General features: G+C 45.3%; 1 protein-coding gene across 1 annotated transcript; it reads left to right on the top strand.

Moving 5' to 3' along the window:
* The first annotated feature begins 28,487 nt into the window (after positions 1–28,487).
* Positions 28,488–38,631, top strand: DUSP7 (dual specificity phosphatase 7). The gene is made up of 3 exons (XM_035106122.2): positions 28,488–29,466; positions 33,502–33,930; positions 37,826–38,631. The coding sequence occupies exons 1-3, from the start codon at positions 29,052–29,054 to the stop codon at positions 38,131–38,133; spliced, it is 1,152 nt and encodes a 383-aa protein (XP_034962013.2). The 5' UTR covers positions 28,488–29,051; the 3' UTR covers positions 38,134–38,631.
* The last annotated feature ends 33,458 nt before the right edge of the window (positions 38,632–72,089 follow it).

The raw sequence follows: 72,089 nt of genomic DNA, 5'->3' as shown, positions 1-72,089 counted from the left end.
TTTGGAAAATGACTATGTTTCAGTTCTCGTATTGTTTCAGAAAGTGAAAATTAGATTGGCTCGTCTTTAGACGCAAAGCAAGTCAAATCTCTCCCCCCCCCATCCTTACCCTTGCCCTCATTTTGAAATGGTACAGCCCTGGGAGAGCTATATCACATGGTGTTTTTTTTTTTAAAAAAAGAACAGTGTTTACATCAGTCCTGCCCTGTCTCCGACCATACCCATTGCTAATGATGCCCATGGCTTTCATCATGCAGAAATAACAAACAGTATTTAGGCTAACTTCTCCTTCTCTTGATTTCCCCCCTCAGTGTGTAGCAGCTGTGACCCAAGGAAGGTGTGGAAGCCATTGTTTCAAAACTTAAAATGCAATTACATGCCCTTGACTGAGCAGCGACGAGGTGGCCTAAAACTAAAAAGGGCTGTGCTTCATTAGCCACAAAATGAGCCTGCAGCTGTTGGTAATTGATCATCTCGGAGTAGTTATTGCTTAAGTATTTAATTGATTTCACTGACACTCACTGCAGCTATTATAAAACAACCTTGCTAGGCCAGGAGGGGAGACTTGGGCTGGAAAGCAATTTGACTACATCAAAGCAAAAATAAATAAAAAAGGACACAAAGACTGTGTCTAATTTACTCATTTTTTTGTATTTGGGGGCTGAAATAAGTAGGTGGTCTCAAATGTGTTTCTTTCCTCCCTCTCCACCAAACACCTTCCACATTATAGCCCTAATTAAATCATTGGACATTAGCTTTACATATCCCCACACAAATCCTGTTTCATTCTAAGCCATAAACTGTTGCTGTTCTCCCAGGATCCTGCTGAATACCTGCAAAATGATCTTTTGGTGCTTAAGGCAATTAATTAAAGTCTTGCAATTAATTGATTGATTAAGGGACATGGTTTTTGGGTAAAAATGCAAGAGGTTGCATTTCTAGGTATAAATGTGACACATGCAACAAGGACTCTTCAGCATTTTAGAAAATCTCCTTGCATTTTAGAAATTTTTTATTTGTGGTGTAGTTCCATAGCTCTGACTTTTTCTCCGGAGGGATTGTGACTCTGTCTCCCCATCGTGGGCAAAATATGCTGACCCCGAGCAGGGAAGGCATTTACCATGTTCCCCTTCCCACTCCCACATGCCTCTCAAAGTATCTTCACCCATCCCCTGCCATTTCTTCCCCCATTCAACTTAGAATCATACAATTGTAGAGTTGGAAAGGCAACTGAGGATCATCTATAGCCCAATCCTTTACATTGCAGGAATCTCAACATGTGGTTTGTTGTTGTTTAGTCGTTTAGTCGTGTCCGACTCTTTGTGACCCCATGGACCATAGCATGCCAGGCACTCCTGTCTTCCACTGCCTCCCGCAGCTTGGTCAAACTCATGTTCGTAGCTTCGAGAACACTGTCCAACCATCTCGTCCTCTGTCGTCCCCTTCTCCTAGTGCCCTCAATCTTTCCCAACATCAGGGTCTTTTCCAGGGAGTCTTCTCTTCTCATGAGGTGGCCAAAGTATTGGAGCCTCAGCTTCACGATCTGTCCTTCCAGGGAGCTTGTTGTTGTTTAGTCGTTTAGTCGTGTCCGACTCTTCGTGACCCCATGGACCATAGCACGCCAGGCACTCCTGTCTTGCACTGCCTCCCGTAGTTTGGTCAAACTCATGTTCGTAGCTTCGAGAACACTGTCCAACCATCTTGTCCTCTGTCGTCCCCTTCTCCTAGTGCCCTCAATCTTTCCCAACATCAGGGTCTTTTCCAAGGATTCTTCTCTTCTCATGAGGTGGCCAAAGTATTGGAGCCTCAGCTTCACGATCTGTCCTTCCAGGGAGCACTCAGGGCTGATTTCCTTAAGAATTGATAGGTTTGATCTTCTAGCAGTCCATGGGACTCTCAAGAGTCTCCTCCAGCACCATAATTCAAAAGCATCAATTCTTCGGCGATCAGCCTTCTTTATGGTCCAGCTCTCACTTCCATACATCACTACTGGGAAAACCATAGCTTTAACTATACGGACCTTTGTCGGCAAGGTGATGTCTCTGCTTTTTAAGATGCTGTCTAGGTTTGTCATTGCTTTTCTCCCAAGAAGCAGGCGTCTTTTAATTTCGTGACTGCTGTCACCATCTGCAGTGATCAAGGAGCCCAAGAAAGTAAAATCTCTCACTGCCTCCATTTCTTCCCCTTCTATTTGCCAGGAGGTGATGGGACCAGTGGCCATGATCTTGGTTTTTTTGATGTTGAGCTTCAGACCATATTTTGCGCTCTCCTCTTTCACCCTCATTAAAAGGTTCTTTAATTCCTCCTCACTTTCTGCCATCAAGGTTGTGTCATCTGCATATCTGAGGTTGTTGATATTTCTTCCGGCAATCTTAATTCCTGCTTGGGATTCATCTAGTCCAGCCTTTCGCATGATGAATTCTGCATATAAGTTAAATAAGCAGGGAGACAATATACAACCTTGTCGTACTCCTTTCCCAATTTTGAACCAATCAGTTGTTCCATATCCAGTTCTAACTGTAGCTTCTTGTCCCACATAGAGATTTCTCAGGAGACAGATGAGGTGATCAGGCACTCCCATTTCTTTAAGAACTTGCCATAGTTTGCTGTGGTCGACACAGTCAAAGGCTTTTGCATAGTCAATGAAGCAGAAGTAGACGTTTTTCTGGAACTCTCTAGCTTTCTCCATAATCCAGCGCATGTTTGCTATTTGGTCTCTGGTTCCTCTGCCCTTTCGAAATCCAGCTTGCACTTCTGGGAGTTCTCGGTCCACATACTGCCTAAGCCTGCCTTGTAGAATTTTAAGCATGACCTTGCTAGCGTGTGAAATGAGCGCAATTGTGCGGTAGTTGGAGCATTCTTTGGCACTGCCCTTCTTTGGAATTGGGACGTAGACTGATCTTCTCCAATCCTCTGGCCATTGCTGAGTTTTCCAATGGCCAGAGGATTGGAGAAGATCAGTCTACGTCCCAATTCCAAAGAAGGGCAGTGCCAAAGAATGCTCCAACTCCGCTACCAGGGAGCACTCAGGGCTGATTTCCTTCAGAATGGATAGGTTTGATCTTCTTGCAGTCCATGGGACTCTCAAGAGTCTCCTCCAGCACCATAATTCAAAAGCATCAATTCTTTGGCGATCAGCCTTCTTTATGGTCCAGCTCTCACTTCCATACATCACTACTGGGAAAACCATAGCTTTAACTATATGGACCTTTGTCGGCAAGGTGATGTCTCTGCTTTTTAAGATGCTGTCTAGGTTTGTCATTGCTTTTCTCCCAAGAAGCAGGCGTCTTTTAATTTTGTGACTGCTGTCACCATCTGCAGTGACAACATGTGGTATCCCATCCAATTTGCAACCACACTAGACCCTGCTTAGCTTTGCAACTGTGCTAGCAGTTTTATTGCTGCACCACTATGTGTGTTACTTTATTCATCAAGCTGAATGACCAACAACTGCTTTTCTTTCTCTTTGGCATCAACTATGCAAGGTGCCTTTTTTTTTCTTTCAAGTGTCATATTTGCCCATTGGGCTGTCTGGTTGCAGTGATCATAAAGAAGTGAGAGGCATTTTGATTATTCTGGATGCTGACTAACACCCAACCTCCTCTCAGTTTCTAAAGGAATGCAGAGAAGCAGCCTGGAGTAAATAGCCTCTTGTACATCACCCAAGTTTTGTGCAGTAATTGGAATGATGGAGAAGTAAGTTGCACATACTCCAGTGGGGCTGAGTACAACTCAGCATGCACAATTTATAGATGACTGCTCCCTAGGGATAGGCGAATCTATCAAATTTGGATTCTCTCAGTTTCTCATTTTCCCAACCTCATCTCAGTTCCCCACATTTCCACACCAGTTTACGATTTTTTTAAAAAGAATTCCTCATGAAAATTCATCCATTTTTAGCATGAATTTCTCCCGATAGACACATATTTGCAAAGCAGTTCTCCCCAATATAATGCATTTTGCCTTGCTGTTTCCATTAATATATGCACGTTTTACACACTTTATCCTATTATAAAAGGTAAAGGTACCCCTGACCGTTAGGTCCAGTTGCAGACGACTCTGGGGTTGTGGCGCTCATCTCGCTTTACTGGCCGAGGGAGCCAGCGTTTGTCCGCAGACAGCTTCCAGGTCATGTGGCCAGCATGACTAAGCTGCTTCTGGTGAACCAGAGCAGTGCACAGAAACGCCGTTTACCTTCCCGCCGGAGCAGTACCTATTTATCTACTTGCGCTTTGACGTGCTTTCAAACTGCTAGGTGGGCAAGAGCTGGGACAGAACAACAGGAGCTCACCCCGTCGCGGGGATTCGAATCGCTGACCTTCTGATCAGCAAGCCCTAGGCTCTGTGGTTTACACCACAGCGCCACCCGCGTCCCATTATATGCACATATTATACACAAACCAGGCTAGAATTGCAGTTCAAAACACAGAGAAATGTGAATTTCAAAGGATGACTGCATTTCCGTCCATGCTTTGTTGCAGGAAGTGAGAATTAATAGAAATTAAAGCTCTGTTTGCAGCATGAGTAAAGATAGATGCATGGAAAGATAATTTTAGCAGGAATGTGATATGTAAGGCACTAGAGCTTGAGACCAGATTGATGCTTGACACCCGTATCCTCTCTTTTTTGCCCTGAAAATGGCTGTTTCTTTCAAAAGTGATATATGCAGAATTATAGGCAACTGAAAAGTGTGCTTTGTTTCCCTAGGTCAGAACCAACTTGCAGATTACAGACTCTCTGTTTGGTATGTCATGACATCCTTGTGTACTTGGGGGCAAGGAAATTGTTCTCTTGTGGCAGATAACTCCTGAAAATTAATATTCCACTTGGCATTTTATAGGGCTGAGATTTAACACAAAGAACAGGTTCCTTGGCTGAACTCTGGTTAATCCTGACACAAATTAATCTGTATGTACTCTGAGCACAATATGTCTTCCAGTCAGTTCTTCTTTTCCCCTCTGCACCATTGTCAAGGCCTGCTGGCAGTGGGGGAAGCTGATGAAAACCTTTTACACATTACTTCCTTTTTTTAGATGGCTGGCTTTGTTGTGTCAGTGCATCCTTTAGAGCCAGTAAGAAAAGAAAAAGTCCATATTAGGGCAATACCTTTATTAGGCCAATCAAAATGTCATAAAACAATGTGCAAGCTTCTGAGGTCCCCAGAAATTTGTGTCAGGATAGATGTAAAAACCAAAACCAAGATGGAGGTTGGGACACTGGCTGAGGAAGAGGAGTGCGGGGGGGGGGGGAGTGCCATCACGGCTGCATGCCACACCCCCAGGATGCGCGCCACCCCCACCCCCACCTGCTCTCCGCCCCGCAGTGCTGGAGCATGAAGCTCCGCCACTGAGTTAGGAGGAAGTGAGAGGCCACCTTCACACCATACTTTCAAAGCACTATGAACAGTCATGGCCAGTGACATAGCTTATGGAGGGGCACAGGGATGGTTGTCCCAGGAGCAAAATTGTTAGGGGTGCAAAATTTCAACACCTGTGCACTTCCAGTGTTGGGCTCTGTTAGAAGCGGCTTCTCCATGCAAACCAGGAAGCAACCTCCAGACAATGAAATGACTCTTCTTTGATTATCTCTGCAGTTGCAATCTCCTGGGTGACACAGCTGCCATTAGGCAGTTGCATGCACATGTACACTCCACCCGTCCCCCGGTGCTGGCAACCCATGCTATGCCACTGGTCATGGCTTCCCCCAAAGAATTTTGGGATCTGTAGGTTGTTAAAAGTGCTGAAAGTAGTTAGGAGAGCCCTATTCCTCTCGCAGAGCTACAGTTTCCAGAGTTCCCTGTGAAGAGAGGTTGGTGGTTAAACTACTCTGGGAATTGTCGCTCTGTGAGGGGAACAGAGGGGTCTCCTATGAATTCTCGGCACCCTTAACAAACTCCAAGAACACTGCTTAAAGTTGTTTCATAGCACTTTAAATGCATGGGGTGAATGTGGACAGAAGGCTATTTGTAATAGTCTAGCCATCCATGTCTGCATTTGGCAAGTTTTAAGATGGTGTGGGCAGAAGAAACCCATAATATCTGAGTCCCTGTCTCTGCACATACAACAACCAGCTGTTACGCAGTTCTGCCTCCATCCTTAGGCATTCCTTTGGTAGGTGTGGAACCGTGATAGAGAGAATTTGGATAATCCTTATATGAGTTAATTATAGCCACTGCATGCATGAAAAAGTCAGTCAAAGCCAAATTGGGTAGCTTTACCTAGGAGTTGGAGGTAATGGTTCCTCAGAAGATAATGACCCATCTTCAGGTAGTATAAGAGTTCTTTTCCTCCAATTTGGAATCTTGCTGTTGTAGAGTTAAATCCAGTACTTTCCAAGTCATACAAAGAATAAAGGTAGCTGTATTGGTCCATTAAAAACATCCTGACAACCATATGAGGGCAATACGTTTATTAGGCCAAACGAAACATCATTAAATAGTGTGCAAACCTTTGAGTTTCAAGGAAGTCTTCATCGGGCCCCATGCTAAGAAACCCAAGGTGGATGGGGGAAGAGAAAGGTACTGTCCTCATATGGACTTTGGAATTTTTAAATGGGGACAATTCACCAACTCCACTCTTAACGGGGGGGGGAGGCATCTTTTGCTCAGCTCAGCACACGGCCTTGTTCTCAGTGGTTGCAACTTCCTGAAACAATCCCTAGTACATGTGGTGCTGACATCATTGCTGTGTGCCCAGACAACTGTGTGCATTTGGCTGGACGGCTTCCCTTCCTTGCTCCCTTTGGTACTGCAATCAACGTTGCCTATTCATGTTTCACGAGGATGTGCTCCCTTGTCTGACTGTTAACACTTTGTTACAGAGACAGGCGGTGCTGTCATTTTGCCTATCGTGGGCCGTGGAAATGCAGCCTTGAAATAGTTTTGCTTAGGCATGGATGCACAAATTTGGATCATGCGTATGAGTTAGAGCTGTTCTGAGTGGGAGGGTTGCAATGTCCCCTTTATTCCCATTCCATGATGGCGGGGTGTCTACTCTCCCCCCCACCAACCTCCAAGCTTCTCGAATCATCTGCGATGGAAGGAGATGAAGACTTGAATGTGCTTTTTAGGTTCGTCTAAACAACCCATTCCAAAAGCTATGATTGCAACTGCTCAATTGCTTCCTGCTTTGGGACAAATCAGGTTGCTGTTGGGAACAGATCAGAGGCAGCAAGGCTTTTGAACACCAATTGCCGGGAAACCACAGGAGAGGAGAGTGCTCTTGTGCTCGGATCTTGCTTGCAAGTTTCCCACAGGCAGTTGGACGCAGTAATGCTTCTGAATACCCGTGGCTGGGAATTGCAGGTGGGGAGACAGCAGTTGCGCCCATGTCTGGCTTTCAAGTTTCCACAGGTTGGCCACTGTGAGAACAGGGTGCTGGACTAGATGGGCCATTGGCCTAATGCTGCAGGCTCCTCTTATGGTCTTATGCCTGGGCCCAGTATACCCGAAGGAGCGTCTCCACCCCCACCGTTCAGCCCGGACACTGAGGTCCAGCTCCGAGGGCCTTCTGGCAGTTCCCTCACTGCGAGAAGTGAGGTTACAGGGAACCAGGCAGAGGGCCTTCTCAATAGTGGCACCCGCCCTATGGAACACCCTCCCATCAGATGTCAAAGAAATAAACAACTACCTGACTTTTAGAAGACATCTGAAGGCAGCCCTGTTCAGGGAAGTTTTTAATGTTTGATGTTTTATTGTGTTTTTAATGTTCTATTGGAAGCCGCCCAGAGTGGCTGGGGAGGCCTGGTCAGATGGGCGGGGTATAAGTAATAAGTTGTTGTTGTTGTTGTTGTTGTTGTTGTTGTTGTTGTTGTTGTTGTAGATGGGCGGGGTATAAGTAATAAGTTGTTGTTGTTGTTGTTGTTGTTGTTGTTGTTGTTGTTTTGTTTTGTTTTGTTTTGTTTTGTTTTGTTTTATGCAAGGGGCATGAATTAAGGAGGTGCGTGGCTGTGGCTATCATGAGGGGCCCCTGCATTTCTGAATTTGCCCACTACACTACTCACTGCAGCCGGTCAAAGCAGAGCAGGGGTGAGGAATCTTTTTTACCCTGATGGCCACAATCCTTCATGGGCAAGCTTTGGTGTGTGCAAGTGGGTGCACGTTTTGCAGTGGGGGGGGGGGGACAGTGGCAAAAGTGAGCAGAGCAAGCACACACATCTCTCCCTCAGGCAAGAAAGAGATGTTATTACAGGTCAAGGCCACATTCCAATGAGGCCAAAGTGCTTGAAGGTGTGGAACGGGGGCCAGAGGCCTGGTATTTGGCCTCTGGGCTTGGCGTTCCCCCCCACCCAATGAATGCTGGGTGAGATGGACAGAGAGTTTGACCTGACATTAAGCAGCTTCCTCTGTTCTTGAGATCACACAGGAGCTCAGCAGGCTTTTAAGAAAGGAGGGAACCTACCTGAGGGGCACCAAAGGCAGCGGTGTGGACCCCTGTCTGCTTCCCCCGCCCTTTCCACCCCTTTCAATCCATCACAGCTTAGCCTTTGTGTCAGATTTAACAGCATGACCTAATAGTTACCGCTGGGAAAGCCTCCTGTCATTGTGGAGGATACAAGATGACTCACGAGACAGAAGGGCTGATAGTTTCAAGGAGCTGAAAGTTAATGCCACCATATAAAGCATTATTGTCTTATCACAGAAATCCTTCTGTCCTGGGGAGCACAGCTGCAATGAAAATAAATGCGCCCTTTCTCCCCCGTTTATTTATTTTATAATCGTGGGCCTCAAGAAAGCTCTGTCACGTGTGGCACTTGCTCTCTGATGGCATTCACTGATTCCCACAAGCGGAATTCTAACTTCCATTTTTGCTTCACATCTCCCCCAGTGAGGAGCTATGTGTAAGAGGAGGCATTCAGGGAGCAAAGTTAGGATCGGCACTCCCCCTTCCCCCAAGCAGCCCTCGCTCACTGAAGTTAATGCTTCTGATGCTGATATAATGAGGATAATGGCTGAAACAAAATGGTTTGGAAGGTTATGAGCAGGGCTTTCTTTCCATATTTCTTTGCATAGGGTTTACTCCTTAGTCTTTTCTTCTCCTGAAGATATCCCGCAAGGCAGCAGGTACAGATTTTTTTCCCTCAGGGTTTGCTCCCAAAGCTTTTCTCATGGGTGATTTAGGGACTTTCCCTACATGCGAAGACAGGCTCTGGTGGACTGAGCTGATGAGACCAATCACAGACCCTCCAAGTCAGGGACAGTCCTAGATTTATGGACACCATCCCAGTTTCTGATTTGATCCTGGAATGTCCTTCTTTTCCTTAGGATGTTCCTATTTTCATCGGATAAATGTTGGAGGGTACTGAGTTTTCCGATCCTCAAGCCATCTGAAGGCAGCCCTGTATACTATGTACAATGACAATAAAGTATCTATTCTATTCTATTCTATTCTATTCTATTCTATGTTTGAGGTATACAAATAACCCTGTTTGATTGCTTCCGTCTGTGAGACCATCTGGTCTACTAGCATTCTGGTCAAAGAGGTGTTAGAAATACAACTGAAGAAAAATGAAGAATCTTGTGTTGCTAGACTACAACACCCATAACCCCTGAGCACTGGTCTCTGTGGCTGGAGCTGATGGGACTTGGAGTCTAGCAACAGTTGGAGGCTCACACACATTGAAGTAAAAACAAGACACAGTTTTCTCCCCTCAAGTGCTCAGCATTCCTTTCCCACTTGGAAATGATTCCACCCCCTAGTTTGCTCTGATTTCCCTCTCTTACTGAGAGCTGTCAGGGAAGAAAGCTCTGTGACTCATGGATACAAAGGGGTGGGGATCAAACAAGAGAGACTTTGGCACCAGCCAGAGATAATTCATGGCCATACAGGTTCACTGTGCTCTGGGATGCTAACTGAGCTTCAAGAGCAGCTGCTCTTGGAAAGCTATAAATATGTCCTTGTAATAATAGGATGAGAGGAGGAATTTCCCCACTTCTTACCTATCTTTAATCTGCACCTGGATCCGCTTGTGTGGTGCTCAAAGACTGACTCCTTCCTTTGCTCCAGAAATCAAATGCACCACCTGCTTTTAATCTTGTGGAATTTTTAAACTTATTGTCCACAAAACACAAACACACACTCGCAAGTGGAAACACGCCGTTCTCCTCAGCCTGCCATCTTGACAAGGCATTAAAAGCCCTGATTGGACTGCAAAGAAGGGGCAACTCAACTCATTATCAGACTTGGGAATTACCCTTTTTACACATTAAAACCCAACGCATACTGAGGGTCTGGGATGAAGGTTTTCAGAACAAGAATAGTTCTGGGGAGAGCTAAAAATGACCGAGTTTTTGCAGCGAGCAAGCTCGGTTTTCTGTAGATGGCATATGAGTCATCCTTTCTACTGTCCTTGATTTACACTAATGAAAGGCAGACGACACGTACTTGGCTCATGAAAGAGTCTTTCTTAAATCAGATGTGAGGGACAGTATGGCCTTGAACGCTGTGCCAATGCAGGGGAAGAACAAGCAAGCACAAGGAGCACCAGCAACTCAATGCCAGTCCGCATGGAGCAATCTGCCCACCAAATTTGCAAATGCGCAACAAAAGGCAGAATATACCCGTACATAAACCCCGGCTGAGAGCTAATGTGGGTAATGTCCAAGGTACTGGGCAGTGAACTGGAAAGTGCCCAGCTCAAGTCATATATCTGTCGTTTGTTTTTATTGATTTATTAGACTTGCTAGTTGCTTGTTACCCAAAGGGGTTATTTGTTTATTTCTTACATTTTTATGCTACCTTTCCCTCCAAGGAGTTCAATGCGACACAGTAGTTGTTTTCAGGACCAGTTTCACTAGCTCCTCGTGCTGAAAAAGGCAGATACTTTTTGCCCTCTCCAGATAACTTTGCTAGAGTTATTATGAAGCGTAATGACCAGTTGTTGTTTTGATGAGTGTCCCATACCCTCCAACATTCATCCAATGAAAATAGGGACGTCCTATTCCAACAAGAGCAACAGTTTTATTATTTATACTCTGCCCATCTGGCTGGGTTGCCCCAGCCACTCTGGGTGGCTTCCAATGTATATAAAAACATAATAAAACATTAACCATTAAAATGTCTACTCAAGTTACTTATCTAATGGGTTCGTGTGTGTGTGTGTCTTATAACTCCATACTCTTCAGTATTTCTGCGATGAAAATAGGGATGCCCTAAGGAAAAGCAGGATTTTCAAATCAGAACTCGGGACTGCTTCTATAAATCTGGGACTGTCTCTGGAAAATGAGGACACTTTGAGGGTCTGGTGTCCCTAAGACCCCAGGGCCTTGCTGAATATTTTTCTCCCCAGAAGTTTCTTCCCCTTTCCAGTAAAATCTGAAATGGTGCTCCTCCCTGTGTTCTCTGTACATTGGGAGTAAGGCATACAGAATGGTAAAGACTAGTGAGGTGACTTCACAGTGATTGCAAGAGGAAGGAAATCCACTTCACTCCCGTCTCAAGCATAAAGCAGAGGCCGTCACATTTGCGCCCTATGTCCAATTAATTGAACATGATGTGAGTGCTCTCGGGTGAGTCGCCCACACTGGTTGAGCAAGAATAAATGTGCAGCGGTTAGTGTATTTGGGGAAGTAAGGTAATGAAATGCGTTGCTCAAAACCGTTTATTGTAAAACAACTTGGAGTGCTGGGGGAAGTGAGATCTTTTGCAAGGAGAGAGGCATTTATCCTCAGCTCCCTTTGACAGAAGTGTAAATGCATGGAACTGAGTCAGCGAGAGACTAGTTGGCCAACTTATTGGCAAACAAAACGACTTCTTTCTTGTGGTTATAAAGTCCTTTGCGCTTTAGCAACTTCTATGCACGTCTAATTTAGAGCAAATGTAAAGCACTTCTGAAAAAACAAATTGCAGTGATTTGTGTAGGACAAAATAATGATTCGTGTGTGCCTCAAATGTGCCCATTTCTGCTTATTAACTTGCAACCATCTTGACAGTAAATCCTAAAATGGCTCAAAAAAAAAACAAAACCATGGCTTCCAGACTGTGCTATCCTTGGTTCTTGAATAGATATTTAAAAAGGCACCTGCTGTTGCTTTACATTTCCTTTCACCTTGAATTTTCCTCCTCCGCACGTCTAGGAAGGTTATTGTGCATTATTTTTATAAATAATCTAAATAGATTTCTCTTCATAAATGAGTGTTGTTTGATTTATTGCCCGTGTTATTCAATCTTCACTTGATGGATGTGTCCTCCTTCTGGTAACCACTGCCAGGGCCAGGCTGGATGATAGGCCTGGTTTCATTGTGCACAAGTTGATTTAGGTCGTAGCAACCGGCAAGGTGAGGCACGGTGTCCTTGTTGTTCAAATGGCTTCTTAACATGGAGGTTACTGCTGGTAACTCAGAGGGAGAGGAATGAGGCTGGCAGGGAGATAGGCACAGGGCAGGCACAGCAGTGAAGCCATTCTGACACTTCTGCCAGTGGGCCCACATCAACCGCATAGCAGTCTTGCCCCTCTTGGTCACTGGCCGAGACCTCCACGTTGGCAAGCCAGGTGAGCCAAGCCATCCCTTCCTCCCTGCCAGCTTCTGCTGAATTTAAGTGGCCATGAACTTTAAGAAAGAAAGCCTAATCCCCATTTAATGGTTGGCTTAGTAATTAGTTAGAAGAATTATATTTCTCACAATGGACTTGAAATGATGTTTTCAGGACAAAACCTTTACTTTTGTTTTCCTCCTTTCTTGGAGGTAAAACGTATATACATATACATATATATATATGGACACGAGTGGGTTAAACCACAGAGCCTAGGGCTTGCCGATCAAAAGGTCGGCGGTTTGAATTCCCGCAACGGGGTGAGCTCCCGTTGCTCAGTCCCTGTTCCTGCCAACCTAGCAGTTTGAAACACCTCAAAGTGCAAGTAGATAAATAGGTACTGCTCCGGCGGGAAGGTAAATGGCGTTTCCGTGTGCTGCTCTGGTTTGCCAGAAGCGGCTTTGTCATGCTGGCCACATGACCTGGAAGCTGAACGCTGGCTCCCTCGGCCAATAATGTGAGATGAGCGCCGCAACCCCAGAGTCGGTCATGACTGGACCTAATGGTCAGGGGTCCCTTTACCTTTACACACACACAGAGAGAGAGAAAAGTACCAACCAGGTAGCTATGAAGTCTTGTGGAATCCTGGGTACATGTAATGTGAAAAAGCAAGGACAACTTGACCTTTTGCTGCCTGAGGCAGGATGGGTTGCCTCCACCTACAGAATCTTCCCAGACCGGCAGCTGAATCTTATTTTTTAAAAAACAACAACAAAACCAACAACCTTTATTAACATTATTAGCAAACCAAGAGTACAGTAGCAGGTACAGTACAGCATACCATATAAAAAGCAAATGAACAATAAATAATAAGAGAAAGAAATGATGACACACCGATAGAAAATAAGGCGTCCATATTTCACGAGCTGGTGTGGATGGTGAGTGCTGAGCTTCTAAATCCAAAACATAGGAAATATAATCCCACTGAATGTCATAAAAGTGTCCTGGATCCTCAAAACCCCTAGAAACACAGTTTATGTGGATTCCCACCCACCCCCGCCCCATCCGCAATAGCCAAATTCCATAGATTCTTAGACCACACAGCCAAATGCAGATTTTTCAAAGTTTTCCATTGCTGAGCTATTGAAATTCTTGCTGCAGTTAGCAGCCATGTCAAAAGCTCTTTAGAGCGACCTTTCATGTTGTCCATCCACATATTCAGTAATGACAGTTGTGTGGAAGCCTGAACAGGTGATTTAATTGTTTTAGATATTTCTTGATATATCTGGGTCTAGATTGATGAAATCTGAGGGCATTCCCACCAAAGACAGAAGAATGCTCCTTGGAGCTCACAAACCCACCAAGCAATCTTGTGTTGATTGCCAGGCAGTATGACGCCATCTATGCAGAACTTTGAAGGAACATTCCCTTACATATGACGAAACAGATTTATAAGGTTTAGCCAGCCATAGTGATTTCCATTCAGATTTATCTATCTGAACATTTAAATCTTTCTCCCAATAACATTTAAGACTCGCCAAGGGATCAGTGGGAAGTTCCAAAAACTCTTGTGCACACCCACCCCAGTCTGGTTTGGAGGCAGCCGAGGACAACGACCCAGAAAAGATTGGCTACGGCCCTTTGAGGTCTTCCAATAAGATTATGTTCCTGTAAACAATATGGAACACAACTTATGGATTTCTCTTCTGTCCTCTTGTAAACTGAAATATGATTTTTTTTCACAGTGTCAAGTCTAGACAGGGGGGAGGCAGAAGATAAATGGGGATCTATTGATAGACCTTTGGGCAATTTGCACTGGATCAGCAGGTGTTTCTGGTTGTCTAGCAATAGCAATAAATAAAAGGTTCTCCACTCTCTGCTAAACAAGGGAATCTTACGGGAAAACCAGGAGTGGTTTCCCTCCCCCCACCTGGGCTGAACATATGTCATTAATTCTTTCTCAGCTTATGCCCGCCCTCCCTGAGCCACTATTTTGGCTCTCGTTGGCTAGTGAATAAAGTCGATCCAGCCAGCCTTAAGACGGCCCCACCCTAGCATAGACTATGTAAGCCACCTGCTTAAAGAACCTGTGTGGTTTTGAAGTGAGAAAGTGGGTCAGCAAAGCAGTTGGCGAAAGTGCGAGCCTTGTGCTAATTAATACCCATTATCATCCCATTCAGCAAAAGTTGATCATCAGTCAAACAACATAAGGCACTTCAAGAAGGGATGAGTCACTTTCATTGTGGAGTCGAATGTTATGAAATCCAGGGTGACTGATGTGTTAGATCGAGCTAAGCTCTTCAAACAACCTGGAAACATAAAAGGGGGGCCTTATGTCCAGCTGTGGTGGAAGCAGAAGCAGCAAATGAATGGCTTTGCTAGAATTGTGTGCCTGCTTTGCTCCATTATTGACTTTGGCCTCTAGCTGTTAAAACAACTCGGCATTCATACCTCAATAAAGGACTAGGCTGGTTTATGAATGGAACACGCTGGAGACATGGCAGCAGGAGAAGAATGGGAGTGGCACTAGCAGAAGGGCTAAGTCATGAGCATGTGGTCTCTTCCTACACCTGAAACACATTTTCTTCAGCTTACATAGTGGACAAGCAGGTCTCAGGAATGAGCAGACTTTCAAGATAACTTCCCCCCTTTTCCTTCTACAATGTGATTCAGCTTGCTATGTGCGCTACAGCGTTCATTTAACCAACTACAGATGTCTGGTCAAATTCTGCCTAGAAATATAAACAGGCAGACAATAGGAAACCTAAAGCCAGCTGAAAAATATGACAGGCAGTTGCTGTTGGGACCGAACTAATCTCTAGCAGAAAGACCACTCAATAGGGCCCCTTGAGCCAAGGAATGGAAGGGATGCATTGTGGGAAATGGCCTGTAGCCAGATCACATGAACCCTATTCACTTCTATGTGATTAATAAATGAACAATTACTCTTATGCAGACAGTCCTTGTGTAGATTATTCCTGCCCTTTTCATGGGAGAATAGATTGCATGAAAGGAGTTGTCATGCGGCGGGGGCTTGGCTGAAGGTTGTGCTCATGCCAATACTACTTCTGCAGTTTATGGATTACAGTTTCACAAACTAATAAAACAGCAGAGGCTGTAAGGATCTGAATGTCATATAGTCACCCTTTTGTACTGCGGAAGGGTCCTCTGCACTAAAGAGCCAAGTGCTGGCCCTACTGTTAGGCAGAGTGGAGTAGGCTGGAAGATTCTGGATATTGTTAAAGGGCAGAAAATTCCCAGCTAACTTTATTGTTTACAAAAAAAAAAATCCATTAGGATTTTCTGCCAAAATGTCTTGGCAGAATATCCCAAAGTCCATGTAGATTTAGTTGAGATTCAGACTTGCTGCAACTGAGACCAGATGTCTCTCTCTGGACTTCCCACTGCTTCCAGAGTGGGTACGGAAACATGAAGAAGTGGAAGAGGGTGATTTTGCTTTGTTGTGATTAGAACTGACAATGCGCCAAGATATAAAAGTGGATCAATTGTTTAAAGTGCAGTAAATGGCATAGGAGGTTGTAAGCAACCCTGTAATATTCCTGGAAGATCCGTTACTTGGGTTGCTAAGGAAACAAGAAAGTACCGTAGACACATGATGAATATTTTTACTTCTCCCGCCCACACTAGAAGTCACCTCCATCTGACACACCTTTTCTTCTCTGTTTGGTGGGCTGAGACCTCCTCTGTTTGGACTGAAAAAGGCAGCGAGTTCTAGTGACACAGCTGCAATCAAACTTTTCTTTAGATCCATGTGATGGTTGGAATTACTTTGCCCTTCAACACACAATACAACAACATCACAACATTTAATGGTTCCGACACACCTCTCCCAGTCTCCTTATTTCTTCTCAGTGGGATTCTTTTCTTGATTCTTTCTCTTGTCTCAGTCCAGATCAAAGTAGAATATTCTAGTGCTGGAATGACTCATTTCTCTCTCTCTCTCTCTCTCTCTCTCTCTCTCTCTCTCTCTCTCTCTCTCTATATATATAGGAGTCACGATGTCTCCTTTGATAGGTGTCATTCATACACTAAACACTGGCAGAAGAGCATAATTAAATTCCCCAAAGGCAAAGGAAGAACTCTATTTCCAAGTTGTTTTCTTTGTTTTGTTAAGCAACCTGTTCTGGCGCAGATTATATTAATTTGTAGAGTCTACTGTAAACACTGGTCTGGAAGCATAATTAACATATATTTCCAATGGCAACAAACACTTAATCCTTGCAAACAACAAATGTCTGAAACTAGAAATCAGTATCATAAATCTATAAACCACTCATCCAGATCCTTCTGAATAATCTGCTCTATTGCTTATGTTTTCTTTCGTTAGAAACACCCTTCTAGTGCAGAAAATATACTAGCTCAAGAGGCCTGAACCTCTGGTAGCTATGCAATGGTTTTGCCTTCAAATTTTTTAAATGTTGGCCCAGTTTGCATGTCCTGGTGAACCATTGTTAATTAACATGCCTATCTGGGCTGTTTTGCTCTTCTCTGCTAGTGCATTGAGAATAGGAACCACAACCTTAGGTTTTGTGTTACATTTGAACCAGGGATCATGGTTTGTTTGCTCCAACAACCAATTCCTGGCTTCAGATCAGAGTTTGTTTGGAACGAAACAGATCACAATCCTAAATCTGGATGTACTGCTAAGCCAGAGATTGTGATTTGTTTCCCAGTGGAGAGGCAAAGTGGGTGTGACCAGCTTGTCTATGGTTTATGGCTTGTTTATGGTTTATGATGTGCAGACGTGGCCATTGTGTCATATTCCTGGAATTTCTTGGTAGGCTCGAAGTTGAGCTCTAGCCCGTGTTCAGTCGGATTCAGAATGAGTTTTCCGCCACCGGCGCTCTAGCCGTCTCAACGACTGTTTCATCGCCCTCAGCTCCGGGGAAAACCACGGGGCTGTCCGGGCTCCATGCAAACGGAGAGGGCGCTTCGGAGCCAGACAGTCAATAGCCCTGGTTAACTCCACATTCCAGCGGGCCACAAGGGAATCGGCTGAAAGGCCATCAACATGGGATAAAACATCCCCTACCACTCTCTGGAAACCATTTGGATCCATAAAGTGGCGGGGGCGGACCATCCGAATAGGTCCCACCTCCCTGCAGAGGGGAAGGGTCGCGGAGAAGTCCAGTTGCACTAGGAAGTGATCTGACCATGGCACTTCGTTAGTTTCGCTTTTACGTAGTGTCAGATCACCAACATCCATAGAGGTAAACACCAGGTCCAAGGCATGTCCGCGGCTATGAGTTGGGCCAGACTTATTCAGGGACAGCCCCATGGAGGCCATGCTGTCCACAAAGTCCTGAGCGGCTCCTTGTAAGGTCGTGTCGGCATGGATGTTAAAATCCCCTAAGACAACTAAGCTAGGTGTCTCCAGGAGCACATCCGACACGACCTGAAGCAGCTCGGACAGGGAATCCTTGATGGAGCGGGGAGGTCGGTACACCAAAAGGAATCCTGTACTGCCCCTATTGCCCAACTTCCAGAACATGCACTCAGAAAACCTGGTCCTGCTAATAGGACGCCCGGTGCAAACTAATGACTTCCTAAAAATCACTGCAACCCCCCCTCCCCGCCCAGATGGCCTGGGTTGCTGTGCATAAGAGAAACCTGGTGGACAGGCAGCGGCAAGGACCGGCCCATCTGCTTCATCCAACCAGGTCTCTGTCACACATGCCAACGTTCAGATTCCATTCTTAGACTGAGGTAAAGTTCACAAACCAGGACACTACTTCCAGTTTTGCAGAGTTCGTAAACTGAATCATTCGTAAACAGGACTGTTCTTAAAGCAAGGTACCACTGTATCTATATCTATCTAGCATCATAGTTCAGATAAACAAAACTTTCAGTTACCACCACAGACAGCCTCTTACAGATGAAAAATATTTCATGTTTTGACCATGCCATTGGCAGGAATTTCTCTTTTTTGTTTGATTCCAATCAAAGCTTAAGAAAATAGGGCCAGAAGTCCTATGATGCAACACAATTTACTCAGTTTGCTGCTACTTATGCATAAACACAAAACTAATCAGTTTAAAAATATAAAAATGTCTAAACACATTGAGATCAGGGAGAACAGAGAGAAATGGATCTTACCCCCAATAAATGTAACTATTCCAGCTGCTAGATGTGTTTGAATGTTTCAACTTTGCAGTCTTCTTCAGCTAGTTAGGTTGATGAGCAGATTCCCTGCCCCATTCATTTAGGGGACATTGGTAAGTGGCGAACAGGCAGACTAACCTGCTGTTTTGAGAGGGCCCTGCTTCTCCTTATTTGCCAAAAGCTGCCTTTGTGAAGAACCTCCCCCCCCCCCACCAGCTCTGGGTTGTTTTCCTTTCCCTGTTCTTCTGAAGATGAAAATCTGAAACAGATGCACAGAGAAGACGGATTCCCCCCCCCCATCTCAATATTACAGCCCAAAGCAAAGACAGTGTTTCTTAGCATACCTCGATTTAAATTTGGGGGGGTTTGCCATGCCATGGCCAGAGAAAATTGTTCTGGGAGTGGTGAAGTCATCCCTAATTGATGGGGGCATGCAAGGTGTATATGTTGCAAAATGATGGCCTGCAGCTTTAACTGGATGCACGAGTTAAATGTATACACCCATCCCTATTCCTCTATCTGTTCCTGAATACAAGCACTCCACTTTACTGTGAAATGACTCCAAGAAAGGGACTGGGGCTAAATGCCAGCAGGTGGGGGAGGAGAGGGTGGGGAAAGCTGAGGGAATAGGCATGGGGATGAAGGACGTGTAAAGGGAGGAGGGGTTGGCCAGGAATGGGAGAACAGGGGTTGCTGGGTAGGCCAGGGTTGGTGAGTGGAGTGTGCATGGATGGTAAGGCAGCCCTGTGTCCTGTGTTTGCATGTGTGTATTGCTGAAAAAAACACTTCATCACAAAATTCAGACGAGCACAATTTTCAAAGGATAGCTGTGTTGTGATTTGCATATTGTTTGGGGAACTGCAAATTTCTCCCCCATCACTATAATGCACCCTATTATCGCCCCAACTCTGGACTAATCCACATTTGTTTGTTCTGCCACTTTCCTACAGAAAAACCTGCTCTTTACCATTGAATTGGTGTTTGCTCTGATCCAGTACTAAAAAGAGTGTTTTCCCAGGGAAAGGGGTGGGGTAAACAGAAAACAGCTTGGACCCCTGCTTTCTCCTCATGGGACAAGCAGAATTTTGGTACCCCACCACCCTGTTTTTCTGTCTAAAGCCTTTTTTTTAAGGGGTATTTTTCTAAACCCGCTGCTACCTCCCTCTTGGGCATGGATGGTGCCATTTTGACCACATACAGATTCAAACTTGGGAGAATGGATTTGCTGTTAGTATATATAGGGTGCTGGAGACTTCTGTTTGGTTAGGGTTTGATGAGTTGGCTGAGGTCTTACGGGACTGTCAATAAAGGAGCGAAGTGGCATAATGAAGGAGATGGATTAGCTGTGTATGTCATGAGCTGAGTTAAAAGGCTTCTCACGTTCACCCGCCGCTCCTTTGACACGGCAGCTCTGAGAGGCAACTTGCCTGGCCAAAGCCACCTGACAGTTTCACGGGGGTGGAAGAAGTTAATGAACCGACATTAGGCACTGCGCAGGCTGCAGAGCTAACTTTCTGCTGAGTGGCTTATAAAAGAAAACGTGAATTCTAAACTTTCTTGTGGAACCTTATTATCATAGCACAACATTAGCATTGATAAAAATAGCACAAATTAGTGCAGGAGCTGAAAGGCTGACATAAAAACTCTGAATACCGGTACAGTGGTACCTCTACTTACGAATAACTCTACTTACGAATGTTTCTACTTACAAATGGAGCTCCGTCCGCCATCTTGGATGCGGTTTAGATAGGATTTTTTCTACTTATGAATTTTTAGATAGGGTTGCTTTGACTTACGATTTTTTTCTCCCAATGCATTCCTATGGGATTCGACTTACTTTTTTTTTTACTTACAAATGTGCATTCGGAATGCATTAAATTCGTAAGTAGAGGTACCACTGTATATCCCCACCTCACACACTTTTTTTTCTGGAGAGGCTTGGCCTTTTGCACACATTAGCAAGAATGTGTTCATTCCAAATTCTGACATTCCCACTTGCCTTGCCATATCGGAACCCTGCTATCCTCAGTAAGGGCTTGATCCTTAAGTGGGAATAAATCGGCCCACTTTATGTACAACAGAAATATGAGCACTGTGGGCCTTGTATATAGTGCAGCTCCTCACTATACTATTCTTGTGATTTCGGAGGAGTCCATTGTTGAACAGGCCAGGCAAGTCCCTTTGTGAGAGAATGGCCTTCGTTGCCATAGGTTGCTCTGTGCCGGGGGCAAATGGGTGGACCTGCTCCTTCACCTGGCTGGTAGTGAGAAAGACAATAGCCAGAGTGGGGTGCATGAGAACTGGGCTTAGAAGCAGGTGGAAGCCAGAGATTGAGAGCCATGCTTGATTTCTGCTGGAATCCAAGGCTGTGGCAATAGGAGAAGCTAGGCCTTATTGGGGTGTTAATGCTGTGAGCCCCTCCATCATAGGCTCAGGTTGCATATATGTGTAACTAAACCATGATTCATAAAGACACCGCAGCCTCCACTGCCTCTCCTTCTGAGGAAACTGAACCCTGGGTTCAGCCTGGAAATCCCTGGGATCTTACACCGAGATTGGGGTGGCATGCAACAGCATAAATAGTATGGAATCAGGTGGCCCATGGAATGCGCCAGTGGCAGTTGAGGGGTGGGGTCTTGAAACAGGTCTGGCTTCAGCAGTGAGCGGCTTCACCATTCGGCTGCCTCATTCAGCCAGCTTTGGTCCCTTTAGGCTGCTTTGTCATCCTTGCTACACCCAACCCTACATTATCGGCCACCTGGACGGATGCAAACTAAAAAAAGACAAGGTGGTATCTAGGAAAGTTTTACTCAGCACAGACCTGTTGAAATGTCAAATCAAAATGACTGCCTTAGGTCCCTTATTTCCAACAGGTTGGACTACCAGCCCTAGTCTTGAGCAGGAGTGTGGAACCTGTGGAACAGAGGGGTACTGTTGACCTCCAACTCACACCAGCTCCCAGGCAGTATGGCCAAAGGTCATGGGTTGTGGGAATGGCAGTCCAATGAAATATGGAGGGCCACAGTCTCTGGTCCTGAGCACCCAGCTAGCTAGAGGACTTCAATGCAGCAGAACACTTCTGCAGTCGAATATGGTGTAGGCACAAGCGCCCAGTTCTACACCTTGTCTTGGGCATAGGGGAAGAGCCACAGGAATAGCCTCCTGGCAGGGCTGTTGCCGGTGCTTCTTGCAAAGGGTGGAGCAGCAGTGAGGTCCAGGTTGCACAGGTGCACCAGCGGTGGCACCAGATTAGCTGCGCCAGTGCAACCTCAACGTCACTGCCGATTCCTGGGAAGTCGCAGTGACGTCCCTTGCCAGGAAACTATTGCTACAGCTTCACCCCAACAGGCAAGCTGCTCCTGTATGCAGGTCAGAGATGTTGCTACGCGAGTGCCCACCTGGTGAAACCTCAGACTCTTTGCCCCCATCTGTGCTCACGTGGCTGCCACAAAATCATGATTCCTAGAGTTCTGCAGACCTAAACCCCACCCTAAATCCATGGCTGAGGTTCATCACCATCATTTTCAAAATAAGTTAATTGTACTAGCCGAAGGCCATGACAATTCAAAACAATCACAATCAGTTTAAAATATAGCTCGGACACATATAAAGTGAGATACTTGAGAACAGGAATGCGTCCACATCCGCACTTTGTTTCAATTTAGTACTCTGCATCCCCCTTACAGTTTATGGCAGGCATAGGCAAACTTGGCCCTCCAGATGTTTTGGGACTACAACTCCCATCATCCCTAGCTGGTCGGGGATGATGAGAATTGTAGTCCCAAAACATCGGGAGGGCCAAGTTTGTCTATGCCTGGTTTATGGCTTCTTCCTGGTCTTTTTTGCTGCCAGAGCACAAAAGGGGCCACCATATGAGTCACCAATGGATTGCTGTCACTCAACAACCACTGAAGCATCTCCGTTGGGAGGGAGCCCACCATCCTGTACAAACAGGGGTTTCAGAAAGCACCTCCTCAGAGGTGCATGTAGGGGACATCATCATCATGGCCCCAAAACTGAAAGGCATGCATTACAGGTTGCCACAGAATTGCCTTGGGAAGAAGCCGTCCTGTGCTGAATACAGTATGTCCTTGGCTATGACATGATAAGGTACGGAGGAGGCTCACGAATGATGGCTCCGGTACATGGCATGAATACTCATACCATAGCACCTGGGCTGGGATGATTCATCAAAGCCCGTTTCTGGTAGCATCTCCATGGCAACTCCTAAGATGTTCTCCGGAGCAGGCCAAGGTGGAGTCCTTTCATGTACCAAAGCCTCATCCCTCAGTCCCCTAGCTATTTTCCCTGAAGAACTGGCCACTCCTTCCTTAGCAGTGTGACAGGGAAGGAAAAGAGGCTTGGAGGTTTGTGTGAAGTATGATCTTCAGTCCAAGGGATCCAATTCCCCCCCCCCTCTTTTTCTTTTTTCCTCTTCCGTGAAGACTCTGAGACAGAAGTGGGGAGTGACTGTGACAACAGATGAGGATGATTGGGAAGCTGACTTCCTCAAGGTCCAAAATGTACAGGTATGTATGTCCATTTGCCATTTCAAACAGTCAGACTACTTTCTAAGTCCCTGGGACCTCAAGGAGACAAGAGTTTTCCTGTGATGGGCACCTTAACTGCCTGTGATTGCTTTCGTGCCCAGTTTTGCTACCATAAACATTCCAGCCTTGGATCCTGCCTCATTCATTCTGTCCAGCAGAGGGCAGGGCAGTGATACACTACTTTTGGAAGGTTTGTGTAGTAGAGAAACTGAGAAAAATACATTCCAAATGTTAAATCTCTCCAGGGTTTCAAATATGGGTAAGTTCACATTTAATGACATTTCTGCCGTACTTCCCCCTTGTTCTTAAATGTTTTGTTCCTACGGAAGACCCAGCATGAGAAGTAAAGGTTCCATCAAAGGAAAGCAAGTTTAAATGAAAATACATTGGGAAAAGTTAAATGACATCCTCTGAAAAACTTACCCCAGTCAATATGCTGGCATCACACAAGCTACAAAGTATTGATTCCTGGGTATTTTACCTGCCAGTATAGCTGGTATAGCAATGTAAAAAAAGTCACAGACTTGTTCTTTTCTGGGGTTAAACCCTTAAGAGCAACAATCATTTCCTCTGCCCTGGAGGGAAAGAAGCCACAGACTGAGGATGCTCTGTAAAACCTGCTTGTATTGTGAATAGATGAAGGAGAAAAACAGTTAACTAAAACTAAGACAAAGGTATCAAAAACCTTTGGTCCAGCTTGTTCAGCACTATCAAATCCAACAGAGATCAACTCTTCAGGCCACTGGTTTTCCCCACCTGGGCTGGATTCCATCTTCCTCTGTAGCATGTGCATTGCCAAAGAAATATACCATACATGTCTCCCCCTTACAGAAGAAGAAGAAGAAGAGTTTGGATTTCATATCCCACTTTATCACTATCCGAAGGAGTCTCAAAGCGGCTAACATTCTCCTTTCCCTTCCTCCCCCACAACAAACACTCTGTGAGGTGAGTGGGGCTGAGAGACTTCAGAGAAGTGTGTCTAGCCCAAGAACACTCAGCAGCTGCATGTGGAGGAGCGGAGATGCGAACCCGGTTCCCCAAATTACGAGTCTACGGCTCTTAACCACTACACCACAGATAATCAATGCTGATTTTGAAAAAAAAGTGTTTTTGTGGAACCCTGCCATACTTAGGATGTTGAATTCTATACTAAATTCTATGTGTTTTGATTTTGACACTTGCTTTGAATTAACTAAATACACACTGCTTCTTTCATAGATGATTGCAGCGTTTTGCAATATTTATGCATTTCTAGGGATATACAATCTCCTGCAAAGACCAGGAATGTTATCTGGGTGACGCGGAGATGGTTTGCCTTGTGCATACTAGTCTGACAGGTTTGTGCCTGAGCTCTGCACAAGTAAGAGCGCTTCCAAGCAAACTTTTTTTTATATAAAAAAAGTATGTATCCAGGTGGAAGCGTCCCATGCTCTTCGACTGCTGTTTATGTACCGAGTTCCAAATCTGGGAAGCCAACACCTGCATTGGAGTGATATAATCAACACCCTGACCTGTACACTCGGGACACCGAGGGGGGAGGGGGTGTATTTCATTTAGTTCAAGATTAGGAAACAGGAAATGCAAAAATGGCAAGCATCCAGCATCAGAAGCAACAACAGATGGGGAAAGTACCCTCCCCCCCACATTCATATTTGCTCTCTGAATTCTTTGTTAGGTAGCAAGCCAACAAGTTTTAATCATAGCCTGGGAGACTAAATTGCTATAGGTTGTATCCAATTCGTGTGAGCAGAAGGCAAGCTTGCACAATGCATCTTTCTCTCCACTCTCCTGTAGCCTTCAAAAAAGTGTCTGTGGTGGGAGAGGGGGAAATCACATAAACTTGGGAGGTTTGTGCAAGTGGTACAAGAATCTTATGCCCAGTTTGGGGCAATTACTCCCACACCCACTCACCTAATACAGTCCCATAAGACACAGTCCCACAATGTTTGGTAGTGCACCTAACCCCCTTCTGGAGTTTTTTTTTGGGGGGGGGGAAGCAATGCAGGGGGTGGGGGAAGGGAGAAGAAAAATACTCTGAGTGAACTGCCTTCCACTTCTGCACAAGAAGCACAAGACAGAGAAACCAGTAGGAGAACACTTCAATCTCCCAGGACATTCTATACAAGATCTCAAAGTAGCTGTCTTATTACAAAAGAATTTCAGAAGTAGACTGGAAAGAGAAGTTGCTGAATTGCAACTTATTACCAAACTTAAAACCATGGAGAGACCTGGTCTGAATAGAGACATTGGAGTCTTATCTCATGCTAAAGCTATTTTTAGCCATCTCACCCTTTGCTTTTTCCTGTAAGACCAATTGCAGTCATTAACAGTCACCAACAGGTTTACCACACCTATCAGCCAATCACCCATTCCCACCACCCTTCTGAGTAATACCCCTCCCCACCCTCCCACTATATACGGTATAAGGGTCTGGTGACTTCTGTTTCAGTGTTTCTGAAGAAGTGTGCATGCACACGAAAACTCATACCAATGACAAACTTAGTTGGTCTCTAAGGTGCTACTGGAAGGAATTTTTCTATTTTATGTTTATTTTGTTTCCACTTCTGCAGTACTGGGTGCAAATCTATGCCACGCTTTGCCCAATGTGGCCTAACAAGCCACATGTTTTTGCATCTCAGTGTCTTTAGAAATTGCAAGCAGCAGCAGTAGCAACAACACAAAGCCTGTCAATGCTTTTTATAGGACCAATTGGGCTGGGCTGGGCTGGGCTGGGCTGGGGGGCAACCTTCTGATCCTCCATGGGTTGGATGATGTCAAGCAATGTCAAAATGTTTGTTCAGTTCTCCCATATCTGTAGGAGTGTTACTTATTTACAAGGTGTTCCCTCCGCCTTCAACCATCCGACACTGAAATAAATAAAGGAACACACCTCACCTGTGTTTCCTTGCTCTGTGGCACCAGAATAGGTAGAGAAAAGGTGAGTAAGAGGCAACATGATAGAAGTGTACGAAATTATTCATGGGCTTAGAGAAAGTGGAAAGAGGAACATTTTCCTTCCTCACTCGTAACACTAGATATCATGGACATCCAATGAAGCGGAATGCTGGGAGATTAAGGACAGGTAAGTAGTTCTTCACACAGTGCATAGTTAAATTGTGGAACTCCCTCCCACAGGAGGCAGTGATGATCACCAACTTAGATGTCTTTAAAAGAGATGTGTGGAGGAGAGGGCTATGGATAGCTCAGTCAGTAGAGCATGGGACTATTAGTAGGTCATGTTTGAGCCCCACGTTGGGCAAAAGATTCCTACATTGCAGGGGGTTGGATTAGGTGACCCTCATGGCTCCTTACAACTCTGCAATTCTATTATGGCTACAAGACATGAGGGCTATGTTCTGCCTCCAGTTACCGAGACAGCAATGTATCTGAATGCCAGTTGCTGGAAAAAAACAGGAGTGGGAATGCTCCTGTGCTCAGATCCTGCTTGCAGGTTTTCTAAAGGCACCCGACTGGCCACTGTGTGAACAGGATGATGGAAAAGATGGGCCTTCTTTGAAGAGAAATTACACATTTTGCTTTAGAGTGTTGATTTGCATAATAACCTGTAGACGTCAAAAGGCCTACGGGCCATTTCACACCCCATTCAATTCAAACTCAGCCTTGCCAGCAAGTTTTTTTTAAAAATAAAATAAAATCGGCAGCTGTAGTCAACCCCAGCGTCTTGCGTGACTCATCTGCCTATTTTATGCACTTTTGTAAACACGCGTTTCTCGCATACCTAACATTTACAGGTGTGCACTAAAACACCTTGATCACCTAAAAGGTTTTGTGAGAGGAGGCCCTGAGTTGCCCATCGGGGCATGCCGAAGCCTGCACGCCTTGAACAGCATCAGGATGCAGAAAGCAAAGGCAAAGGGGCGGGGGAGCATCGCCTCGCTTTTCACAATGCCTTAGCTTAGATCAACCCCACTATAATCCCAGGAAGGCTAACCGCTGGTCTTCTGCGCAAGCCCGCTCTAGCTTCGCTGCTCCATTCACTTCCTCCTGTCCCCCTTCCCGCGCTTAGCGACTTGATACACAATATTCTAAAAGCCCCGCCTCCCTCCCCTGATAGGCCTCTGGCATTCCAGCACCGCCCACCTAAGCGGCTCATTGGCGCCCCGTTAAAAGGCGAAAGTCAACAAGAAGGAAATTATTATTATTTAAATAAAGCAGCAAGGGATCAGGAGCAGGTTCTGTCAATCAAGTACTCAGTATGAATGTAGAATCAGAATCCGGTCAATAACACTGAAAGCCGAGTCGTTTTATTCCCCCGCTTATATTTTATTTCCTTTTTATTACCATTTTTGTATGAATAATGCGATCATTCTTCCAGCATCCAGCTCACTGAGGACAATTCTGGTCGTTTCCTGGGACGAGCAGCGCCTGCCTTTCCCATGTTTGAAGCCGCATATTATATTTAAGCCCTTGCACGCATCGTGGACTATCCCGCTCATTATAACCTCCTGACGTTGTATAAGGGCGCACTGAAGCTCACGACGCGGGGAATCCTATTATTGGTCCCACAGAGAGAGGCAAGCATGATAATATCTGGCGGAGTTGGCTCATGGTACCTAGTCCTCAAATCACATGAAAAAGAAACCTCACAGCAGCCCAAGTCTATTGATGTGGGAAGGCTGGTTGTTGTCATAAATCACTTGAAGCTGAAGCGGTGACGTTGAAATGTCTCTAGGACTAGGGACTGAATACATCCCCCCCCCTTGCCACAAGTATTATTATGGTTCTCCCTTTCGGAGTGATAATAACTAGTCCATAAACACTGTTGCATTAAGGTAGGAACACTTCATGTGGTTCAGCAGCCACGATCCCTTCTTATTCCTCCTTTTAAAGCGAGGCAATCTTCTAGGGACTTTCCAGGGGCTTTGAACTATCTTTTCTAAACAAATGTAAGGAAATAGAAAAGCATTCCCTTCTGGTGAAATCGATTGCAGGCGCTCCTTGGACCCGAGGTGAGAGATCCTATGGGTCCGCCGTCCGCCCCCATTCCAGAGCCCTCCCCCCTCCTTTATTTCCAGAGGCAAATTTCACGGAGCTCAACAGGGCTTCCTATTTCAGCATCATTTAAATAAACTTGGCACACACACAATGGAGAACGGAGCAAGAAAAAAGCGTGCTTCTAAGGATGCCGAGTCCAATCCTCGTCATGAAGGAGACCGGGGGCCGGACACCCCTCTTGGTCGGCTAGTTGCAAGTGAACATTTGTAGCCATCTGCCCGAACGCAAGAGCGAGGCTTTCCCTTTAAGGCGGGCCTCTCCGCCCCGCTCGCCCCTCCCTCTGCGCCGAGTCCCGCCTCCCGGAGCATGACACGCCGATCCGATGGCGAAGCCCCTTTTTAATTGAGGCTGTCAGGCTGAGCCCGCGATGGAGCGAGCGGGACAACGCGGCGGTTCTTGCAGCAGCAGCAGCAGCAGCGCCTCAAACCGAACCAAGTGAAAGCAGCCTTTCCCGGGGAGGAGGAGCAGCCTCGAGAGCCTGGCGAGCGCCTTCCTCGCCTCCCCCATCCCAGAAGCACGAGCAGAGCCAGGCTCTTCTCCCCCGCTCCCTCCCGCCTTCTGCTCCTGCAAGTGGAAGGAAACGTCTCTCTGCTGCAGGCGAGGAAATCGAGGGGAACGCGGACGACGATCCGCTTGGAGCGCTTGGATCTCCAAAGCAGCGCGGGCTCCTTTGCCGGATCTCTCTTTCTCCCCCTCTCCCTTTAAAACTAACTCTTTTGCTTCTTGGGTGATTTGGACAGTAGGCTGCAGAGGGCATTCCGCTCTCTCTCTCTCTCTTTCACCCCATCCGCGCCGCGACAGTGATTTGTTTTCCACGCGCGGCCGCTCTCCTCCTCCGCTCCCCCCCGCGATTTTGCCCTCCCCACCCCTCCCCCCCTCCCTTGCGATCCTCATGAAAAATCACATCTGGGGCAGCACCCCGCGGGCTCCCATGGCTGCGGCGATGCCGTGGAAGAGCGCGGAGTGGCTGCAGGAGGAGCTGGAGTCGAGCGGGGGCAGCTCGCTGCTGCTGCTCGACTGCCGCCCGCACGAGCTCTTCGAGTCGTCGCACATCGAGACCGCCATCAACCTGGCCATCCCGAGCCTGATGCTCCGGCGCCTCAAGAAGGGCAACCTGCCCATCCGCTCCATCATCCCCAACAACGAGGACAAGGAACGCTTCGCCAAGCGCTGCAAGGCGGACACCGTCCTGCTCTACGACGAGGCCACGGCCGAGTGGCAGCAGGACAGCGGCGCCCCCAGCTCTGTCCTCGGGCTCCTGCTGCAGAAGCTGCGCGACGACGGCTGCAAGGCGTTCTACCTGAAAGGTACCGGGGGCGCGGGACTGTGGACGGGGGTGGGAGGGAGACGGGACGATTTTAGCAGCATGGGGAAGCTCCCCACCCCGATAGCTCTGGTCTGCTAGCTAGTAGCACCCCCCATCGGAGCAACCGGCGTGGTTCCCGCCTAACAGCAACCCCCCCCCCTCCCCGCAATCTCTCGCCACCATCCAGACTGGATCCGGATCCGGATCGCAGCTCTTTTTCCTTCCGTAGTTCCTGAGGATTCGCCTCCCGTTGTAGTGTGTTTTGGGAATGCCGCCCTTAAGAAACCAGGGATAATAATCGAAGGAAACTTCTGGTCTGTTGTTGCACTTTTCCCACCCTTTAAAGGCGATTATAGCTTTCTCGTTTTGGCGAAGGATTGTGCTCCTGCTCTTTTGCCGTTCAAAATGGTTTCATGTGTCGAGTATGGGCAGATATTGGCCGCTGAAACCTCGGATTCCCCTTCTTGTTGCACCTCTTCCCGCCGGCCGACCCCCCCTCCCTCCCACCACTCTCCCCGCGCGGTACAAATCTCTCGCGTGAGAGACATTATTCCCTCCCACCTCCCTTGTTCCAGCGACGGAAGGTCTTATTCCTGCCCGATTCTTCCATATCTATGAATGGGGCAGAATGGGTTTATTCACCGAGTGAATCCTCCATGCCTCTTCATTCTGAAATCCGGTTTGTGAGCATCTGTTTTGGAATAGTCCCTCCTCCCTCTTTCTGACCACCATCCCTAGTTTTCCCACCTTGTCCACCGACCTGGTGTGGATCTATGATCTTCACTCCCTCCTTAGTTGCCCTTACGAAATCTCCTCTATACAGACGGAGGAAATTAAATAAGGGGATGGTGGGTCTAACTTCTCACACAGCGGCAACAATCTCCCCTAAAAGACTTCTCTCACTACATGCGGTTATTTGAGACCAGTAACCACAACGGTCAGGGGTACCTTTACCTTAACCACAACTAATCTGTGGGAGGGGTGGGTGTATTGATCATATGCAGTTCCCCATCTCTTTTTGCACCCCCCCTCCCAAAGTTTGATCTTGTGTGTGTGTGTGTGTGTTTCTGGTGAAGGGTTGACTGGTGGATGTGCTTGCCTTTGGGCAATGGGTTGAGTTAAATTACCTCTCTGGTGCCATTCTGTGCCATGCTTCTGTTATGCCTCTCAATCTCTGAATGAAGTGCACTTTTAATTGAGATATTAGTTCATTATAAAGTCTCCATTCAGAACTCCTAAAACACCCCCCCCAAAAAAAGAGGGGCATTGAGAAGCAGTCGAAACAGTCATTCTGAGTGAGCCTACCAGCATGAGGATACCGGTAATAACTTTGCTTCCCCCCAAATACACACACACACACACACACATGCACCACACCACAACACTGCTGTGGTCACTGGGCGGCAGGATTGAGGCAGGAATAGTAGGCAACACCAAATCAATATTGTCATTTGCGACGAGGCTGATGGATAGACTGGTAGATTGATTACGGGATTTCTGATGGTAGGAGGGGAGGGATAAAGGGAATTACTGGGCAGTATATGTGAGGCGCAGAGGAAGGAGGATGAAACTGTTATTGGGGATTCTGGGTCCTCTTCTTTCCTACTATAGGTTTCAAGGTTCTTTTTAGTAGCTGAACTCATGCTGCCATGTTAACTTCTTCAGCTTCTCTGGCGCTTCCCATTCCTTTCTCAATATCCTAAATAGTTCTCATGAGTGTTCAGTGTTAATTTAAACTGAATTCTGTACTCCTGGCATTTCCCCCCTTTCTTAACTCCCCCCTAGTTCCTTTAAACTCGCAGGCAATGGAGAAAAGGAGGAGTTAAGCTGCTGCTGCTGCTTTCCCTTCTCTTCGCTTTTTTTCTGGGGCCTCAGTGGGAAATGTTTCCAATTAAAATTCCAAAATGGCTTCTCCATATTGTCTTTCTCCTTGAGGAGGGGAAAAAAGGGAACCTACTCTCTCTCCCTCTCCCTCTCCCTCTCTTCCCTTCATGAATGAACATGGCAGGGGATGTGTGTGCTGTTCAGTGACCTTGCCACAACTCTGCCAAGCCCATGGAATTTCCAGGAGACTTTCCATAATGACACTGTTTATCAGATCCACATAATGACTGCTAAACGCCTCCTTAGCGTACATGAAGGAGCAAATTAAATTTCTTCTTGTCTAATTGCTCTGTCGGAAAGAGGCGCCAAAAGAGAAATGATTAGAAGGGAATGGTTTTACTCCTGACCTTTACTTGCACATTCAATAGATCCTTGAGTTTACTGAAACAATATTGGAGCAAGTTGCTCAACTCTGCGAGGGTTGTTTTCTGAGCACTCCAGTTGTGCTGCTGTTCCAAGTGATAAGCGGGCAGTGGCCACTCTATAATTTTGAAAAAGGAAACTTCTGTTCCTGTCTCCTCCTCCACCCTCACTGGCCCCAGCATATCTTAATACCTTCCCCACATGTTGAGCAATATCTTTGAGACTAGATCTTACAATGCCTTCTATTTGAACCGGCTCTCCTTAATGAAGTTTTCATTGCTTGGAAATGAACTTTTGTTTTCAAGCCGAGTTGCTGTGAGAGTTGTCACACGCACACCCACCCATCTCCGCCGCCCAACAGCGCCCCTATGCTTTTAGCCAGTTACATGACAGGTAGTTAGTTAGTTATTCAACAGGTGAAGCTTTTCTTGTCACTGCATTTTCATGCTGGAAAGTGGCAGCTGCTGATTTTCTGCTCATCTTAAATGCACAGGAGCCCTCTGGGAGAGGAGGTGGGAGAAGAAAAATGGCAGGCATCATTTCTATAATTTTATTAAATGTTAATATTGCCCACCCACTTTTTTCTTTCTCAAGTCAAGCATGCATGCCATATGTTAAATATGTGTTTAGGATATTCCTCCTTAAGAAGCAGGTAGTTTTAGTGCATATTTTGTGGATTTAATTGCTTCAGACTATAGGTGAAGTGGGGTTTTTTTCATGATTGAATGCCTCCCCTTAGCAAATAACAACAACCCTACACGTCGAATGCTAAATGTCTGGGAGAAGGTTGAAGCTTACTCTTCTCCCTGACAGTCTAGTTTTCTAATATGCAGGGATTGGTTTTTAAACTGACGAACATTTTGTCATGTAATCCTCATTACATCTCGAAAGATTACGTTGAGGCACAGATTTCTCACCTCAGAGCATTTTCCTGCCATGGCAAAACGAAAAGGTGGAGCCATACAGCACATTTCAGTAATACTAGTGTAATTGATGTGTGATCAAGTGAAAACTGCAGCAGTCACCTGAAATTTCCTGCTGTCTTGGCACTTCTGTTGGGCCTGCCAGCTTTTTTCCTGAGCCCCTGCTCCTGTGCTTCAACAGCAGCTTGGTCTGCAGGCATTAGCAGTCCCTAAAACATCTCCATGCTATGAAAACTTTCACTGGCTGCTTCCCGGATATTAAATTGCTGTGGAAAGTCACACATGAACAGGCTAGGCTTGTGGTGTGGTGAGCTGGCAACTGTAATTACCACCAAAGAGGAGGATGAGAAAACCGGGCACCTGCTAAGAAGTAAGTCCCACGAAACCCAGTGGGACTCACTTCTGAGCAGGCATGTATAGGATGGCAGTGCCAGTGCTTTTTTGAGCCCTTGGTTGGAATTGTAGAGTTGGAAGGGACCCTGAGGGATCATCTAGTCCCAACCCCTGCAATGCAGGAATATGCAGCTGTCCCAAACGGAGATCGAACCTGCAACCTTGGCATTACCAGCGCCACACTCTAACCAACTGAGCTATCCTTCCCCTTGCACAGGATGCGATGCTAGGAGCAGTTGCCTTTCTTCCCCACGTGACTGTACACAGAGCACCATGCTACCAATCTGGGCCTAATTCAGACCATACGCTTGAAGCAAAAAATTTAGGTTAAATTGACTTTTCAGGGGCATTTAGCTAAGGAGGAAACAGATGGCTAAAATATGTGGCTTTTCCTGGTAATGAATAAGTATTCATGTATTGGTAGCTTTAGGATGCAAGTGATATTAAAGTGCGCCTTCTCTTCACCTCCGCAGGTGGATTCAACAAATTTCAGACAGAATACTCGGAGCATTGTGAAACCAATCTTGACACTTCATCTCCTACCAACTCTCCTCCTACATCGGTCCTTGGTCTCGGAGGCCTGAGGATCAGCTCTGATTGTTCGGATGGGGAATCGGACAGGGAGCCTAGCAGTGCCACGGAATCCGATGGGAGCCCGGTCCCAAACAACCAGCCGGCCTTTCCTGTCCAGATTCTTCCCTATTTGTACCTGGGTTGTGCCAAAGATTCCACCAACTTGGACGTCTTGGGCAAATACGGCATCAAGTACATCCTGAACGTTACTCCCAACCTCCCCAACATGTTTGAGCACGACGGAGAATTCAAGTACAAACAGATTCCCATCTCGGATCACTGGAGTCAGAATCTCTCCCAATTCTTTCCCGAGGCCATTGCTTTCATTGGTAGGTGTTGGACATCCTGTTCTCGGCGGAGGAGCTCCTTTAGCAATCAGTAGTTTTCCATAACTAGTCCTGGGGGTTCAGTACCTGCTCGCTGTTAGGTTCCACGAAATATATGTTACACCTTCTAATTTTGGTACCTAGTGATTGTGCCAGTGTCAGACACTGAGTTTTCCTACTTCAGACTTTACTTCAAAGTCAAAAAGCCTTGCTTCAGTTGGCTGTGGTGGAACAGTTTTAAAGATGGCTTGTTTTTTCTCCGGGGCTTCAGGGCTGTGCTTTAAATTATAATTTCCACCTTTGTGGGCATTATATTTGCCGCGAAACTAAGTTACATTGCAGAGATTTTAAATGTCGTTTAACAAATTACATGCTGGTGTTTTGGGGCTGAAATCTTGTAAACTCTTACCTGGGAGTTGGTTCCATTGAAGTCCCTGGGAATTCTGTCTAAGTAGAGATATGTAGGGTTGCCCTGTAAATGGTCTATTTTTGTTTAAATGTTCTGCTGATGATACTATATGTCCATGGTTTCCTATTCATGCTGTTTGTGAGTAAATTTGAGTGTCCAATAACTTTGAAAACAGAATACTTTTTTGAAAGCTCCTTTGTGTTTTTGGAAGTAGATAAAGCAGACATTTTTGAGCTTTAGACTTTGGGGAAAGACTTTTCACAAGGAAGTATCTGCTAAGCATCTGTTGTGGAGCCCCCTGTGTGCTGCAAATGCTTACAGACATGTTCTGCAGTGCATACACAGGGAGTATTGCCTATTGGCACCCCCCCCCCCCATGTTCCACCCGAGAACCAGGATCCACTTACCCAGTGGGGGCGAGCTGCAGCGATAGTCTCCTGGCAGCATTGATGTGAGGCTGTGGGTGGGTGGAACCTGAGCATCTGCAATCCCACCCCTGCCTCTCCCTTCTCAGTGAGCAACAGTGATGCTGCTGCTGGAAGCTGTTGCAGCGGTTCTGCCTCACCTGGCAAACCACTCCTTCTGACACCTTTCCCTAGAACAAAGATGGGGAATGGCTGGCCTCCCGGACACTGCCTGATTCCAGCTAGCATAGCCGATGGACGGGGATGATGGTGGTTGGTAGTCCAAAACATCTGAAACTCCCCATCCTTGCCTTACCTGCTCCAGGAGATGGTAGGGGAAGATCAGTAGAACTGGGCAATCTGCCTTTCAGAGAAAGCTGCCTGCCCTTCCTAGTCTTCAGATGATTGTGAACCCCAAGATTTAATGGGACACATTTAGAAAATCGCTGAGAAAAAGAAAGAGCTGTTTTGCTCATGTTGCGTATGTTCCTTGATTCCTAAAGATGAAGCTAAACATGTGAACAAAGATGAAGGTTCCAGCTGTGTTAGAAACTCGTTCAAATTACCTCTGGCTGCTGAAGTAATGAATGGGCATGCATGTGTGAAGTAGCTAGTCCCTGAACAGGGGCTTATTATTGCTATTTGGAGAGAAAATCACTATGCTGATCATAACCCCTAAAGGACCTAAAACTTATTTAAAACTTTGGATCCTGCCCATCAGTGTTTCTGCTTCCATGGCAGCTCACAGATGCTATGAAAATGGGCACATTTAAATAAGTTAAATTCAGCCAATTAATATGGCAAGAATGAGCAAGATAAAAACACAGTCATTTAGGGAGTGCCTTCTCTGATACGGACATGTCTGTTCACAAGTGTCATCTTCAGAAGTCCTTTCAATGCACTTGCCTTCTAAGGTGAGGCAGATGACAATTGGAAAAAGGGTATTTTCAGTTGTGGCACCCTGCCACACCCCAGGGAGAAAACTTTACTGTCTTTTCAGCACCTGAGAAATAACATTTTTATTGGGTTGTTTTTTTTTTTTAATGCCCACATTGGTCTCAAGAAGTGTGTAGGACATTATTGGCATTGCATTTTGAATTGTGCTTGGAAACACAGTGTCCAAATGGATCCTTCTACGATTGTTCCAGCTTTCCAGAATTGTTTTTGTAATGCAGGAATAGATATTATGGCTGCCACATTAATGGCTCATATTTACCTAATAAAGTTGTGTGCCCTACAGTTGAAAATACAACAGTCCAGGAGTTTGTTTCTGGCTAAGTCAGAATGCACACCCACTACTCAGAATACACCCACGGAAATCATTGAACTAAAGTTAGTCATGACTAAACCTGCTTGTCCACTGATTTCAGTAGGTGTACTGCAAATATGACTTAATTAGATACAAACCGGAGAGCTGTTTTGTTGAGATAGTGGACAAGTGCTGGTCTGCTTGACTGCACTGTAGGCTTGGAAACCTCAGTGCTGCTAAAGCTGCTTGTTTCTGTTCTGTGTTCTCTAAACCAATATACTCTGGAGAAAAGTACAAGCTTAGTTGGTTTGTACTGCCGCAAAACCTCACGCTATGAAAAAGGCTCTTATCAGTTGATCATTTTGCTTTTGCTTAAAGGCATGTGAGGGGAGCATGGTATTTAGACACCGTCTCAGTCCAAAAAAAAATCCTTTCTGTGAAAACCACACTCTGCTTTGGTTTTTATGACAGGAAATGCTTACCTCACCCATTCACTATAAGACTAAATAGAGGGGGGAAGAATCAGTGTTCAAATAGGACACCAGAAGACCTCTGGGAAATTTATTTTGCTTGAAAAGTGGCTGTGTTAAAGCAGCCCTCGTCACCTGGCACTGCTTCATGACTTGTACAATAATGTGGGCTAAGAAGTCAAACTTGTTCATTCTTTATTTCCCTGCTATCGTTGGCTATCTGTAGCTTATGACCTCTCATCTTTCCGTCTCTGGCTAAGGTAGTTAGGCTGTAAACGTTTCTGGGCTTAGCAGCCAAGCCTTAACATGTACGTTTGAAGTAAGTCTCTTTGGCATCAGTGGAATGTAGTTCTGCATAAATGTGCTTTAGGGCTGTGTGGCCTTTGTTATGGGTCAACATGCATATTCACGGTGCAGTGGTGTGTGTGTGTCTAAGTCCTCCTGAGTTCAGCGGGGTTTAACCCCAGGGAAACAAACATAGGATTGCAGCCTCAAACTGACTGCTGTGAGAAGAGACACTGGCCAGTGTCAGTTAGGTGTAGGCATTGCACCTTAAATACATGCTGCAGTCAAGTCACCGATAGTATTTTTAGCTTGTGAAAGCTGTTTGTGTCTGCCACTAAGCAGCATCTCACCTTCCTTTCCCTGCTGCCGCCTGCTTGAATATAATTATTTATCGCTGATAACTTTGTGTGTGGAGCTCTGCTGCCATATTGCTTCCAAAAAAACCACCCCGCAACTATTTAGCAAACCTCAGTTCTTCAGCAGCGTCTGAAGCTGATTCCGAAAATGAAAGGGACCTCAAAAAGTTAGCAGATTTGGCCTTAGTGGTTGTATTTTGACACATGTCAGTGCCTCCAAGTTTGACTAGTTGCAGCTGGGCACCTAGCTGTTGCTTAATACCAGAATTAAATTTGAAGCGAGAATGGCCTGAACTCCGTCTTAAGAAGAGTCAGGGGACTCCAGAGACAGAACTACAATTCTGTCTTCCTTCCTCAAGAGACTTGCTTCCTTATCTTCTCCGTTTTATGACACTTCCATGCTTACATCATCTTTATGTGCCAAGATTTAATGAGCTAATATTTGTAAACTACACAGTGCTGATTGCCACTGTTCACGCAACTAGTCATCATGTGAGACTTGAGGAAAGCATATAGTTATGAGGAAATACAAAGAATTGCGGGTGAAAACTACCAGTTATCTAGCAATACATGGAACTGTATGATGTTGATGATGATGAATAATGAATCTGTTGCAATAATTGACCTAAGCTGTTTGATGCGGGCTTCCATCTCGCCCTGGTTTAAAGAGAGGCAGCTTTCTGTGGTCCAGCATGTTCAACCTCTCCCTTTTTTGTCTCTTTCAGATGAGGCCCGTTCAAAGAAATGTGGCATTTTGGTTCACTGCCTAGCCGGCATCAGCAGGTCTGTAACGGTAACTGTTGCCTATTTAATGCAAAAGCTCAACCTGTCTCTCAATGATGCCTATGACTTTGTCAAAAGGAAAAAGTCCAACATTTCCCCAAACTTTAACTTCATGGGCCAGCTCCTGGACTTTGAAAGAACTTTGGGGCTCAACAGCCCGTGTGACAACCGCTCCCCCGCCGAACAGCTCTACTTCACCACTCCAACCAATCACAACTTGTTTCCACTGAACACTTTGGAGTCTACATGAAGAGGATTTTGTCTGGGGGACACCCCCCCAAAGCCTTGAATCGCTTCTCTTTGAGCATTTCAAATCCATTAAGCGGAAAGTCTTTCCAGCCAGCCTTGAAAGAACTGGTTTCTCCAAGCAGAGCTGTCTGAATTGCTGCTTTACTGAAAAGGCTTGTGCCATTTATTAGTATTCTGATGCTAAATCAAAATGGGTTCAGAGGAGTTACCTTATCAGAGTTACTTAATGTGGGGGATGGCCTGCCTGGCATTCTGAACACAGCTGTTACTGGCAATAGCTGCTTTCCTGGGTGTGTAGAGACTGACATGATACACACCGCGCGCACACACATGCAAACACACACATACATGTATCACACACGCACACGTTAAGAACGACTTGTGTGTGTTTGCTCGGTGTGGAAAGCAAAGGAGACTCATGCACTTGGCAACCTTGATCAATAAGTGTTGGCCTGAGACTGTTGTTTTAAAACCCAGTTTACTTTTTTTTTGTTTTTTTTTTAAAGAAAAGGAGGTAATCTTTACTCTTTCTTGGGTTCAAGCTCTTTTTAAATATGTATGTACCTGACAGTTTGTACAGACAAGGTTGCAAAACCAGTATTTTATTCTGTTCTTGTTCGAGTTCATGTTTTTAGATAAAAAGACGAGAGAAAAAATCAAAATGTTTCTATTGACCAAATGCATTTTGCACACTTTGTAAAGCCTTGATATATTCTGGCATGTTACTGGGTACTTGGGAGCGAGAGAGAGAGAGTAAGAGAGAGTGAGAGAGAGAGAGGGGGGGGGAGGGCACCTGTTGTTGCTGCTTGTTAGCATCTGGTTGGCGTTTTCATGACTTGTGAGGGCCAGTTGGTGATAATACCACTCTCTGCCATGCCCACATTCACAATCTCTTCTGCACTGAATCAGCCAAGGTGACTAAGCGCCATTGTGCTTTCTTAAAAACACCACCTTTTGCCAAAAAACCAACAACTCGCCCCTAACCCTACACCCGTTGCCCTCTGGCCCCAGTCTGATGCTACCCGAGTCTCCTCCATCCGAGCTGGTAGAGGCATGTTTTGATGCTCTTAGCTGCTCTGCGCAGCCGATTATGACTGTTAACATCACCCAGCTGGCCTGAAATCATTCCAGTTTCTGAAGCAATGAAAATACTTTCAATGATGTTGGCATTTATCCAGCGCACTTAATTCTGTGTGTCTGTGTGTGTGATGTTGTGTGTGTGTGTGTGTGTGTGTGTGATGTTGTGTGTGTGTGTAGGGAGGAGCGAGCGCAGCTGAGAGGTGTGAGAAGAATCAGCTGATTCTGCTATTTTAAAAGACGTGAGCAGAGCAGAGACATTTTGGTGCGTAACCAGTGGACAACTCTCATATGAACCACAGGAGGGCATGGAATTAATGCTGTTTAGAAAAGGGGCATGGAAACGTGGATTATTATTATTTTTAGCCCATTTGAGCTCTCTGGTGAACTTCTTTTTTTCCTGGGCAACTTCTTTGCTGTGCCTTCTACAACAAGAAGACTTGTTTATATTTCTCACTAATGTATTATACTGGAAGAGGGAGAAGTGGTGCTTATTTTCCCCACCCCCAGGAAGAGGGCATGGCGGGCATGGGAAAACTTCCTTGCCTGCAATGTAGCCCCTCCCTCCTTCTCATCTCCCTTTCCACTTTCACTCTCAAAGTAACTTTTTAAAAGCCACGGAGTTCCCCCCCTCAAAATATTCAGTTTTTATACCCCCCCCCAATAAATAAATCTCTATGTGGAAGAATGTTTTAATGCTGTTGCATCACAGAACTGGTATGTGTGCGTGTGTGCGTGTATTATTATTTTTTAAGAAACGTTACCAGAATATCGGAATGATTTTTGTCTTTTTTGTTGTTGGTGGTTTTGTTCCTTTTTGTTCCTTTTTTATGTTAGCATTGTTGGGGTTGCTGGGTCATCGGGGCAGGAAAGGTAGAGTGCTTTGTGTGTGGATGAGCAAGCAAATGCGGAATCTCCTAACTGAATCTTACCTCAAGGAGGAATTTTTATTTTTTCAGGGATTTAGACAGTGCATCTGTATCTTGTTAAGCTGGTTTGTATAAAGGCTTCCTGTGCCAATGGTGGTCTTTTTTAAAAAAAAAGAAAGAAAGAAAGAAAAAAGAAAGATGCATCCTCTTCGTATAAATGAGAATTTGTTAGCGAGGGACAGTTTTGCTTTCTGTGTTTATGAAGGAAAAATGTGTGACCCTATATATCCTGAACCCAATATTGGGACTTTGTTTATATTGCAAATAAATATTATTTTTTCTTTAAAACCATGTCTCTGTGTCACAAATGCCAGTCTGGCTTTCTGCCTCTTTATTCCTTTTGCCTTTAACATACTGCTTCGACCGTGACCAGTGTTTGCTGGTTGGTGTTTGCATGGCATTTGGTTACACACACCGTTTATAATTTTGACAGTCCTGTGGTGAAAATCTGGGGGGGGGGGGGAAGGGGCTGGATTAAACCAAAAACAGCATAAAGAACCATTCTGAAAGACTTGACCTCATCTCACTGGCTGAGAACGCACTGGTTGGCAGGAGTTGTGTGTCACAGGTTTGTTTGTTGGGGATCCTGCCAGCTACTTCAATGGCGGATATGGATGGCCTACATCTGTAAATAAGCCAGAGCCTAGATTTTAAGATATTTGACACCTAAAATTTACACATGAGTTAATGGGACCTTTTTGGGCAGCTGGCACCTTGGTTAATCCTGATTTTCTGGTGCTTGATCTTTACAGACATGCTGAGTTCCAGACAGAAATCAGCATTCTTGAAAGTAATGGTTGCTCTTGAACTATGACAGGGCCATGTCTCTCTCTGCTTCATTTGGCAGGGTGAGTTTTATTTTGAATGTCACCTGGGAATCGGACTGGGATGAAGGGCGGCTTAAGTTCTGGCCTTATGTGCTGATTCCTGTCAGAAACGCTGTGAACACCCTGCGGGTTCACCTTACACTGTAATTGAACTGTTGAATTTGACAAAATGATGGCCACGTTGCCTCCCTACTTTGTTCCCTGCTGGTGGAGGTTTGGTGACCATCATTTTGTCAAATTCGGAGGGGAAAGGTGGCTATTTCCGCTGCATTTTTAGGCTGGCTGGGAAAAGGTCTATGCCTGCTAATTTTTTCTGCTTCCCATCCCAGCTCCTGCCAACCTAGCAGTTCGAAAGCATGCCAATGCAAGTAGAAAAATAGGTCCTGCTGCGACGGGAAGGTAAACGGCGTTTCCGTGCGCTCTGGCACTCGTCACACTGGCCATACCAAACACCCATTAAGGGGCAGAGGCAGGCAAGGGGCATCTAACAAATTGAGGAAACAAAATATTCAACAACGGACCAGTGCCTGGATGCAGTGGTGGGATGGATATGGGAAAACAAGATAAGCTTGAATCTTAGAAAGGTGAAGGCACTGTGGCTGAGCAGCTCCTGTGGCTGAGAAATTGTCTGCACACTCTGAGGACGTACACAGTCTGCAGGTGCTTGTGGATCCAGCTTTGGCTACACCTGCTATGACAGTTTCTGGACCGGGATCGCTTGATCACAGTAGCTGCTTGTAAACTTACAGCATCACACGCATTCATTGAGGGAGCTAGTGTTTGGACAGGTGGTGAGAATTTTAACACACAAATGACAGCCATTGTTTTATTTTTTTTTAAAGGGAATCTAGATTTCAGTTTCTTCCAGAGGTGGTAAAAGTTCCCCCAACATTTGTTCAGGCAGTCCAGATTTCTGGATTTCTGGCTTCCCAAGTGGCTAGTTGTATACCATAATAAGTTTACGTGGTAAGCAAATGTGAAATGGTCATTTGTGTAGCCTCTGTGTAACATGAGAAGGGTAGCAGTCAGTCAACATGAGGGTGGAGATAATAAATATGTGGGTGCTCCGGGATATAGTTGCCCAAAACAAGCCTCACCAGCCAGTTAAAAACACGATTATTTCAAAAAAGATAGTGTAATTCCGTTTGTTCTAAGGCCTAGTCTGAAACTCAAGAATAGGATGTGTTGTTTTTGTTTGAGGGGGGAGCTGGAGTGTTGACCATTTCCCACATAGAGGATGCCTCCAGATTGCCACAATTTTGTGGGAGGGATTCAGTCACATACTGGAAGTTATGGCTTGCACAATTAAAGTGGATAAAAGCACTCAGGTGTAACAAATCCACATAAAACACACAACCCATTAGGCTTGTTGCATTTAGAACAGTGATGAGGAAATATATTAACAAGTGTGGGATACAAATAAATGGATGGGAAAACGTATAACCTTCCCACAAATAAATCAGGAGGATGAATGCTCATTGGCACATAACCCCCACACAAATAAAATGGATGCTCAATAAAGACCATATTTAATCTAAACTACATAAGCAAATCAGGATAAATTTTCAATAGACAGGTGTTCTGGAGGAACCCAGCATTGCAACGGTAGTTCCTAAAAAAAAATTTTTTTGACTAGTTTGGAGGATGAATTTAGCATTCTAGATGAAGGATCTTTTAATGCATACATCATTTTATATTAATGTTTGATTTCCAGGGATTACGATTCTAAAGTCGTATATAAAATTTAATTTCACACAAATGTTAACACTGGTTCACTATCCTGCAGTGTGGCTGTGCGTAAAGCAAGGACTGGTGACTGTGTGCGTGCAAAACTGACTTCATCACAGGCAGCTTAAGGCGCAGATGTATTTTGAAGGATGCAAACCAATGAGCAGAGGAGGGTAAACTACCGGTACTACTTCAATGCCTTTCTTGCTATATTATAAAATACAGGGGTTTAGAGGAAGCTTTCAAAAAGCACATATAAGTACAAACACATCTTTCTAGCTGGCCTCACTGGCTGTAGAAAGACTGCTTTCTCTCCTCAATCAGGTATGCTTCCCTGGTTTTTGCTTGACATCCTTGGACAGGATTCAGGTTAATAATAGCATTTAGCATCAACTGTGTGTAAGAGTGTTTCTTTCCCCCTCGCAGTAGCTTGTGTCTTTCTGGAACAGTACAGCAGCTATTTTTAGCTCTCTAACTGGAAGAAATAAGCATAAACTTAACATTCTGTGCGAGAGAGGCTGCATCGCTTCAGAATGGTTTGATCTGAAGAGGACCCTGCAATAAACACCACGTTACACGTTTGCTGTGCTTGTGACTCAAAGGAAGGGGTTTTCGACGTGGCTTGATCCCATTCAGGATCCTTACCTTTGGAGTTGAGTTGTATCGCCCTAGCGGTCACAGGGAAGAGTGTTTTGTGGCCCTGGTTTTTCCTGGCCTACAGAAGCCAGCCAAGTTGCATGAATGGCACACCTCTGAGTGTCCCTCACTGTGTAGGAATTGCTGGTACTGTGAATGTTTTGTGTATACTGTACGTGTTGCCATGTTTAGTGAGAAAGAAGCTGGGGGTGGGGAGAGAGAAAAACAGGCAATAAAGACTGAAGCAGGAAAAATAGGGGGGGGGTGTTAGCTGAGAGATGAGGAACAGAAAAATGGGTAAGAGATGGAGCTGAGACCTCAGCAACCCTGGGACCTATTAATGGGTGGGGTATTTTCTGCAGGGTGGCTGAGTTTTCCTTATGGGGTAAAATGAGGGTGAGAATTTACTCCTGAGAAGAGGAAGTGAAACTCTGCATGCTTAAGTCACTCCTGGGAAATATGACATGGGCCTTGAAGGCTAAAAGAGGGATTGCAGGATTTCTGGCTGCAGTAGCTACTTCAGTTTTCATTAAATCAGGACATTTCATGTGTTATTGATTATGTGTTGGAGGCCTTTTACTGTTTATGCTGCTAATGCCATGCTAGGCCTGGGACACTTGTTGGTTAGCCAGGTGGGTGGGGTAGAGATTTATTTATTTAAATTGTTAATACTCTATCCTGATTTTGCATTTGATTCTGTTATTGCAGTACTGAATGTGACTTGTTGATGATGCCTTGTTTGTTTTTATATTTTGGTAACGATTATTTTTAACTGTTCTGTTTTGATTTTTGTCTAATATGAGTCTCATTGGGCACGGCCTACCATCCGAAAGCAGCATATAAATTAAACCAAACCAATAAAAAACAGCCTAAACCTATGATGGCGCAGAGAGGAGGAAAGATAGCGCAGATTATATGGGGCGACTAGAGAAAAGGTGATGATGGGATGCAGAAATGTGGTTATTGCCACCCTATAGAAAAGCTTATTTGTGAGGAAAGAGAAAAAAGTGATAAGGTGGCTGAGAAATGTGCGTAAGGAAAGACCAATGGGGCAGCCGAAAAGAGAAATGCAGTAAACATGCAATAGTATTTGTTGAGAAGCAGTCAATGTCGGTAGCTGACCTGCTATAGAAGTCTGTTTTTAACAATATTTGACATGTACATTTACCTAGTAGTCAATAGATGACGTTGACATTGGAATTCTCCAAAAGCTGACATGGTGGCAGTCAGTATTTGACCATTTCCAACATGCAGAAGCATCTAGCTATTTAACATGTAACACAGAAATGTTGATTATCAAAACATGACTTTGAGCATGACTTCCATGTTGTGGCTGTAGCTGAGGGGAAACAAATATAGGAAGTATAATCTTAAGATGAACACTACATTTCAATTCTTGGTTTTTCTAAGGTAGCAGGCCTGGTTTCCTCCACCTCCCACATACACGTTTGTAGCCTTGAAAACATGAGAGCATGTAAATAGTTCTGCTAATCAACACATTGTATTTATAGCAGACTGGCACATGCTTGTTGTGAAGTGCTGTACGTGAAGGTACTGCATTGCAATCACAGGCTCTCTCGGTTACTTCAAGGCTTCTTCCCCCTTGCCCCACCTCCCTGTTTTGCTTGGTAGACAGGGAGGGACATGGCCGAAAACACGATAAATAGACCCGTGTTGGGCTACTGTTGGAAGAGTGGTCACGCGGCAGTCTTAACTTACCCTATGTACAAACCATACATTTACAGTACATGACTTCCCCCAAAGAATCTTGGGAGATGTAGTTTGTTAAGGGTGTTTGAAATTCTAACCCTGGGAGGGTGCAAACCACAGTACCATGATTCTTTGGGGGAAGCCATGGCTGTTAAAGTGCAATAAATGTGCCTTAAATGTTTGGTATGTATGCAGCTATGCTTTTCAGATGTGATGCAAGCCAGAGGAGGAGGCTGACAGGATGTGGGATTGCAATTCCTGTTCCTCTGCAGTTCCCCTGAAATTGATCTTGCACATCTCTTTTCTGTGAAGTCCTCTACTTGTCAGGGCATATCTGCTCCTGATTTGACACTAGTTGGCATCTATTTTACCCACCCAGCTTCTGGCAACGTAGAACCATATGACAGGCAGAAATTCAATAGTCGAAGCTTTTATTGTCATCATCACCATCCTATTTGTATGCCACACAACAGCGAGTCTCTATGGTAGAAAAAAGCAGTGGCTGTTGAATTTCTGCCTCTTGTGGAGACGTATCTGAAAAATATGTGGCAAACTCTCTCTGTGCAGGAAAAAGTGCTTGAGAAAACGAGGTTTGCAAAGTGTGGGTTTTGAACACCTTCCTCTGAATAGACAACACCATCATACACTTGTATAACAGTAGTCAAATTTTGGAGTTGCTGTGTAGACATTTTGAAGATGGGGAAGATAGCCTGAACTGCATGTGGTGACATGAGCCTTGTATTAAGGGATCTGGTCTGCAGAATTAAGAAGTGAGCAGACAGAGATGGCTGCCTCAGGTGGTTGATTTAAAATATGAAAGGGCAGGAAACTCTTAGGCTACATATGCATTAAAAGCAGATGACTTTCTCCAGAGAATGATGGGAATTGTAGTTTGTTAAGGGTGCTGGAAATTATAGCTCTGTGAGAAGCAACTACAGTTTCTGGGATTCTTCGGGGTAAGTCAAGTCATATGCTTTAAATGTATGGGGGTATATGCAGACTGAATTTGTTTTGGCAGTATTTGAGGTCCCAGGGAATGGTGCACATGGGATTTTTGGTCTTAGCAATTCAGATAGTCTGGTCATCTTTGGGGTGCTTTTTGGGGGAGGGCAGACCACTTGCTGTTCTGTCTCAGCAAGCCCTGATAGTATAAGGACTGCCTAATTTCTCTTGTTTCCTGTTTTCCAGCTCTCCAGGAACCTGTGTGTCTCACCTAAGCATGGAAACCTGCCTGGATAACAGCCAGTTCTTGTGTTTTTTAGTGATAGGGAATCAGAGTCATTCTTGTGCTTCTTGTTTTCAGCAGGCCTCGGGGCAACCTGATACCTGCCTAGCACCCAGTAGCACCCCAGCATGGTGGGGCAGCACTGTGGAGCTGGTCTCCCAACACCAGTGTCACTACAGCTTACCTGGCCGGTGCAGAGAGAGGGACAGGGCATCAGTGAAATTGGATCCATTTTTTTAAACTGTGGCCAGATACAAACTTCATGGCTTCACTCTCAGGCAAAAGAACAAAAACAAAACCTCCCCCCCCCACTCCTCCCCATTGCTCTGATGAAGAGTGCGGGAGAACTCTTAAAACCTGAGCACTATTTCGTGATATTTTAATTGGCTTAATAAATGTATTCCTCTAAGAATTTGTTAATTTTTTCGTCTATACAACCAGCATGGCATTCTTTCTATCTGGGAGTAATTTGCTGGCCTCCTTACCTGGCCTGGCCTGACCCTGCCTAGCCTATAAGAGATAATAGGATAACAGCCCAAGGGCGTTTGACTGCAAGGCAATTCCCTGGTCCTGGAAAGGAGCCACAGAGAACACAATCTAAAGCGAAAAATCATTCTAGCCAGTGACACTTATTTTCTTCTTTCCCACAAGGCTTCCTTCTCTAATCCCAGTACTGTATAATTAGTCACTGTGGCATCCAATGGGGCAAATGTAACTTCTCATTCAGAAATCCCCATTTCTTTCATCCAGAGAACCCACTCCTCTCTTTCACTGGGGTTATTATGGGGTTACCTACCTGCCTTCCCAGCTCGTTCCCTGTGCCCTTCACCTCCTGCCTGCCTGCCTGCCTGCGATGGATGTTTGGAAAAGGTTGGTCTCCTTCCTTCCTCGACGTTATTGTCACCGACTCCCTGGTACCTTTTAGGCTTACGATACACTGCTTTGTTGTCTCCCCTCCCAGCGTCACTCTTTTATTTCTCAGCCCCAACATGACATCCTAATCTTAGCTCCCTTCAGGATGTTGGAGATGATTGTCAAGATAGCTCCTGGCAGGGAGCAGATCGTGAGGAAGCCAGGCTGTGCTACGTGAGGGTGACGGGCAGCCCTTCATTCTTCCCCTTGCCCTCCCTTTCAGATCTATCTCTTAATCTCTATTGCTGTAGCAAATGGGTATGCAGGCCATCCTGAAAAGCAGCGTGGCTTGTGGTGCCCATGTGGGAAACGTGCATGTCGCAGGAAGCCTTATCAGGCTGTGGCATTTACTCTTCCGCTCTGCTTCCTCCTGCTGTCTCTTGTTTGTTCTTTGTATTGTTGTTACTCGGATAATTATTCACTACATCCCCGAAGGGATGACATTTTGATGCAGATAACGCTGCCTCTGCCGAGCAATATTGCACGTGCCGCTGCCGTTAGGCCGTAGCGAAGATTCCCGAGGGAGGGATCAGGACCTGCCGGTGGGCTGCACATCCCTTAGGTGGGTGGGTCGCCAGGATGTCTGCTGTGACTGCTGGGAACAATGCAGCCCAGGGGGTTCCCAGAGAAAGACATCATCAGGCTCCTGCAGGGTGGTTGGGGCAGCCAGGTAGACTTGCCCTGGGCCTCGGAGGGCTAAGCTGGCCGAGAGGCCCTGCCATCTTATGTAACCGGACCAGCTGCCTTTTTGTTTGAGTTTATAACTTTATTCCGATGGACTCCTGCCCTGGGCCTCCGGCAAGCTTTGCAAAGGCCAGGGTGTAATGATGAGTAACTTGGGTTATGTGGGAGAGGTGTGGGAACTCTTATCAGCTTGAGGGCCATGTTCCCTTCTCTGTGACCTTCCGGGGCCACATGTCAGTGGTGGGTGAGGCAAATGAACACAGGTTTTGCCTTTGTACAGTTGGCTGTACATCCACACCTGTTCTCTGTCCTCCATCTAGGCAAGCAAGAAGTTCAAGGACAGATGAAAACATTCAAGGAAGGTGCAAAGTAGAGCTGGTGAGGGGTGTAGCTCAGGAGGGTGTGTGGATTTTGGAGAGTCCTGGGGGCCAAGTAGGTTGGAGGGACCATGAGGTGTCCCACCCCTGGATGAGATGTAAGCATGGTCAAATGGGCCTGAGTGCAAGCAACACGACCAATTGCTAGGGCCGGTACAATGCCATTGAAACGGTGCATGCTTTGAGATGTGTGTCTCCCAGCCCCTCACTATTCTGGGATGTGCCTCTTGCCGCACATGCCGGCCTCTGAGGGCAATAAAATGGCTTGGGCCAACTCTGGTAGGAGTCACATTCCTCTGCCAGTTTCACAGCACGTCATTGTGATAACCACTCTGTGGGCACCAGTTCTTCTGCTGGAGAGTTGACAAGCAGCGGTGGTGGTGGGGAATAGTACACACAGTGAGTGTTGATAAATTGTTGAGATGTTCCAGTGCTACAGCAATGGCCTCATAATTTATGATAACTAGGGAAGAGATACGAGGTGGAGCTGTTGCGTAGGATTCATGGAATGCCAAACATTTGATTGCTTTTCTGCTTATGTCTTTTATATTAAAAATACACTTTATCTGGGGCTGGCACCCTTTCTGTCAAAACCTCCAACTTATGTATTTTAAGGCTTTTTGTAAACACCCATGGGAACATGGTCTCCCTTCTATGGCAACTTGTAACCACCAGGTGAAGGCACTGTATTTCCTCTGGTGCGGTAAGTTTGCTTATTATATTCCTTTGCATTTGGGGGTTGTTGTTTTGGATGTTGCAGTTTAATTTCTCTTGGTGCTATGAGATAATGTATTTCCATTGTATTCCTGTTTATTTCAGTTGGCATGACAAATTCTATTTAGAAGAAGAAGAGGAGTTTGGATTTGATATCCCGCTTCATCACTACCCGAAGGAGTCTCAAAGCGGCTAACATTCTCCTTTCCCCTCCTCCCCCACAACAAACACTCTGTGAGGTGAGTGGGGCTGAGAGACTTCAAAGAAGTATGACTAGCCCAAGGTCACCCAGCAGCTGCATGTGGAGGAGCGGAGACGCGAACCCAGTTCCCCAGATTACGAGTCTACCGCTCTTAACCACTACACCACACTGGCTATTTATTACTTATATCTCTCCTTTCCCCCATTGAACGCAACATGATCACTATTACAAGGTGGTCTCATATCCAGGCAAGGACTAACTAAGACTAGACCTGTTTATCTTCTGTAAGATTGCTGTATGCATGGGCAGAGCATGCAAACAAACAATTCTTCCCTCTCCTTTGCAGCATGGAACCAACAAGGGGGGAACCAGAAAAATAAGCAGAGGAGTCTGTCCAGTGGCAGCTCAGGCACAGATTCCTGCCTTCCTTCTTCACTCCCCCTATGCATTGGTTATCACAGCTTTCACAGCCTGCTTCCTTTTCATGCTATGAACAAAATGTACACAGGTTAACAGAATGCGGCATATTTGCTGCACATGCTTACTGCTCAGTGAAGCAGAATCAAAGACAGCCACGATACAGAACAATGCAATACAAAAGTGGAATGACTTGAAAGTTAGGTACTCTGCTAAGATCAAAGCAGGAGACACACACACACACACACACACACACACACACACACACACACACACACACACACATTGCCCTAAAGGATTCTGATCCCAACCTGGAAGCAAACCCATCGTCTGATGGTAGCTGGGGGGTGGCTCTGGGTCTTAATAATTTCCCTTCAAAGAGCCAGGCAGAAAATTACATGACCTTGATGGAATAGTGGAAGAGACCAGGAACAGAAGGCAGAGAGGATGGCAGGGGGAGGGCCAGGCAAAAGACAGAATGTATTTGTTGTTCTCGTGTTTTCTAAGCAAAAGCCTTCTGTTTGAAGCTGCAAGCTACCTGGCTACAGGAGGTTGTCTAGAGTAGGCCCAGGGCTCCACACCTGCCTGTGTGAGGATGTGGCTGAGTTGCATTTCCACATACCCAAGTGTCGCCAAAAGAATCTGCTAGCTTGCGGCTCTGAAAAGGGGCTAAGCAGTGCAGTGGTTTGCTAATCCAGCTAGCACTCTCAAAGATTATAGAACCAAATCTGGTAATACTATATCATGCAGGGGAATCTGCAGCTGAATTTCACGTGACCCAATTCCCATGAATCTTGCATTAAAAATAAAGCGGCTGTAAAAAAAAAGTAAGTGATAAATATTTTAGTAGGGCTCCAGACACATTTTCCTTGCAGAATGGATATAAACTTTAATCCGTTTATTAGTTGGAAAAGTGAAAGGAAATGCATTAAGGACTGTGTCCTTTGTTCTCTTGAAACTGTGTAAACTGAACAGAGAATTATGGTTTGTGGAAGAATGTGGTATAAGGCATCTCATTGAAAAAATGGAGTTGATACAGCCATGTTACTGAAGAAGTAAACAAAGGGTAAAAGTTAGGGCTGATACAATACATTTTGGCACCTACAAAATGGTACCCCCTCCCCATTTTGGTGAGTGAAGATCTACACTGGGAACAATGGGGAGAATCAAGTCAACCTTACCCGACAATTGAACTGGGATTCAAGGCCATTGTTGGAGGAAAGGAGCCCACTCTGGATCACACTTGGCAGGTGCAGAAGACCTCAGAGGGCAGCCCCTGCCATTTGCTCCCTAGGGTGTGGGAGGAAACCAGCAGTGCCTCCTATTTACCAAGAGGCCACCATAGAGACAGCATTGGGTGAGTGTTACCAAGGCGGTTGCAGATCTGGCTTCCAAGGAGCATGTGGCAGCAGGTGATGCGTTTCTTTGAGGCAAGATCTGCTGCCCCTGTGAATCCTTCCACCCGAGGTGATCGCCTCACCTTGCCTCATGGGTAGGCCAGCCCTTGTAAAAGTGCATGAGTTGCTTGAAATGAACATAACAGGATAGTTAATAACTGTAACATGATTTGCTTTTTGCATATAGCTGCTAAACAACAGTATATTTTCAGTTTACTAAAGTTTACTAGGGTTGGCATATTTCAAAAAGTGAAAATCTGGACAGAAAAGTTGCTGAGTTTTGTTCTGCTTTGTTTTTGCAAAAGAAATTCGACGTATTTGAGCCATTCCTGAGGAAAATTGGCAAAAACAGCACTGCCAATATACACCCGGATTTTCTAGGACATTTTCTGCCCGGACACTGCTTGAGACTGCAGTATTCCGGATATGTCTGGGAAATTCCGGACGTATGGCAACCCTGCAATAGATTTGTGCATTATTAACAGAGCTGAGACAACGACTACTACTACTAATTTTATTATTTGTACCCTGCCCATCTGACTGGGTTGCCCCAGCCATTCTGGGCGGCTTCCAACAAAGTATTAAAAACACAGTGAGACATCAAACATTAAAAATTTCCCTATACTAACCCATGATGATGTCCCTTCCTGATGACACCACAGTCCTTTTCATCAGATGCATGAAGTGTAAATTGACAGCAATAAGGGATTATACCTAATCCAAAAAACAAGTAAAAATTAGCTGTGGAAAAACTCACCTAAGAGGGTACAAACTCTAGCCCCGAATTTTAAATTATTTTGATGTTTACCATGTCTGATGCATTTCTGGTTTATCATAAAGTAAGAGGAAACTGTGAGTGCAAGAGCATAATTCAGAGTCAATCCTCAGAGTCTTTGTTTTGGTTTGACATGTCCCTCCCTGCCCTGCATTCATAATACATCTAAATGACAGCCCTTTGGAATGAGCTTTATAGAGCAGCTACACTTAATAGAAGGGTTTGGCTAGTTCCTGTCTCTATTCCTTTGTTTTCACTTTTGGAATGATAATCTGATTAGGTGAGGCTACTACCTTCCCTGAAAAGCTGGCTCGATGCCTGACACCTCGACTCAAAGGCCTAGAATTCTTCAAAAGCGCTTAGCATACATTGCAGGTTACGGTTATCTTCTATAAGAAACTTTCCAGTAAACTCCCAACCTGTCGTACAATTGCCAAGACAGGAAGAGAAACAAAGAGAATATCCAGTGAAGTGTGGAAAACAGAAAACTTCTCTTTGCTATATATCAGATCTACAAAACCAGATTAATTCAACAGCTGTTCAAAAACCACTGGATGCCCCAGAGGCTAAGAATTCTGCCCGCTCCCATGCTGGCAGTGTGGTCATCAATAAAGTACTTTAGGGCACTTGATGTTGAATTACCCAGCAGTGTGTGCTTTGAGTGTGGAGTGTATGTTTGCATTTTAGAAGCATGTTGTCTTTTCACGTGTTAGCTACAACTCTGTTAAACATTGGCATTCCTATCATGCAGAACCAAGATACATTTCATATCAGGCTAATTTTTCAGAGCTGGAAGATATGGACATCTTCAATCATTTACCAGAACACAGAGGATCTGATTAATTTTTCCATTTATGGTGGTAGACAACACTTACTGGTATTTGAAGGCCTGTCCAGTCCAAGTCCAATGTAATGGCGAAAGACAAGAAGGAGAGAGGCCACCTGGTCGCAGTCTTCCCACCATGGTGAGTTGTATTGTAAAAAGGTAAAGGGACCCCTGACCATTAGGTCCAGTCGTGACCGACTCTGGGGTTGCGGCGCTCATCTCGCATTATTGGCCGAGGGAGCCGGCGTACAGCTTCCAGGTCATGTGGCCAGCATGACAAAGCCGCTTCTGGTGAACCGTCCCTGAGTTTTATTGTATTTCCATTCAAATTACTGTAGATGGAGGAATTTAGCGTTACACTGTTATGATTGTTCTGTCACCGCAAGCATTTATACGGTACTTGCTGGATGCAGTGATCTCTCTCCTTTCCCCATTCTCCTGACGCCTCAGAGCTCGGGGGGGGGGGGGGGGGAATTCAGAAGAAAGGTCCATTGCATTGTGCCGGCTCCCACTAGGGCTGAAACTGGCCCAAATTCATTATTTTAACATTTGTGCCTGTGCATATTGAATCAGCATATGTGAATATGAAGGAAATCTGTGTCATATCTGTACTGGTGCAACGAGTTCCCCCCTCTCTTTTCCCTGCATATGTCGCTGAAACTGGCTCTGGGAAGGCTCAGATGAACCCCCGGAACAGCACATGGATGGAGGAAAGATGGGGTTCTTTTGTCTGGCCAGCTGGGATTCTTGTGCTGATAAAACCATCAGAAGAGTGTGACATTGAATTCCTCCCTTATTGTAGCATATGAACTGGTTATATAAACTCCTCTTCTGTTAGTCACAGCTTAGGTTATTTTACTTGTCAACAGAGAGATACTATGAGAAGTTTATCAGCTAGGCCTTCCCCTCTCCCCACCTCTCCCTTCTTCCTGAAAATAGCAGCCTGTTTCCTTAGCCTCTATTTTTGCAGACACCCCACTGTTTCCCCCCCCCCCCATGCTATAATGCTTTTTTAAACTTATAATTGCCTTGCACAATCAACTCTTTTGAAAATCAAGCTACAGTTGAGCTTGCATACATATGATACCTTTAAATTACATTCAATGCACACACCCACACCGAATTCTGGGCACTGTAGTTTGTTCAGGATTGCTGGGAATTCTGTGAGGGGTAAATTGCAGTGCCTACAATAGAAGGTACTCACTGATTATTTGAAACCTGATGAGAGTTTGGGAAGTTGTCTGTAATTTGCCATGGTCCATTGTTTTTGAAATATTGTGTAGGGCAATCCTGGTCAGGCTGACCTCAGGCCTGCTGTGTCAAGCTGGTCGGAGTAGAAACTACTCTTTCTGCTTCTAACTTTTGGTGTGTGTTATTTTTCTTTGGGGGATGGGGGAGACACACTCATCTACTTTAAATTCTTTACTTTCTCCACTGATGTCCATGCTTCGCTAATCAACATATATGTCATTCACCAGCCATCCTGCATTGCAGGCCACAAAAGACTCCTTTAATGTTAGTGCCCTTGAATGTTTTGGGAGAAAACGTTTGAGTCTGTGACATTAGGAGTTTTTAAGTACAACACTTAGTAGCCATTGACTCCCCACTTATTATTTATTATATTATTATTTATTATTATTATTAATTGAGTTTATATACTGCCCTTTACCTGGAGGTCTTGGAGTGGTTCACAGAAAAAAATATCAAAATATAAAACCACAAAATACATACTCAAAATAAAAACAACAACCCATTAAGCCCCCCCCCCAACCCCACATTTTAAAAGGGCATAGGATGTCAATCAAATCAACCAAAGGCCTGGTTAAAAAGGAATGTTTTTGCCTGACACATAAAGGTGCATAATGAAGGCGCCAGGCGAACTTCTCTGGGGAGAGCATTCCACAGACGGGGAGCCACTGCAGAGAAGGCCCGTTCTCATGTTGCCACCCTCCGGACCTCCACACACAAAGAAGGGCCTCAGAAGATGATGTCAGGGTCCGGGTAGGGAAAGAGGCGGTCCTTGAGGTATTGTGGTCCTGAACCGTTTAAGGCTTTATAGTCAAAACCAGCACTTTGAATGGGGCCCAGGCCTGTGCAGTCAGACCAGGATTGGTGTAATATGCTCAAACCGTCCTGCTCCGGTGAGCAACCTGGCTGCTGAATTCTGCACTAACACATTGCCATAATCTGACCTTAAAGTTACCAGAGCATAGACAACAGCAGTTAGGCTATCCCTGTCCAGATAGGGGCGTAGCTGGGCCACCAACCGAAACTGACGGAAGGCATTCTGAGCCACTGAGGCCACCTGAGCCTCAAGCGACAGCAAAGGACCCAGGAATACCCCCAAGCTACGAAGCTGCTCCTTCAGGGGCAGCGTAACCCCATCAAGAGCTGGCGACCTCCCAGCCATCTGGTCTGAGGAACCACCCACTAACAGTGCCTCAGTCTTATCTGGATTGAGCTTCAGTTTGTTGGCTCTCATCCAGTCCATTACCGAGGTAAGACACTGGTCCAGCAGTTCCACTGCCCCACCTGCAGATGTAAAGGAGAAATAGAGCTGAGTGTCATCAGCATACTGCTGACAATGTTGGCTCATGTGGCTCATTGGATGCCTTCCGCCCACTGAATTTGTCCAGTCCTGTTCCGACAGGTCTCTTCATCTGGCGCAAATTTACTGCTGCTTCCTCTCTGTCTCCAGTTTGCGTAGGAGGTGTTCATCTTTCTTAACTTGTGCTGACTTCAGTGTGTGCCCAAACACTGATAACCCACGTTAGGACTCAAACTCTCCTGCGATTATTTATGCACCGAGATGTCTTCTTTGTTGTTGTTGTTGTTGTTGTTAATGGAAGCATGCAGACATCTGAAGGGTGTGGAGTGTGGGGGCTGTAATTTAAGGCAGATGAAGCAACGTTTTTTTTCATTTTCATCCAAAAGCTGACTCAAGTTACTGAATAATAGACAATATGTCAAGTATGGAGCATTTCTCAGAAAAGGCATTGCCTTTCCTGGGGCTGAATTTGTCACTGGGAAATGAATCTGAAAGTGGGGGGCGGGGACACCCAAAAAACCACAACCAATGGTCTATGTTGCAGATATCTGAAACAAGGGAAGACCGGCCACTCTTTAGTGAAAGATAGCCAAGTTTCAAACAGAGGCAGACAAAAAAGAAGGTAAAATTCCCTCCAGTTCAGGTCTGAATATTTGGGACTTGGAGCGCTTCCAGATATTGGATTTCCCACCGTCTCCTTCCTCCTGCACACACTGAAAAGGCTCTCCTCAGAAAGGTGTTGTGCAGCAGCTACAGAGTGGGGATGAGGAAATTTCATTTATTCTTATTTATAGGCCGCTTTTCATCATAGATAGTCACAAAGTGGTTTACACAAGAATCAACAAACCTGTCAACCAAAAGGACTTTTTTCAGCTGGAACTCACCAGAACGCAGTTCTAGCACCTCACAGGTGGGCACCGTTGGCATTATAAGATAACAAGGGAGACGTTCGTGGTGATTTCCAGTGCCTCGTTTTCTAGAAAAATAGCATTGGGGAAAACTTTCTGACGATAAGAACTGTTTGACAGTGGGATGGACTCCCTTCAAAGGTGGTGGACTCTCCTTGGAGGTTTTAAAGCTGTCACGGTCCGGTCGGCGGGCGTCAGGACCAGAGGCAAGATGGTGGTGAAGAAGCAGGGTCGAGGAGCAAGGCAGAGGCGAAGGTCCACGGGGCACGAAGCAAGGCGAAGGCAAAGCAAGGGTCCAGGAACAAGAAGCAAGGCGAAGGTCCACGGGGCAAGAGCAAGGCGAAGGCGAAGCAAGGGTCCAAGGAGCAAGGAGCAAGGCGAAGGATCCAGGAACAAGAAGCAAGGCCAAGGTCCACGGGGCAGGAGCAAGGCGAAGCAAGGGTCCAAGGAGCAAGGAGCAAGGCGAAGGATCCAGGAACAAGAAGCAAGGCGAAGGTCCAAGGGTCGAGGAGCAAGGTGACGACAAGGCAAGAGTTCCAGGAGCAAGAGGCCAGAGGCAACCAGGCAGGGATGGCGTTGCTGTGGCAAAGAGCTGAAGGGAAATGCTGAGCTTTTATCCCTCCCAGCTCCTGCCACCAGGTGCAGAGAGTTATCAAGTGGCGACACCTGAGTGACCACTCCTTGCCTCTCCAGCACAAGCTGAGGTCTTCACCTGTGTGGCCACTCCTTGCTTCTCCAGCACAAGCTGAGGCAGGCCCCAGTCCTGCAAAGCACTACAGGCCCCAGAGCCTGACTCCTGCCCATATTCCTGACAGTACTCCCCCCCCCCATAGGGAAACGGGGTTCCACCCCCGGTCATGGCCCAGGCTTATCTGGAAACTTCCGATGGAAGGCCCGAACCTTGGCGGGCGTGTGCACGAAGTCAGCTGGTTCCCAAGATCGTTCCAGGGACAACCGAACCTTATCCCCAACCTGGAACGCAGGCCCTTGCCACCGCCGTCAATCCGCTTGCGCCTTATAGTCCGCTTTGGCCCTCTCTAGGTGCTGTACCAGGTCGGCTTGTGTCTCCTGGATGTGGGAGACCCGATCATTGGCGGAAGGCACGAGAGAAGCCGCGGGGGGTGTAGGGATGATTGCGTGGGTGGTACTCTCGGAGGGCCCCAAGTTCAGGGGCCGACAAGTTCAGGGGATGACGTCCGGTGCAGTGACGTTCCAGGGACAGCCGAACCTTATCCCCAACCTGGAACGCAGGCCCTTGCCACCGCCATCGATCCGCTTGCACCTTACAGTCCGCTTTGCCCCTCTCTGGGTGCTGTACCAGGTCGGCTTGTGTCTCCTGGATGTGGGAGACCTGATCATGGGTGGAAGGCACGAGAGAAGCCGCGGGGGTGCAGGGATGATTGCGTGGGTCCATAGAAGGGGTTGACCACAGCCTGTGGGGGGGGGTAGTGGCTGGAGGAGCCCCACGTCCCCCCCCTGAAATTATCTGGCACTGGGACAGGGAGAGTCCTTTCGGCTGGGGCCGCAGCAGGGGCTCCTCAAAGTGCTCACACCTCCCCCTGGAGCGTAGCTACCTGCATGCGGAGGTGCTGCAGCAAAGTTGCGAGGTCCATAGGCTGGACTCTGTCCATCTTGCACCCTGGCCGGGACGTGGGTAGGCCACAGCAAACTGTCACGGTCTGGTCGGCGGGCGTCAGGACCAGAGGCAAGATGGTGGTGAAGAAGCAGGGTCGAGGAGCAAGGCAGAGGTGAAGGTCCACGGGGCACGAAGCAAGGCAAAGGCAAAGCAAGGGTCCAGGAACAAGAAGCAAGGCGAAGGTCCACGGGGCAAGAGCAAGGCGAAGGCAAAGCAAAGGAGCAAGGCAAAAGATCCAGGAACAAGAAGCAAGGCGAAGGTCCACGGGGCAGGAGCAAGGCGAAGGCAAAGCAAGGGTCCAAGGAGCAAGGCGAAGGATCCAGGAACAAGAAGCAAGGCGAAGGTCCACAGGGCAGGAGCAAGGTGAAGGCGAAGCAAGGGTCCAAGGAGCAATGCGAAGGATCCAGGAGCAAGAAGCAAGGCGAAGGTCCAAGGGTCGAGGAGCAAGGTGACGACAAGGCAAGAGTTCCAGGAGCAAGAGGCCAGAGGCAACCAGGCAGGGATGGCGTTGCTGTGGCAAAGAGCTGAAGGGTAATGCTGAGCTTTTATCCCTCCCAGCTCCTGCCACCAGGTGCAGTGAGTTATCAAGTGGCGACACCTGAGTGACCACTCCTTGCCTCTCCAGCACAAGCTGAGGTCTTCACCTGTGTGGCCACTCCTTGCTTCTCCAGCACAAGCTGAGGCAGGCCCCAGTCCTGCAAAGCACTACAGGCCCCAGATCCTGACTCCTGCCCATACTCCTGACAAAAGCAGAGGTTGGATGGCCATCTGTCATGTGTGCTTTAGTTGAAATTCCTGAATTGCAGGGGGTTGGAATAGATGACCCTCGGGGTCCCTACCAACTCTTATGATTTAAAGCAGATTCAACACACATTTAAAGCACATGGCTTTTCCCAAAGAATCTTCTGTTCATTAAGGGTGCTGGGAAGTGTGGCTATGTGAACTACAATTCCCAGGATTCTTAACCTGCGTTAAATCTGCATTTAATGTGCTTTAAATGTGTGATGTGAATCTGCTTGAGTCTCTTTTAATTAGGCATTAAATGGGTGGCAACATTGTTAAACAACCAGGAAATGTGGTCTTAAATGGTTTATAATAATGATCTAACCAAGAAAGCATGCAGTGCTCATGACTTTTTAAATTTACAATTGAATCATCACATTTTGAAATTTTAAATCAATGTATTATATATATACTGTATATATATATTCAAAAATATTACATTGTAATGCCTCCCACCCCATCCTGAGGCTGTTTTAGCATGGCTGGAGATGTGACCTAAGAATATTATTTTCAGGATGTACAAACTGTCAGTTATTATTATTATTTACATGAAACAAGATTCTGTTCCTCATGAAGGTACGTTTCCTCCATTGATGCTCTTGGAAGATACGCAAAGCTGCTATCTTAGCCGGAACACTTTCTCCAAGGGAGAAGCCTCTTTTACTTGTAGGTCAATGAAGACGCATGCTTGTCAAGCTAGGTGAGTGCTATTATCCAAGTCCATCAGCAGTGAAAGTGGAGGAATGAGTGCTGAGAGCAAAAGCCAAATTATGATGCTTCTCATTATGAGACTGAATAGCTCCTGCCCACACATTACCTGGATTTCACCACCATCATTAGTCCCTTGTCTTCATGGGAACTAACTTCCTTTCCAAGTTTTAGGTAACAGATGATCTAACCAGTTAAGTGACTGGGCACACCCTTCAGGGTAGAACAAGAAAGGCTTTCTCTTCTGCTTAGCTGCTGTCATCATAGATCTACAACTAACTGACACATAACAAACATGCAACACCATTTTATTTGTTTCAGGAATTTTTACCCTGGCTCTTCAGGAAAAGGAAAAGAAGAAGGAACCGGGGGGGGGGGGCTCTCTCTCAAAGCAGCTTACTAATCAATAAAAGCAGGGCAACCTCTACCCACAGTTTTGCAATCTAAAATAAACGACTCGAAAGGAAAGCGGATTGGGAAAGAAGAAGAAATAAGCAAACTCTGGTACCAGTTTCTTGTTACAAATCCTTGTTCTTTTAATACTAAATTTCATCTGCCTCTCCCAAAAGGTGTCAGAACAACTTGAATGCAGCATACAAAAACAAGTTAAAGCCAAGAAAATTCAAAATGATGACAGATTAACAAAAAATGCTCATCCACCATTATATTAATAAGGACCAAGGCCAGGGGTCAGCAAAGTTTTTCAGCATGGGGGCAGGTCCACTGTCCCTCAGACCTTGTGGGGGGCTGGACTATATTTTTTTTTGGGGGGGGGGAAATGAACAAATTCCTGTGCCCCACAAATAACCCAGAGATGCATTTTAAATAAAAGCACACATTCATGTAAAAACATGCTGATTTCCAGACTGTCAATGGGCTGGATTTAGAAGGTGATTGGGCCAGATCCGGCCCCTGGACCTTAGTTTGCCTATCCATGACCAAGACCTACCCACCCACCCCACTAAAAGATGAGCACCATCATGGGAGGCAGCATTAATGACAGAGGCAGATTTAGGGGGCATAGAGGTTTGTGGGTGCTGTCAGGGATGCCACAACTATTATTTAGAATGGAGCATGAGAGGTCTCTGAGTGGACTTGCATCCCTTCCTTTCCTTTCTTTGCTACATTCTGATGGGGTACAGCTGCTGGAGGGAAGATCCTGGTTCCCCAGCAGAGCTGATGGTGGCCCTGCCTCTGTTTTCTTCTCTTCCTGGAGAGATTGGGTTGCATCCAACAAAGTTCTGATCTGAGCAGACTTAAGTTAGTCATTCCATTCTGAAGGGAATCAGCCCTGAGTGCTCACTGGAAGGACAGATCCTGAAGCTGAGGCTCCAATACTTTGGCCACCTCATGAGAAGAGAAGACTCCCTGGAAAAGACCCTGATGCTGGGAAAGATGGAGGGCACTAGGAGAAGGGGACAACAGAGGACGAGATGGTTGGACAGTGTTCTCGAAGCTACGAACATGAGTTTGACCAAACTGCGGGAGGCAGTGGAAGACAGGAGTGCCTGGCCTGCTATGGTCCATGGGGTCACGAAGAGTCTGACACGACTAAACGACTAAACAACAACAACAAGTTTGTCATGCCCACTAATTTCACTGGATCTACTCTGACTAACATTAGATACCAGATAATGATGGTGATAATAATAATAATACTATGGAAAAGGGCAGCAGCAAAAATGCAAATGGCAGCACATGGAAGGACACACGGTGGCAAAATTCTGCTTTCTTGCTTCTGAGATAATTAAAGTGGGGCATTTGCTTTCCCCTTGCTTTATTGTCAGCCTCCATTTTGTGTGTGTCAAAGTTTGTCCTTTTCTCCATTCAACAAGTCTTCCAATTTCTTTATTTAAAAAAGGCTTCTTGACTTTGCTGTTCGTATATTACACTGTCAGAAAAGAAGGAGCTTATGATATTTGTATCTGATGTTTGGTAGGACCAAATAGTTCCGCTATGGCTTTGCATCTTGAGCTTGTGTAGTGAGTTCACAATACATTTCTCATCTATGGATGCAATGTCATGAGCCAGATGCAGAGTTTGCCCATCTACATTTGGCCTATGCATGTGCTAGATACTTCTTATAAGTGGGGAGCCACCTCGAAAGAAGATCTGCTCATGCTCCTAGCAAGGCCTGAGGGTGTTGACGAGGAACAGGAGGAGAAGGTAGTCTTTCAATGAAAGGAAGGAAGGAGGGTGTGAAACTACTTTATTAAATCTTTATTCCTTGGGTAATAAGCATGTTCACTGCAACTCTTGCTTATTGTGTAAATCAATAAACTAGTATTACTTCAGGTATCTGCTGAAGTGGACTCCATTCTAAAAAAGCATGTGCCATAATACGTTTGTGAGTCTTTAAGATGCTACAAGACTCTTCATTGTTTTTACATTTAACTTGCGAGAGAGAACTCGCAGAATAAAACTTACATTTGTGGTAGCTGCTCAGGCAGACACTTCTTGAAACTGGGCATGATATCATTGTGGTTTACTGCTGATGATAATACTGCACTCTTGTTGGTCTCTTGGCGTTCACAGAAGGCACACCTCTTAGTACCAGATGTGCGTGAGAAAAGTTTGCTTTTCTACAGGTGTACATTTAGGGCTGTGCAACCAACCAGGCTGAATTCCAAACCAAATTGGAATGATTCGGACTGAATTGGGGCTCTTATGGATTGGCAGTCCTGGATCACCTTGGAAAAAAGGAGGGGGGAGATATTAAACATGCAGTGGGGCGGTGAGCAGGGAGAAGAAGAGGACGCAGATGAGACTCTCTGTTTGCATCATAGATTACTTCATCTCCACCCTGCCTGATCCCAAGGTTGTATAAGGTCAAAATTTAGTTTGAGGCTTGGAGCAGTCAGGCCTGAATCGGGGCCCAATCAGGACCACCAAATTCAGCCTTGCCTGAACCCAATTGGTGCTTGGTACATGCTGTGTACATGTTCTTGGTATAGAGGTGTCAAAGATCCATCTATACTTTAATTAATAGTTTTAAATCCTTCCAACTCTACAAGTCTATGATTCTAAGAAAATACACCATTGGTTTTCAGTCCCCCCCCAATACAAATTGTTAATTGTAACTGTAAACAATTTAAACACGCCTAGGCCTGAATGGTTGTGTTTATCAATATCTCTCAGTTCCATAGAGGAACCAGTTCCTTTTACCGTACTACACTGTAATGTTGTGGTAAAGTGCCGTTAACACAGTTCTTGCATGAAAATTATAATATAGGATGGCTTTTAACATCTCCATCTCTATTCATCTGCTGGGAAGCTCCCATGGGCCAAGCCTACAGAAGCTCCCATGAGTCTGTTCATTTTGAGAGGACTTCTGTGTAGGAGAACGCCTTGGAGGGTTGTGTGGAAGAGTCCCCTTATACCAGGGGTGCTGAGCAGTTTTCAGCCCAACTTGCTCCTCTCTGTCCCCCATCTAGACAAGCAAGAGGCATATCAGAGTTCAGGAACACATTTCAGCCAGGCAAAAACACTTGGGGTGAGAAGCAGGGTCAGTGAAGGATGTGGCCTGGGAATTGTCCCAAGGGTCGGATAGAGGTCTGGAGGTCCATATTTGGGCTCAGCACTGAGGTTCCCCACTCCTGCTGTATGTCATTAATTCTCTGATTTCTGGTGGTGATGCCTTAGCACTCTTTTGAAAAAGACACGGAATTGTTTGCAATAAGTGTTTGGGGTAGGATCATGTCAACACTTTAGCCGGTACTGGTTCCACCTGAGTTCATACTTTTTTTTTGTCAATTGGTTTAAAGATGGTTGTGAACTATTGCATATCATCTGAAGACAAGCAAGGTTGAAAAGTCTAAATAAATAAGTGTACGGTAAGAGTAGGAGTCAACGTAATTAAGTTTCTGTAGGGTTATAAGGGGATAAATTCTGCAATACAATGGTTATTGAGCTAATGCTCTAACACAGTTGAACAATTAGGGTGTGTGCTCCTATTATTTTACTTAAGCAAAGTATAATACCACACCCCGAAGTAATGTTGCAAGTTCTTGAGAACTAGCAATGTCTAGCCAGCATGTCCACACACGTTTATACTTGTTAAAATACCATCCTCCTCCTGTCTCTTTGGCCCATGAGAACATGTTTAGTGACCCACTTGTTGGTTGGGTTCCATATATTTTATTGCCTTTCCAGACTGTTTTTCTGTTTTCTTAAGCTGTCACGTTAGTGATGATTAACAAAACAAAACAGAGAGTTTAGTGTTGTAAATCACGACATAGCTTGTTTGGAATTTTCTTAATGTGGAGATTTGGACTGGCGATGACAGTAATGGCCTGACCCCATTATTTGATCAAGCAGATGACTGCCTAGAATGAGGTATGCCGGCTACTGCAACAAAATAATGGCAAAAATTATAAAGTTATAGCAAGGGATTGATTTCCTGGCACAAACATTTAAGATACCAAGAACTGCTTTGTGGGAGCAAACCATTTCTCTCAGCATTTTGTCTCCAGCAATGGACAGCTGGATTCCTCTGGGATCTTCATGAGCAACATACAGCATAGGAGTACTATGGTAATAAACCAGGGGACACCTGGCTTACTAGAAGCACTTGTGAAAAGGATCTAGTGGTCTTGGTGGACCACAATCTCAATGTGAGTCAACAGTGTGATGCAGCAGCAGCAAAAAAGAAAAAGAAAAAAAAAAGCTGACACTTCTAGGCTGCATCAACAGAACTATAGTGTCCAGATCAAGGGAAGTAATGGCTGCTCTCTGCATCAAATGGAGGGTGCCCTTTGCTTGACCGCGTGCAGCATCCCCGATCCTATGTGACTTCTTCCTTGGAGGTTTTTAAGCAGAGGTTGGATGGCCATCTGTCATGGACGCTTTAGCTGAGATTCCTGCATTGCAGGGAGTTGGACTAGATGAGCCTTGGGTCCCTTCCAACTCTTAAGATTCTATTATTCTGTGAATTATGCACTGTACTCCAAGTGTGGATTGACATCTGCATAGAGTTGCCCACCATGACCCCATAGTCTTGTTCCTGGTCAGACATTGCCTGTTCAGACCCCATGAACATATTGTTGTTGTTTAGTCGTTTAGTCGTGTCCGACTCTTCGTGACCCCATGGACCATAGCACGCCAGGCACTCCTGTCTTCCACTGCCTCCCGCAGTTTGGTCAAACTCATGTTGGTAGCTTCGAGAACAAGCTACCAACATGAGTTTGACCAAACTGCGGGAGGCAGTGGAAGACAGGAGTGCCTGGCGTGCTATGGTCCATGGGGTCACGAAGAGTCGGACACGACTAAACGACTAAACAACAATATGTTCATGGGGTCTGAACAGGCAATGTCTGACCAGGAACAAGACTATGGGGTCATGGTGGGCAACTCTATGCAGATGTCAATCCACACTTGGAGTACAGTGCATAATTCACAGAATAATAGAATCTTAAGAGTTGGAAGGGACCCAAGGCTCATCTAGTCCAACTCCCTGCAATGCAGGAATCTCAGCTAAAGCGTCCATGACAGATGGCCATCCAACCTCTGCTTAGTCCATGGAGTTTTCTTGGCAGGGATACTGGAGTGGCTTGCCAGTTCCTTCTCCAGGTGGATCACGTTTAGTCAAAACTCTCCACTATGACCTGTCCATCTTGGGTGGCCCTGCATGGCATAGCTCATAGCTTCTCTGAGTTATGAACATATATGTGACATTTATTAAGCAAACTTCTTGTAATTTACAGGAACCCCTCTGGATCCCTTTTAAAAATGGTGTTATATTGGCTACTTTCCAATCCTCTGTTATGAAGACTGATCTGAGTGACATGTTACATATTTTTGTACATATATCAAATTCCACATTTGAGGGGTTTTTTTTTTGGAGAAATCTCAACTGGATGCTGCCTGGAAATGGAGACTTGACAGTTTTTATTTTGTCTATTAGACCTAGAGCTTTGTCTCTTATCGCCACTATTTGCCTCAGTTCCTCTTACTCCCTTCCTGCAAAGTTTAGTTAGGCACAACATTCTGCCATATATCTTCTGCAGTGAAGACAGACACAAATAATTTATTTAGCTTTTCTGCAATCCCCTTATCTTCTATTAGCACATATTTGACTCCCTTGTCATCCAAGGGTCCAACTGCTTCCCTAGCTGTTCTCTTGTGTCGCCCCCCCCTCCATATTCCACACTGCATTATTTGCAAGTTCAACTTTCAGTAACAGCAGATTTAGCTGTACTTTAAAACTAGTTTTTCTAGTCTCACCTCATTTTACTGATTTTGTTGATGCCCCTGACTTCTGCTATATTTTCTGTTATTTCTTTTCATGGTTATATAATCATACCATGTCCCTTCTGTTTTCTAAACTGAAATGACCCAAAAGCTTGTTGAGATGATGCTTCACAGTGTCCTTGATCCTCTCAGTTGCCCTCTCTGTAACTTTTGAATGTCTATGAAGTCTATTAGTCTATTGTCCAGTGTTCTCTTTTGACCATCTGTACCTTTACAAGATCCAAAGTTCTTTCTTAGCCCTGTTGCTCTTTACCTGGAGAAGTCTGGGAATGAGCATAGGGCCTTATGCATGGGCTCTATCACCATTGCTAGCTTTTTGGTACCTTTTGGAACAAAATAACCACAAATGAACTCTACTCTAATTTTTCTGCACTGCAGATTTCTTCGATAATGACATTCTATTTATTTCTACTCTCTTTCGTTTTGATAACCTTTAATACTGGATTCGCCTTATGCAAGGAGTTCTCTAATATGTAGCTCTCCCGTTTTGCATAACTGGCAACAATAAAATGTGTTGTGGACTAAGCCATAGCTCCTATTGCAGAATAGCATTTTATCTTTGTGCTTTTAAAACTAATGGACGTTCCTGATTATATAACTTCCTGTTCCTATGAATGATTTCCTCACAGCACTATTTGCACAAGCTAGCAAATTACTTTCAAACTGAAACTAGTCTTCAGCTGTGGGATGTATTGCAAGAAAATCAGCAGAGTCCTGAATTTAAAAGTCCAGGAGAAACTTCTTATGAGATGTAAATGGATGAAACTTCATTAGAATTGAGGCGTAAGGTTTTGACACCTTACACAGAAAAAAAGAATAGAAAAACCCAGAAGAAATACAAAAGGGAGAATTACTCCTGCTCCTGTGAGTCTCCTGGTTAGCCTTCATTTGGCGCTGCTCCATGAACACAGGGAGGACAAAGGGTCATTGGGAACTTGCACTTCCTAACTCCCAGGAAGAATGTCACATCAAAGGGAAAACCAACTTGACACCCTACCCATTGCCTAAAGAAGGTCTGCTCCATCTGCCAACTGCCCTGGGACTGCAGGTCAGATGAGAAGCACGCTCTGGCCGTTGCCATCAGCCAGAGGACTAAGGGCTGCTGGCTTGTTTGTGTGTATGTGTGTAGTTCTGCTTGCGTGTGTTTTCTCTGTTTTGCACTGTTTCGATCTGCCTTGTTGGTTCAATTCAGAAATCTTCCAAATGAGGAAATCAAGCAGGTGTGCCTGTAGCCAGGCTCATGTTCCATTTCTTAACTGGGATCATCACTATCAGTCATTTCAAATGCAGCGTACTCTTTAGAAAGGTGCACACTGGTGTAGGAACAATCAACCCACAACCCTGTGCATGCCGAACAACATCACATCCAGGGTCCTTCTGTTGCATGTATGGCTCATTGGACATTCACTGCCAATAGTGCCTTCAGGTTTTGCTCCTAGTGTTAGGCAGAATGAGGCAGAGGCAGCCACCTCAAGCAGCTGATTTTGGGTGTCACAAAAGAGATTGAAAATCATTAGGTATTTTTTTATACTGTTGGGGAAGTGTTTGTGGATTTTGTTTATGCATTTGGTGGTCTGCCTCGGGCAGCTGAGTGCCCTAGGCTGGTCTTTTCTAATTAGTGTTCCTTCTCCAGAACAAATACTCACAACATGAACCTACATCTTGCTATGTATAGAAGAAGAAGAGGAGTTTGGATTTGTTATCCCGCTTTATCACTACCCGAAGGAGTCTCAAAGCGGCTAACATTCTCCTTTCCCCTCCTCCCCCACAACAAACACTCTGTGAGGTGAGTGAGGCTGAGAGACTTCAGAGAAGTGTGACTAGCCCAAGGTCACCCAGCAGCTGCATGTGGAGGAGCGGAGACGTGAACCCGGTTCCCCAGATTACAAGTCTACCGCTCTTAACCACGACACCACACTGCGAAAGTGCGCACTTTCTCCCCCTGCATCAATGTACATACATACTGAAAAAGTATTAGAGTGAGCCCATATTTTTTGTGGCAATGCATTTCACACGCTAGCAAGGTTATGCTTAAAATTCTACAAGGCAGGCTTAGGCAGTATGTGGACCGAGAACTCCCAGAAGTGCAAGCTGGATTTCGAAAGGGCAGAGGAACCAGAGACCAAATAGCAAACATGCGCTGGATTATGGAGAAAGCTAGAGAGTTCCAGAAAAACGTCTACTTCTGCTTCATTGACTATGCAAAAGCCTTTGACTGTGTCGACCACAGCAAACTATGGCAAGTTCTTAAAGAAATGGGAGTGCCTGATCACCTCATCTGTCTCCTGAGAAATCTCTATGTGGGACAAGAAGCTACAGTTAGAACTGGATATGGAACAACTGAGTGGTTCAAAATTGGGAAAGGAGTACGACAAGGTTGTATATTGTCTCCCTGCTTATTTAACTTATATGCAGAATTCATCATGCGAAAGGCTGGACTAGATGAATCCCAAGCAGGAATTAAGATTGCCGGAAGAAATATCAACAACCTCAGATATGCAGATGACACAACCTTGATGGCAGAAAGTGAGGAGGAATTAGAGAACCTTTTAATGAGGGTGAAAGAGGAGAGCGCAAAATATGGTCTGAAGCTCAACATCAAAAAAACCAAGATCATGGCCACTGGTCCCATCACCTCCTGGCATATAGAAGGGGAAGAAATGGAGGCAGTGAGAGATTTTACTTTCTTGGGCTCCTTGATCACTGCAGATGGTGACAGCAGTCACGAAATTAAAAGACGCATGCTTCTTGGGAGAAAAGCAATGACAAACCTAGACAGCATCTTAAAAAGCAGAGACATCACCTTGCCGACAAAGGTCCGTATAGTTAAAGCTATGGTTTTCCCAGTAGTGATGTATGGAAGTGAGAGCTGGACCATAAAGAAGGCTGATCGCCGAAGAATTGATGCTTTTGAATTATGGTGCTGGAGGAGACTCTTGAGAGTCCCATGGACTGCTAGAAGATCAAACCTATCAATTCTTAAGGAAATCAGCCCTGAGTGCTCCCTGGAAGGACAGATCGTGAAGCTGAGGCTCCAATACTTTGGCCACCTCATGAGAAGAGAAGAATCCTTGGAAAAGACCCTGATGTTGGGAAAGATTGAGGGCACTAGGAGAAGGGGACGACAGAGGACAAGATGGTTGGACAGTGTTCTCGAAGCTACGAACATGAGTTTGACCAAACTGCGGGAGGCAGTGCAAGACAGGAGTGCCTGGCGTGCTATGGTCCATGGGGTCACGAAGAGTCGGACACGACTAAACGACTAAACAACAACAACAACATTACAATGTTTTTTCTCCCCTCTGCAGTAAAAGTGTAAAATGTGAGTGGCAGCCATGCCTTATTGAATACCCATGATAAATGTGCTTATGAGCTCTGTTTGGGCCACAGATCTCCGTAGTGCGTGTGAATGATGCGTCTGCCATTCACACTTCCAGCTTGCTTCGGGAAGCATCACCTCATTGTGAGCACAATTGTTGAATGAAGTGTAGAGCTTGCAGGTACAACCAGCAAGAAGGAAGAGTAGCTTTTGCGTACCAATATAAAGCCCTGCATTCGTTTGAGGTGTGTTGCAGGAGATTTTGTTACCCTACATTCGTAAGGGGACTGTATTGCTTAAAGGACCATTTAGTGAGGATTTTTTGGGAAGGTTTGGGGAGCCTTTCCTATAAACTACTAGTAAGCTCACTGAAATGTCTGACTCTGGAGCCTGGCAATCATGTGTGATCAGCCACGTGAATGAAGAACGCCAGGGATCAAAAAAAGAATAACAGGAACAGTTTGTGAATTATTTACAGACTCTCTAAAATCAGTCGCTGAATAATTGAACATGATGAACAAAGTCATTAAAAAAAGTGGAGATTTTCTTAGTAAATTTATGAATGGAAAAAGCAAATGGATAAAGCTGTTTAATAAATCACTTGGTGTGAGCAGTTGAACCAGTTCTGGTTCCACTTCTATGAGAGAGAAGGGGCGGTGGTGAGTTGTTGTTTCAATTGAGTTGTCCAGTGCAATGGATAATTAAGAGAACTTGTTGTTTAATGCTTTTAAAAATAATCAAGCTTCAGAAGGTAAAGTTGCTTTAAGCATAGTTCTTGAGTACTTCTCTGACACCTTCAGAAAATGGTTAGGAGTTGGAAGAACACCAGCTCTTTCCAGTAGCCAAGTGACTGACAGTACCAGCAGTGTGGTTTGAGTTGGCCCAGAAGCAAAATGGAGGCCAATGCAGATGAGTTATGATTTGTGCAGTGTGTTCTGTTTGGCTGGTACCAGTGAAAAGTCACTCCCTTCTCTCCGTTTCACACTAGATGTTGCTAATGCGTGAGACAAAATGGGACTAGCACTTCTGGGTTAGCATCTGCCAGTACAGGCTCATTCCAAAGCAGTACCCACCCATCCAGTAAGTTCAATGAAAACTAATATTAAAAGCCACTCATTGCATGTATATGATACATGGCACATGAACCTACATGAACCTACCCAGCAGAATAACATTTCTCATTACTCTGGGTTGTTTGGAACTGCTGCTGGGACAATCATTCATTGTAATAACATCAAGTAGGTCATTGGGTGAGGAAACTTGAAATATGCTTAAGGATGCCTGCGGGGAAGGGAAGATGCTTGGAATATATGAGTTGCATGCTAGAAGGAGCTGACCTCTTCTGAAGCCAGGCACAAGGGAGTGTGTCACTGACTCAAAGCAGAAAGAAATAGCTAGAAAGAGATACATCTGACAGGGATGGGTGAATCCATTTCGGTTTTTCCATTTGTCATTTCCCCAGTCTTAAGTTTAGTTCTCCATGTTTCTACATCAGTTTGCCAATCTGCCTTTAAAACATCCTGGTGGGAAATTCACCAGAATTTTAGTGCGAATATATTTTCACATGTCATTTCCCCCAATGTGCATGCTTTTGCAAGCTATTTCCCCTAATATAATGCATTCCCGTATGTTATGTTCACTAATTATGCACAAGTATACGAGTTTTTCTATACATAGCTGGAGAACTGCATTTGATGGCTGTGTTTCAGTTCACATATTGTTTTAGGAAGTGCAAATCAGGTAGCCTTTAAATGTGAACAGGACAGAATTTCTCCTGCTTCTCTAACCTGACATCACTCTTGTGGAGATATCTCAGCCTGGATCTCTTTGCAAGTGCTGTTTCCGTTGCAAGGCAAACTTTCTGCATTCCTCACTTGACCACGATCACAGAGAAACATCCCATAACTCTTGTGAATGAGTTCATCTTGTGTTTGCCTCCCCCACACCATGCATGCCTCGGAGAAGTTTCGAGAGAACTTCGCATAACTCTCTCCCCACCCCACTCCACAGCATGTTTTGGAAACATCTCTTGATCCACTGGGTTTGGAATATGTTTTATGAAGCCTGTGCTTCTCCCCCATGGGCTTCCCCTGCTCATTTATATTTTTAAGTAGTACACTGAACTTCCCCTTTCAGCTGAAGAGAACTTCAGAAAATGAAGCAAGTGTAAACTAATGAAAGGAGGGAGGGAGGAGGAGAAACAGCAGCTTCAGAGATTTTATTACATGGTTAGAAGGAAACTCTCACTCACTTTTATATATGTCTTTTATGTAAAGAATCTAGCTCCATTTCCTCAGAACAACACTCTGATTCTATGGACAGGCAATGCATCTCTCTATGAGTCTGTAGCATTTTTCATTCTTTAAAATGTTACCGGTTTGGGGTATAAGTTTTAAAATGCAAAAAAGCTTTTTCATTCCTGTTGCTTAACTCACTGGACACAGTGGGCATGGCCCCATAGCCTTGACAACATATACAAATACCCTTCTTGTCATTTGTTAACAAGCACGTATTATATATAAACTTTTCATGGCATTCCGTTTCTTTACCCAAGAGTAAACAGACCTTCATTGGACCAAGCAGTGAAAACTTGCAGGGCTGCCTTCTTCATAGCAATGACCCACCATTTCATTTGTTTGTTTCCCCTGTTGAATTTAGTTTTGGACGGTATTCAGCTCCCCTCCCTCCAGAATGGCAGTACACATATTCACCACCCCTCCCCCCCATTTATATAACAATATCATGCAAAAATATCACATCATATTTGGTTTGGTTTCTTTGATGTTCAATATTCCCTTTTGTGTCATTAAGCTTATTTTCATAATGCATAGGGAGAATGTGAAAGGCAGTGCATTGTTTCATCTCAACCTATCAAGTCTCTCCAGGAAAGTTCTTATGAAGCTGCTACTGAAGTCCCATTTTCACTGATTCTGGAATGTAGAATGAACCTGTGCCACCATTTAATGAACTCATCCTCCATGTTGGTTTTTCTTGTTGCATGTCTGGCTTTGCCAATCTTTCCATTAAGGCATATTGCCGTGTTAAATTTTTCCATTCATCGAATGTTCCTCCGTCTTCAGTTTTCCAATTTCTTGCTGTTAGCTTTCTAGCTGCAGCTAACAGCACTGATAACATTTCTTTATATGGTGCATCTGAATTTTGATCAACAAATGTAGCTGAGATTTTACTGGCTCATTTCTTTCAGTGTGTGATCAGAAATTTACCACAATAAAATCAGTTAGAGAGCAGCTGGATCCCTTGTTTGCAAAAGGAGACTAAACAGGACATGAAATGCAACATCTCTTTGATTTCTGCAAGGGAGACTGAATGGTAATGTAGCAGAAATGGGAAACTTTGATCCACCAGATTT

This window comes from Zootoca vivipara, chromosome 2 (assembly GCF_963506605.1).
Source record: "Zootoca vivipara chromosome 2, rZooViv1.1, whole genome shotgun sequence".
NCBI lineage: Eukaryota > Metazoa > Chordata > Lepidosauria > Squamata > Lacertidae > Zootoca > Zootoca vivipara.
The sequence above is the reverse complement of the archived record's forward strand: the minus strand, read 5'-3'. Positions and strand labels throughout refer to the sequence as shown.

Coding starts and splice junctions, on each gene's coding strand:
- DUSP7 (XM_035106122.2), top strand. CDS start 29,052: ATGAAAAATCACATCTGGGGCAGCACCCCGCGGGCTCCCATGGCTGCG. Junction 29,467..33,501: donor CAAGGCGTTCTACCTGAAAG/GTACCGGGGGCG, acceptor TCACCTCCGCAG/GTGGATTCAACAAATTTCAG. Junction 33,931..37,825: donor CGAGGCCATTGCTTTCATTG/GTAGGTGTTGGA, acceptor TGTCTCTTTCAG/ATGAGGCCCGTTCAAAGAAA.